We start from the raw sequence: 61,309 nt of genomic DNA on the forward strand, positions 1-61,309 counted from the left end.
ATAGTCACCATTCAGTTGCTACATTTCAGCCAGAGCCTTTTATTTGAGTCTAGGTCTCTGACCAAGTTTCTAGAATAAACCCCCTCATAAACCTTTTTGTGGGCAGAATCCTCCTAGAACTTTACTGCTTTCCTCAATCTATTACACAACTTTGCTCACATATAATTGTAACACTTCTTTTTAGCAATCATTTTTATCAAATCTTTCCAAAATATTCATAAGACATTCAAAAGAGGTCTTGAAGAAACAAATCTCTTTCAGCTCTTATATGACATTGGTTTAGTACTACTTAATTATGTAATTATGAGTAAAATAAAAGGCACAATGGGAATAAACAGGTTAAAGGGTGAGCAGAGAAGTGTCCAGATGGTCAACATGCCATTAGCGTGACATGGGTGTCTATCTGTATGTTTTAAGAAGTAATGGAGAGTGGAGTTCAATCAGATGAATAGGTTCAGTAGACTGTAGTTAGCAGAGCTTCTTTGAAATATAACACTAATTGTATTCTTTTTGAAAAAATTTGATTTTATTTCTTCCTTTCCAATCCAATCCTTTTTTTTTTTTTTTTTTTTAGATTTTATTTATTTATTTTTAGAGAGAGGGGAAGAGAGGGAGAAAAAGAGGGAGAGAAACATCTATGTATGGTTGTATCTCTCACGCCCCCAACTGGGGACCTGGCCCACCACCCAGGCACGTGCCTTGACTGGGAATGGAATGGGCAACCCTTTGATTCACAGGCCAGGGCTCAATCCATTGAGCCACACCCACCAGGGCTAATTGTACTATGAGATCCAAGCATCCAAGTGTTGCTTTAGCCTTATTCCATTTAATCTTCTCAGCAGCCAATAAAACGAATGCTATTGTTATCTTCATTTTAGAAATGAGAAAATTGAAACTCAAAAAGATTAAGTCTTTGTTCAAGGACTGAATGAGTTAGTAAGTGACAGTAAAAGAATTTTAACACAGAATGTCTTGTTCCAAAGCTGGTGTTTTTGACTGCTTCTTTACAACATTCCTTTTGAGAATTTTGGTGATTAAACAGATGAGGGAGGACAGGTAGCCTCAGGGGTGTAATATACACATATCAACAGGATTGCCTCTTGAGAACAGGACCTTGATTTTCCTTCGGACTAACACCTTTTCTTTGAACATCAAATAGGATTTGCCTTCTTCCCACGTTAACTCCAATAGTAGAACATGTGACCCAGAAATGTCCAATGAGAGTGCTTCGTTCCCCTAACCACAGTGATCGGCTAAGAGATAAGCACATGACTCAAGTCAGGCCAATGAGGGTCAAGCCTGGAACTGTTCCTGGCAATACTTTTCCACCTGTTACTGCCCTGCCCCTGTGTTCACTAGCTGAAGACAATGGAAGCAGCAGGCATTATTGCTGTTAGCAAAATCCTGTCTGAGCATGAAGTCAACTCAGGAAAGTGAAGCCCAGACATGGGAAGAAAGAGACCACTAATTCATCAGTGTTTGAGCATCTAAATGCAGCCATGCCTGAATTCTGCCACACCAGTTCTTAATGATGTTCCACACGCAGTTCCTATCTTCAAGGAGCTTGTGGTCAAACTCAGAACTCATAAATATGTTCAACTTATATCAAACAAAAAATGCTTTAAATTATACTTCATTGCTCAAACGTGCTTTGTCTGTTTATTTGGACTTATTTACTTTCTTTTCCCTTTATATTTCTCATCATTCCTACATTGCCTTTATACTCACTGCAAATGGCTAATTGGAATATTCTTGTCTGGAAATATTATATTTCTTGTCTAAGCCTACATGAAGACATACATGTACAAAACCCATAAGCATTTTAGCTGTGGAACCTCTTTTCAGATTAAATCTCATCTGGAAGTCCAGGATATAAAATTGCAGCTATTCAGGCTGAAGGTAGCTCAGGGGGCTCGAGGAGCACAGACTGATGATCCCTGCACAGACTTTTGTCTGACAAGTCCTTGGATTTATAGTACAATATGTGATGGTAGGTCTTGACAAAGTACAGAATAGAATTTTGACAAACCTAACAATTTTTGAAAACTCTGTCAAGTCTTGTCATATGCTATGAGGATCCATCAAAATGACCATTTGCACACCCTGCCAGAAAATTCATTATATTAACTATAAAAAGAAAACATAGAAAGACATATCTAACACCATCTCTCTCTCTTTCTGTTTTAACAATTATGTGTCTAATAAAACAGAAAGTAGATATGAAACCATCACTGTAATGTAACTAGGGCAAAAGTTTCAAAAAGGCTATATTAGAAAACAGAATGAGGAATATCTCTGGAGAGCTCAGGTCTGTATTTTAAACCGCTGTGGCTGCAGCAGCAGCAACTCAAAAGAGAAATGAATAGTTGTGATGTTTTAAGTCAGACAATTTTAAGCAGTAAGTTAAAAAATCATCAGTGGCCTCATCACCATCATCACCACCAACCACCATCATCACTATATCCTCACCATTACCATTTCCATCACCATCCCCACTACCATCACCACCATCACCCCCATCCTCATCACCATCACCATCTCTAAAGTTTTGAGTACTGAGCCTGTGTAGGACACCATGCTAAGTGTGTTGTGTACAATGTCTCATTTTATCCTCACCAGGGCCCTCAGGGGGAGATACTAATATTATCCCTGAGTGATTAAGTAACTTGCTCAAAGTCACAGAGCTGGTAAGTGGCAGAACAGAGATACCTTAAGTCAATCTGTCTCCAAATTCTTCAACGCACCCAAAGCTTGTGACTTAATATTGGAATGTGAGTATCCCGAATATCCCAACGCAGGTAAAGTAGCCAACACGCTCTCAGCTAATGTAGATTGATCTCTCACCCTTTTACCAAAGGAGAATGACTCTATGCAGAAAGTTGCACACGTCTGAGATTTGTGACACCTTATGCAGGCCATGGTTTAATTCCAATATCGTCAGCCAAGATTCTCTCCTTCATTTACTCAGTAGTTCTCTGAGTTAAGGAGAGGTAGTTTTCGAACTCATAGAAATAGAACAGAATGGTGGTTGCCAGGGACTAGGGGTGGAGGAGATGATGAAAAGGTACAAACTTCCAGTTATAAGATGGCGTGGTGGCTATAGTTAACAATACTGTAGTATATACTAGAAAGTTCCTAAGAGAGTAGATCTTAAATGTTACCACCACTAAAAAGTGATAATTATATGAATTGATGGTGGCGTTAACGAACCTTACATATTAATCATTTTACATTCTACAGGTATATCAAATCAATACATTGTACACCTTAAACTTACACAATGGTATATGTCAATTATATCTCAATAAAACTCGAGGAAAAGAGAGGCAGATTTTAATATTACTTACTCATTTTCTGATGAAGAAAAAATAGAGATATGAGAGATGGTGAAACTTTCTAGGTCATACAAGGAATTTCTTCTTGTGCACACCTCTCTGTAATAAGCCACTGGGTGCATAAGAAAGGGCTTTTGTCCTGAGCTCTGAACTTTCTAGTTCCAACTTGTGTAGTCTAGGATCTAAAAGGGACCTTAAGAACATGATCATAATAACTAATATTTGTTGAGCAATTACTATGCGCTTTACATATATTATATCACTCTTCACAGCAACCCTCTGCAGTAGGTACTCCTTCCCCCCATGTTATAAAAAATGAAACAGAGGTTCAGAGTGGTTAAGGAACCTGCTCTACATAACACAGCTAGCTGGAAGCAGAGCCAGGATTTGAATTCCATCTATTTTACTTTCCATTCAGGCTCTTAACCTAGTACAAATCAGTCATGTTCAATGTACAAAAAATGGTGTTCTTTTTGTTTCTTTTGAATCAGAAAATGTTTCCTCATAGAAAAGTTTCTAAAGGGTAGGGCTCCCAGATCAACCCACAGAGGCCTATTTGTGCCTTGTTGTTGTTTAGATTCTATTGGCAGGAAAAATTGCAGGAATAAAATGTTTCAATGATAATGAAAGGAAATATTAAGGCAGATGCAATGAATAAATTTTTTTTTAAATCTTAAATGTCTATGTTAGGGAACTCCAAAATGGATAGAAAAGGTAAAAAAGGAAAATGAATTTTTTTGTTACAATTGTGAAAATTCCTCTCAATCAATTTTAAGCACTTTAGAGATGATTACTGCTGGCCATTTTCTTTGAATTTTCTATTCCTTGGCCCTGATACATCACTAGCCCTACTCATGTGGTTGATCTTGGCCAACCACATGAGAGGACCCAGAGCCAGTACACCCAGTGAACAAACAGCTTTAGGCCACATTGAAGTACCATCCAACCACCTCCACAAGTGACACACTCAAGGAGCAGACTCAGCAGGCACCAGAGCCCCAGTGAAATAAGTCCTGCTCTACAGGGTGGGCCCCTGCATAGCTAATTTTCCACGGTGGTCACAGCCATTACCTGCAGCTAATAAGCAGTGGGGGTAAATTCCTCCCACTGACATATCAACAGCAATCAAGTCTCAACTACAACAGGAGGATGTACACAGCCCGCATCGGGGAGAGGGCACACTTGGAGTACCCAGCTCAGGTCAATGGGAAAGCTGTGCCACAGGATCCTATAAGACACCTACTACATAAGGCCACTGTGCCAAGCCCAGGAGATGTAGCAGCTCTGACTAAAACATAGAAACAAACACAAGGAGGCTGAAAAAATGAGGAGACAGAAAAATATGTTCCAAATAAAAGAGCAGAACTCCAGAAAAAGAACTAAACCAAATGGAGACAAGCAATCTACCAGATGCAGAGTTCAAAACACTGGTTATACAGATGTTCAGTGAACTAAGGGAAAGAGTAGATGAACTTAGTGAGAACTTCAAAAAGAGATTGAAAACATAAAAACATAACTAGAAAGCATAAAAATAAATAACATCAGAAATGAAGATTCCATTAATTGAAATGAAGAATACATTACAGGGAATCAACAGAGTAGATGAAGCAGAGGGTCAAATCAGCAATTTGAAAGATACAGAAGCAGAAAAGAACAATCAGAACAGAAAAAAGAAAAAAGAATCCAAAAAGATGAAGATTGTATAAGGAGACTCTGGGACAACTTCAAGCATACCAACATTCATATCATGGAGGTGCTTGCTTGAAGGAGAAGAGAAAGAGCAAGACCTTGAAAACCCATGTAAAAAAAATAATGACAGAAAATTTCCCTAAGATGCTGAAGGAAATAGAAATGCAGAGTCCCAAACAAGATGAATCCAAAGAGGCCCGCACCAAGACACATTATAATTAAAATGCAATAGATAAAGACAAAGAGAGAATTCTATAAGCAGCAAGAGAAAAGCAGTCAGTTACCTACAACAAAAATCCCATAAGACTGTCAGCTGATTTCTCCAAAGAAACTTTGCAGGCCAGAAAGAACTGGCAAGAAATATTCAAAGTGATGAAAAGCAAGGACCTGCAGCCAGGATTACTCTATCCATTAAAGCTGTCATTTAGAATCAAAGGACACCTAAAGAGCTTCTCAGACAAGAAAAAGCTAAAGTTCATCACCACGAAACCAGTATTACATGAAATGTTAAAGGGTCTTTTTAATAAGAAGAAAAAATAAAAAATATGAATAATAAAATGGCAAAACATACATATTTATCAACAATTAAATCTAAAAAAATAAAAAATAAACAAGCAGAACAGAAACAGACTCATAGGTAAAAGAACATTTAGATGGTTGCCAGATGGCAGGGCCATTGCAGGGTGGGGTGGGAAAAAGGTAAGGGATTAAGAAGTACACATTAGTGGTTACAGAACAGTCACAGGGATGGAAAGTACAGCAAAAGGAACATAGTCAGTAATATTGCAATAACTATGTACAGTGTCAGATGGGTAGGAGATTTATTGGAATGATCACTGATCACTCAGTAAGTTATATAATGTTTAATCATTGGGGTGAATATCTAAAACTAATATAATATTTTGTGTCAACTATAATTGAAAAAAATACATGTAATGTAATAAAAATAAAAATAAAAAAAAACCCTGGGCAGCAAGAAGTTTTACAAGGTAATATTTATTGTCTGGGCAACTTGTATGGCATTTCCTTAACAATTACATGATGAAATTATTTCATAATGAGCCATTAAAGTTTATCAGCATTAAAACACCCTCACTGACTGGGGAAAAACAGCCTCAAGCAATCACTGCTTTATTTTATTTTGCCCTTTTTCTTCTTGCTGAGAGCAGCATATATTGCACACGGACTTTGTTTGACACTCACTCCAGCCCTATGGTACACTCAGCATGCTCTAGATGGCTGGCTGTTTTCTCATTTTCCCTAGACTAAATTGGAGTTATTTTGTGTTCTTTGAAAAAGAAGCACCTGCAAATTATTCTCGATCCAGTTTTGACATGGACGGCTTCTACATTTATAATGATGGCTTTGTAGCATCACTATCTCAGCTGTTTACATTGTTTTTGAGATAGATGCGTAATGAAGGCCTCGCCAAGACATTTCTCACAGCCACTTACACCTTTTGTCAGGTTGTACATGTGAGCTTTCATTAGAATGTATAAAGGGTAGAGCAGATTAGAAAACAAACTGTACTTTGAAATGTTAAATATCTGCAGTATAGAAAATAATTCTGTGTCCACATTCAAAATTGGCTTAGTGTCTGAGGGAAAAAGAACAGTACCAGGAATGAGAAAATATAAGCTCCTTTCACAATAATGCCCACAATTTGGGAACGCTATTTATCTTTATCATACCATTTCCCCATCTGTAATAATAAACTAGGTGAGAATGCTTTTATTGCCACTGTTAAAACTTTTTCCCAGAGCTCTGATTACTCTCTCAATGAGATTAGTTCCTATTATGTTTAAGCAGAAATTGCACATCACGCACGTATCAGCTAATTGGTATAGTACAATATTTAAATATATCCCTAAAAGGGGGTTCTCTGCCTCATTCACATTAGGCTACATTTGTTCTTCAGCATGAAAAGTAACCAATATTCAGGAGTAAATAATTGGACTAAGGTAATTATTTAAGTCTAGCCAAGTTTCATCACTGAAAGTAAGGAAAAATTATTGTATTCCTTTTTTTTTTTTCCTTCTGGTTCCTTAAGTTTCTCCCTCCCTCATTTTCCCTCAATTCTTTGCTTGAATCCACTTATTTGAACCAAGAATCTGTTGCCTCCAGCTGAAAATGCTCCCAGCAGTTGTTTTTGGCTTGTGTCTGCTCATTTCTAAGAAGGTTCTTTTTATCTGCCAAGGTCCCAAACAAGTTGTTCTCGGCAAGGATTCCTCAGACCATGCCCTATACCCTCTCCTCCACAAGGTTTAATCATTCCTTCTTCCATATCCAATAAGACTTTGTAACCACCACTGGTACAGCACGTAAAACATTGTATTAGTTTTATTTGGGAAGAAACCATTTCTTACTTATCTTTGTATCCCCGGTGCCTGGGTTTCTGGCATGTGCCTCAGTGCCAAGCATAATGTTGAGCTCTATTTATTGGATTTGTTTTTTTTTTTAAGAATACAGTGAAGTTTTAGGGACCTTACTTGTGGTCTCTGAGTATAATGAATACCATGAGGAGAAAAGGATGGGTATTTGTGGCAGAGACTGTTTTCAGTATTCATTTCCCCGTTTCTCCATTGTACTAGAACCCCTGATTTTTGGCTGGGCGCATGGCAACGCAGAATACAGATTGAATTTCTCAGCCTCCTTTGCAGCTAGGTAAGGCTATGGGACTCAGTTTTAGCCAATGGGAGTGTTGTGTGGCAGCTTCTAGGTCTCTTCCTTAAAAGACACCTGGCACACACCATATCTTTGTTCTTTGCCCCTTTCTATTTTTTACTGCCTGGAATGGAGGTTTGAAGGCTGGAGCTGAGCAGCACTCTTGGGCCATAAAATGACCTCGGGAGGTCATATATGGTGAAGCATCAAGACAGGGAGAGAAGCAGATAAAGAAAATGTGGTATGTATATAGATATATGTATATAGAATGAAATTCTGCCATTTGCAACAAAGCAGATGAACCTACAGGGCATTACACTAAGTGAAATAAGCCAGGCAGAGGAAGGAAAATACTGCATGGTATCAATGATATGTGGAATCAAAAAAAAAAAAACGATTCATAGAAACAGAGAATAGTGGTTGCCGAGAGCCGGGGGCGGGGGTGGGGGGGTGGGGATGTGTCAATCAGAGGTACAAACTTTTAATTATAAGATGAGTAAGTTCTGAGGATCTAATGTACAACATGGTGACTACACTTAATAATAATGTGTTGTAAAATTGAAACTTGCTAAGCAAGTAGATCTCAAGTTCATGTGTTCTCACTTGGAAAAGAAAAAGGTAACTATAAGGTGATGAACGTGTTAACTTGATTGTGGCAATCATTTCACACTGTGTGTGTATATCAAATCATCAAGTTGTATACTTTAAACATATAAAATTTTGTTTGTTGATTACACCTCAATAAAATTGGGGTGGGGAGAGAGCCAAGGTCCCTGAGGCCCTCATAGAGTAAAACCCCCATATCAGCTCTAGAATGCCAATTCTGGACTTTTATGTAAAAGAGAAACGTCTATGTTTTTTAAACCATGGTTATTTGAAGTTGCCGTCACAGCTGAATCTAGTCCAGAAACTGTATTGCAGTTTGCTCTTCTTGGTTGGTGTATTTTAAATTTCTTATACCAAAATTTTTTTAAAACCTCCCCCCAAAGGTTTAGGTGAGTCATATCTGGAATCTCTAGACAGGAAAATTAAATGTGTTAATATCGTCTATTATGCATGCACACAAACACACATTTTGGGTATCAATCAGTAGCTTTTGTTATTGACTGCTTACTGTATACCAGACACTATGTTATACTTTATATGCATTATCTTATTTAATCCTCATAAAAACCTTATGAGGTAGGGGCTTTCATATCTCCACCTTATCAGTGAGGTAGCTGTAGATTAGAGAAGCTAAGTAAACAGCTAACCAGTAACCACGGTGGGGTGTCTTCCCTCTGAGCCCAAACATTAACCACTCCTGGATACCTGCTGTAGAATGGCTGGAGGAGACACCCTTCCTCTGCCCACCAGAGAGCTCTATTTGCAAATCCACTGAGCTCCGTACTGCAAAGGCCAAGTTATCCAGGAATAGAATTCTGCTATCAGCAAAGGGACCATTGGGTATACCCAGGGAGAGAACCAGACAGACCTGAAGAGTCAGAGACTCCTGCAAGGGCCTTTCAATATAAAGCCAGAGGCCTGAAAGACTCACCTGTTCATGAGGAAGCTGGTGGTGGGAACTGTGAATACAGGATTGAGTGGCGGCTCACTGCACAGGCACAGCTGTGGAACTGAGGTCTGAAGTCAAACATAAAGATACAGGCACATGATAACCATCAGATCAGATTTATTTATAAAGACCAGAAGCTCAAACACTTGAAGTTCATACTTAACAAGAAAGACGTTCAGAAAAAAGTGATTTATATGTTTTGCTATACTGCCTCATGGTAACATCGGAGCATACTAAAAGAGTATTTATTTCCCTTTCATTATCCAAGGCATAAACACGCCTTCATTCATGAAATATGTATTCAGAGGCTGAAATATGTGCGCATGGGCTGTGCTAAGCAGGGATTTTGGGACCCACAGTGGAACAAGGGCCTCCAGGGTGGCGCAGTCAGGTCGGGGAGACCTACCTGTAAACAGATCTTTACAGCACAGGGTGCCACGTGCCCTAGCGGAGGTATGTGCAGGGCTGTGTGGACCCTGAATGAGAAGCAGCCACCTTAGGGACGGTCTTTGATGGTGGAACCGAGTTTTGAGAGAGGCCTAGGACTTATCCAAGAGAAGGAGTGGCAAGGAGGGGAGAGCACGTTCCTAAGAAAGGGGCGAGCATGTGCAAGCTCAGGAGAGCCTGTCACCTTCCCAGACACGTGCTTCCTTCTAAAGCTAGAGCATACGGGTAAGGAAAGAAGAGGCAAAAAAGACAGTGGTTCTTAAAGTGATCAGTTTAATGATAAGGTATATCAAATTTATACTTAGATAGCCGACCAGCATTCGTAGTCCTTCCCCTTGTTTTCCATTGTGGTTGAAAAGGTAATGGTTTCAAACTCCAGTCCTCTGAAGAACAATGCAATGAACCATTTCTGCTCATAGTGCCCATCCCTCTTTCCTCCTAAAAGAGCTCATTTCCCAGTTCTTCACACAGGCCCGCTCCTACCCGGCGTGACTCTGGAGATGCTGGCTCATCTCCAGGTTCGGGGGTGGACCCTTGTTAGTCCAGGGCAGAGGTCCACCCATGGGCCTACTACCTGCTTCGTAAATAATGTGTATTTGAAAATAACCACACCCATCACTTCCTGTGGCTGCTTTTCTGGTGCAAGCGCAGAGTTGTGTGACAGAGACTGTGTGGCTCACAAAACCTAAAATATTTACTACCTGGCTTTTTATAGGAAAACTTTGCTGACCACTAGTCTAGGCCAATCAGAGCACTGCATTCCCCTGGCAGGTGTTATTGGTGCAAAGATGGACTTGTTGCTTATACTGGCCAATCAGATTAAAAGGAAAAGTTATGTTTTATGTTTGGGTGTGGATTCTCTCATTTCCATCAGATGATGACCCAATTGCTGCCATGGCTATTCTTCAGATGGCAGAACCAAGGGACGGAAAGATCTGGGTAACTGATCACATGGTTGAGCCATTAAATCAAGCAACCTGGAAGTCTGCCCTATCTCTGGACTTAGTGTCTTGTGAGATAATACATTTCCTAATCATTTAAGTCAGTTTTGAGTGAGGCTGTCTCTTACTTGGCAATAAAAGCATCCACCATTGCTGGGTAAGTAATGCCATCTGTTCAAAGGCCAGACTCACAGCAGGCTAAGATACCTAAAGCAGAGTCCCAAACCCAGAATAAAACAGAGGAAATGATGGTAAGAATAAACACCATCATAAGCCGATGCACATTGCCTGCAGGGGAGGGTCTAGGGGTAACCACACCCCTTACCCACAGATGACTGAAATTTTTTGAAAAATAAAGTTCCTAATTCAATAAACTCAAGATGATTTTTAAAGAATAGCAGTTTAGAATTAGCATATTGGAAAGTAGCGGGGGGGAGGTGTACATCAGGAAAAGTGACAGCCAGCTGCCCAAGGGGAAGGAGGAAGACGGAAGAAACAGAAATGAACAAAAGAAAACAACAGGTAGACTGTGCCAGTTAATATAGAGTTAACAGCTCCCTGTAAGTAGCCTGCAATGGCCCCGGGAGTGACACTATTTATGTTAGACAATCATAATCCATGCTTATAAAAAATGGGTTTGATTTGCCAAGACTAGAATTAGTTATGCCCAGTCTATTCTGTATAATAAAACAAAAGAGAATGAAGGCTCTTTTGTTCCAAGGTTCTCTAACTCTCCTCAAAAAAAGTTTTCTCTTAATAACAAAATGACAATTCAATGATATGGAAAACACACCCTGTTCTTCAAATGCTAGATCAAAGGAACCTTTGCAAGAAGAGTCCTATTTCAGATGTATTTTCATTGCTCCCTGGACCAGCAGGCTTGTACTTTTCTAACATCAAACACTGACTCAATTACATAGTATCCCAGAAAGCAGGATCCAGGAATGGAATCACATTTTTGGTACAGAGGCCAGTGCAGTGCAGTGAACAAAGCGTATGCGCTGGAGTCAGATAGATCGGAATCCAAACCTCAGTTCTATGTCCCAACTTGCTATGTATGGGGCCTCTGTTTCCTAATGAGCAAGACAAGAATAATGATACAGATGGTCTGCCTGCAGTGCTGGGGATGGGCCAGCGCTGGGGCCCGGTCGGCTGTTTCCCCACTTCTCCCCTCGGGGCCACCGTGCCAGGCTCTCCCCAGGCGTCTCTGGTCCTCTCCGCCTTCCCTTCGCTCGAGCCCAGGAAAAGAGTTGATGAAGACAACTGTTCCTGTGTCCATAAGAGATGCATCGCTAGAAAGAAGCTGAATAAATGAGGTTGGATACACTATTTCCTAATAACCGTGTGACTTGGACCCCATGCCTTACTGCTTCTTGGTTTATCTCTTGAATATTCTGGAGCATAACTCAAGCAACTTCCTAAAAGAGTGTCGCGATTTGATTACTATTAACTTCAATTGATCTCCCTGACCATGGAACAACGTCAAGCAAGAGATATCCAGCATGAAACTTTGCAAACCACCTTTGGCAGAGTCAGAGCACCTTCTCCATACACTGCAAAGTCTTTTTCTTGCATTTCAGTGGTGTTTTTACCTTCCTTAAAATAATAAAGCATAATATGCTGAAAATGTTATATATTTTCTTCCATCTTCAATATTAAAATAGCTACACAAAAAAAGAATAATGATACATAACTTGCATGATTATTGTAAGATTATATATATATGTATATATATACACATATATATATGAGTATCCAGAGAAGGAAAACTCTGACTCCAAAAAACCTCCGCTGCCTTGCGGCATACCTCTTCAGGGGAAAGGCTAGGGGAGTAAACCCCGACAGAAAATCCGGAGCCGGAGTCCCTAAGGCGGTTTGACGTTGTAGTCAACACCGGCAACTCCTGCGGCGCACCTGAAGCCAAGCTGTATTGACTCCGTCTTTCCCTTGGACCCTTCAGCTGCGAAGAGAGGGGGGGTCTGCTGCATGGGCAACAGCAGACCCTCCATATCACCCTGCCCAGGCTCTGTAGCCTCAGCTCCACTGGAGAGGACACTCCAGCGTCATCGCAAGATGTCGATTCAACACGGGAGGAGACAGATACCGTGTCACTCCCGAGTCGGACTGCACAGCCATTCTCGGCGGTGCAGATAGACTCTTAAGAAGCTACACCATCGTCTCTCGAGACGGACGGCTGCCGACGACGACGATATATGAGTATCTATGGCATCTAGCACATCTGACATGTTTATTAGGCCTCCATTTATGGAAGTTGGCACTGTCTATTATTGTTATTGGTATTATTATTATTATTATTCTACCCCAAGTATTCTAAAATATTGTATTTGATGGGCGAAGTTGCTATAGAACAATTTCAAGCTAGAGAGGGACAATCCCATCTGCCTTGTTTAAATCTTCATTGACCTTCCTGCAGTTTGTAACTGGCCCCCATGTGCAGAGTGCAGGGAGAGACCAAAGAAAGAGGTAGACTGCTCCAGATTGGCAGGTGGAGGTTTAATAAGCAAAGGAGCTTACTGATGAGGCTTGTCTTGAGTGGTCGTAAGAGGAGGGGAATCTCCATACTCACCCAGCAGAATAGTAAAGTTTACAGAAGACCTTCACTGTGTTCAGTCACGTATTTCGTCTAGATGGCCTTGACAACACCTGGCTCTCTCAGGGCTGTGTCCTTGAAACAGCTCCCACAGTGGGAACGATGGGTGGAGCGTATATTCCAAAGATATGGTGAGGATGAGGAGCCCCTGATTGCCTGAGTCCAGCTCTCAGGTCAACTGGTGGTCATAGCCTCTTGATGACCTCCTCCAGCACCTTCTGGGGAAGCAGAGTGAGCCAACATGCTGTGACTAAGAGCTGAGTCCTCCATAAATAGTACTTTATTCAGGAACAAGAATTCCATGAAAACCTATTCATAGATTGGGAATGATTTCAAGTGATCATTGGAGCCAGCAACCCATTACCCCTTCCAATGTGTCAAAGGTCAGATGGGCTCATCATTTAAATCAATAAAGGGCAGTGAGTGGCTGAGACAATTGACGTGTTCAATCTAGCCTCTAACAGGCCCTGAACCGTCTCAAAGTATTCAACAGTAGCCAGCACTTATAAGAGTCATGTGGAAGTTAATTATGGCCTCAGGAGGCTAGGAAGTCCAAGACCAAAGTGTTGCCTGATTCTGTTCTGGGAAAGGGCCTTCTTCCTGGCTTGCAGATGGCTGCTTTCTCACTGAGTCTTCACAGGGTGGAGAGGGAATGATCTCTCTCTCTTCCTCTTCTTTATAAAGCCACTAACCGCACCATAGGGGTTCCACTCTCACGACCTCATCTAATCCCAATTACCTCCCAAAGAGGGGGCCTGTCTCCAAATACCAGCACATCGGGGATTTGGGCTTCAATATATGAAGTTGATGTGGGGACACAACTCAGTCCACAGTATGGCCCTTGGGTAACCTCTTCACCTAAAACCTAATTCCATTCTCTAAGTCACAAAGAGTTTCTGAAGTGAGTTTTCTCAGATTTTCCAAAATATTTCTTCTTTTAGCCATGCTTAAGCAAAAAGAATTTCCTCTCAGCTGGGAGAACAATGGAGAGAATCAGCTCTGTATGAGTAAGGGTACTTTTATCAAAGAAGTCTTCATGACATTCTTCTCCACTGAAGAACACTTAGAAATGACATGAAGCTGAGGGAAGGTCAAGGATAAGAGAAGGGAGGGTGGAAAGTAGGCGTATGTCAGCAAGAACTCAAGCATCTGAACAGCCGTTCTGTTCTGTCTCTGGTTAGCCTGATCTGAGCTCTGGAGCCAGCGGCACTCCAACTGAGACACATGCAGTTTTGATTACCAGATATGGTCTGTGTTACAAGGAAATAAACCTCAAATTGGTGAGAGAAACCATTAGGTGAGGGAAAGAGATTGGAAACAGGAGTCAGCATTTAGTGGCTTTCTTGAGACTAAGTGGAATAATCTCTGAAATAATTGGATGAGAAGGCCCCAAGCTGATGCAGGGGCTAATGGGCTGGTTTCATGGTCATTCTATGTTGGCTTTTGCAATGGTTGAAAAAACAAAGCAAGTCTGGAAGATCAAACATCCATGTCTTGGTACCTGAGAATGGAGCAGAGAAAGAGAATCCTGAGCAGAAGGTGGAAGCATAGAAAGTCTTAAAATATGTATGACTGATTCGGTTACTCCTTGGGAGGTGCAAGGAAAGGAGGCGAAAGTAAAATGACATTTACTGAGAACAAGCTGAAGTGTAAGGTCTTAGAAGGAGGGGATCCTGCCTGTCTTGTTCCCAGTGTGTTCCCAGCTCTGAACATAGGCCTTGACACACAGGAGATATTCACTAAGAAACCCAGACTCCCCTTCCTCCCCTCCACCCTCTTCCAGCCTTTTAAATTTTTCTTAGGCTAACTGCAGTTAGGCTTCTGTCACATTCGATGGAAGGAGTCCTGATTAATACAGAATATGTGGTTAGGTGCCCGTGGAAACAGCTTGGGACAGACAGTATTCCCATATCATGGAGAAGTGAACCGAGTCTCGGGAAGGTGAGCAACTGCTCGAGGTCTCACTGCTAGGAAGCCACAATGCCAAGTCTCGAATGGAGGTGTGTTTTAGTACTCCCGAGTCAGTCACCTCTCCGTGATGCCACACTTCCTTCCTAACACGTTCCTTATTCTTAGCACGCCTTTCTCTAAACTCAGGACTTCAAATTTAGGGATATTTATGCTGCTGAACTTCCAAGTTTCTTGCTTACTCACCAAAAGTAATGAGGGCCAGACAGTGAGTTCTCTGGAGTGTTTCCCAGGCTCTGCCTACTTCCACTTTAAAAGTCATTGGTACCAGAGAGCCTAGTTGCTGATTTTGCAGAAGTTTAAAATCAGTGACCTTATCGCTGGAACCTGATTTTGCTAAGCTTTGTCTTGTTTTATGAATTCAAATGGAAAGTCAAGTCTTAATTGCCAGCAGAGTTACAAGGAGGTGATAACAAACTGAGTCCAAGGCTTCAGATCTTGAGAACAACTCTCTGTGATCTTTTCTCAAGCCTGCCTTTCCATTTATTGTCATATTCTCTTCTTTATAGAACCTTCTTTTCCTTCCATCCCATTAACCCAAATGAAATCTAAGGGCAATCTTTTCTGACTACTTCATTCTAGGGAATTGTGGCAGAGACCACTGTCCCTTAATTGTTACTTACTCCTCTTCCCTTTCAATAATAGAACCCCATATTTTAAAAAACAATTATTTTTAATTGAGATATAATTTATATATCATAAAATTCATCATTTGAAGATCTACAACTGTATGGGTTTGCTTGTTTTTAGTAGATTCATAAGGTCGTACGACCATCATCACTGCCTCATTCTAGATCACTTCATCGCCTCCCACATAAACCTCATACCCATTAGCAATTGCTCCCCATTCTCTCCCCGCTCCAGTCTTTCTGGCAACCATTCACCTACTTTCTATATCCATGGGTTTTCCTATCCTGGACATTTCATATAGGTTGAGTCATGTAATATGTGGTCTTTTGTGTCTGGCTTCTTTTATTTAGCATATTGTTTTCAAGTCCCCTGGCTGGTTTGGCTCAGTGGATCGAGCATCGGCCTGCGAGCTAAGTGTCGCTGGTTCGATCTTCCAGTCAGGGCACATCAGAGAAGGAAAACTCTGACTCCAAAAAACCTCCGCTGCCTTGCGGCATACCTCTTCAGGGGAAAGGCTAAGGGAGTAAACCCTGACAGAAAATCCGGAGCCGGAGTCCCTAAGGTGGTTCGACGTTGTAGTCAACACCAGCAACTCCTGCGGCGCACCTGAAGCCAAGCTGTATTGACTCCGTCTTTCCCTTGGACCCTTCAGCTGCGAAGAGAGGGGGGGTCTGCTGCATGGGCAACAGCAGACCCTCCATATCACCCTGCCCAGGCTCTGTAGCTTCAGCTGCACTGGAGAGGACACTCCAGCGTCATCACAAGATGTCGATTCAATATGGGAGGAGACAGATACCGTGTCACTCCCGAGTTGGACTGCACAGCCATTCTCGGCGGTGCAGATAGACTCTTAAGAAGCTACACCATCGTCTCTCGAGACAGACGGCTGCCGACGATTGTTTTCAAGATTCATCTACATTGTAGAATGTGTCAGTATTTCATTCCTTTTTCTTGCTAAATAATAATAATAACGTTCCATTGTATGGGTATATACCTTAATACCATATTAGGTTAAACCATCTACAGTTGATGGACGCTTGGGTTGTCTCCCACTTTTGGCTGTTAGGAATAATGCTACTCTTAACATTCATGTTCACATTTTTGTGTGGACAGATGTTTTTAATTCTCTTGGGTACACACTGGGAGCGACTTGCTGGGTCATGTGATAACTCTGTGCTTCACATCTTGAGGAGCTGTCAAACCGTTTTCCACAGTGGCAGCGCCGTTTTACATTCCCACGAGCAATATGTGAGAAGAACCCTTGGTTTTCAGCAGGGCACACTAAGCCTGATAAAAGATCAACTCTCCAGCTTCCACATAGCTACGACAGTCATCTCTTCTAGCAAGGCGAACAGCACAACAGGCTCTTGTGTCAAAATTGCTACTTAAGGATGCTTTTTCTTCCCAAACTTCTTATTTCTCAGAGTACTGCTCAAAAGAGTTATAAAGTATACTGTACATATAAACTTAACTAATATTGATATATTTACTTGCAAGAATGACTTATCATTAGCAACAGACAGAGCCACAAACATGAAGATGTGGCAACTACTACCAGCAAGACTGGCTGACTAACGGTGGCCACTTTTCTCAACCACGCTCCTCTCCTGATTTCCAGAAATGTCACGTCAGCCTTCTATTATGTGCTCCCTGCAGCCTGTGTGTCCCTTATCAGCACGCTCATCTCTTTAATGACCAGAAACTCCCTTGAAGGCAGGCAATCCACATCTCTATTACATTATTAAACTTTCAGTGCCTTGCTTGGGGTTTAGAACAAAGTACATGCTTAATTAATATGCACTGAATTGAATTTCACTGACTACAGGAGTGATATTTAGCTGAGCTTGAGAAGATGAGTATGTCAAGCAGCCCAGGCAGGAAAGGGCATTTGGGGTTGAGGGAAACAATCTCTGCACAAATACAGGCACACCCGACAGAGTGTTTTCAATGACTACAATGACCCTCAGATGGCAACTGTGCAAAGGGTCATGGCAGGAGATGAGTCAGGGCTAGATCATGCAGGGGGGTGGGCAGTGTCCCTGCTGGAGAATACAGATGGGACACTGTAGGCAACAGGGAGCCTCTGATGAAGACCTCTGAAGAGTTTGGGAAAGACTATCTTCCAGAGGCAGACTGCCTGCATCTAAATGCCAGCTTTGATATTAGTTAATTGTGGGCAGTTCTTTAACCATCCTAGGCCTCAGCTTCCTCATCTTCAAAATGGGGATTATAACAGCAAGCAACCAAGGAGCTTTTGGATAAAATGCCAGAAGACAATGCAGGTAATGTATTCATGCAGATGAAATGCAGGTATGGTTCCTGGCACATAGTAATAGCTCAGTAAGTGCCTGCTCACTATTATTATTGTTTTTTGAGCCTATTATCACCAAAGGGTTTTTTTAAAACAGCAGAGTGTCATGATCAAATTTGTATATTGAGTGAAAGTCACAGGCCAATCTCCACCATGAGATGAATACTCAGCACTGACAAGGTCCTTTCCCCTTCTTTGTCTTTTTTTTTTATTGTTTTCCATAGTGGTCTCTCAGACCTGAAGGACTACAGACCTCCTTGGGGGTCTTCAGTTTCCTCTCTTAGCTTCTACGGATTGGCTGTAGGGAGACAAAGTAGGTGGGATGAGTCAGTGAAGCAATAGCCTGATGTCACAGGAGTCTTAGACAGAGAAAACGGGAGCAGTCGACAACCATTTAAAAAGCATGTCCTGTAGATTGGACACAATGTGGGCCCCCGGAAGGCAAGGAATGAGAGGTCCTTGGGTCAACTAGCCTTAGGCTTCCTACTGAGCTAACTTCTTTTTTCTCTTTGGGGTGCTGTAGGCACAGTCCTGGCCTTTGGAACCTGGTCTCTGTCATGTCATTTGTCTGAGCTTGAGTTTCAGCATCTGCAAAATGGGGATATTAATACTTAAGCCTCATCTTCTCATGCCTCAAGATGACTTTATCGTACCCTTCACTCTCTTCTCAAATTGCCAACACCCTCTCACCATCATTGCTTTGAGCTGATGGCCTCGTTTCTTATTTTACTGAGGAAATAAAAGCAATCAGATAAAGAATTCCTTCATCCTCCTCCATTTAATCTGCCAACCTATTGTTACATGTATCAATCTGAATGCACTGTTGCTGCTTCTATCCCCTTCGTATGCGATGTGAATCCTACTGTTCTTTGTCTGCTCAAGGACTGTGTTCCCGCAATTGTCACTTCGCTCTCCCATATCTTCGATTCCACACCCCACCCCGCCCACTCTACTGGGTCATTCTCATCAGTATACAGATAATCTAAGAAATGCAGCCTCTTCCCCCCTCAATCTCTTCAAAACTTTTATGTTTTCTTTAAGCTAACTGGAGTTAGGTTTCTGTTATTTGCAACTGAACAAGTCCTGGTTAATACAAGACACATAGATAGGTGCCTATGGAAACAGTTCATGTCCTTTTCCCTGTTGGTGTTCAATGGCGAAGAGGTTACAGCTCCATAGAGTTCATCCTTTCTCTCCCCAAAGGATATGGCCGTCCTAAATTGCCCATCTTTGTATAATACTTCCTGTCACCAGCGTCACAGCTGGCCAGCAATTTCAGATACAGTTGGGTGAATGTTTAAAATTCACCCTCACAATAGTTTAATAGAGGCAGATATTTTTAAATAAAACTTTAAAAAATTCTCATGCTTATATAAAATTCCTTTTACATCGTTTTTCACAGATTATCTGTTGAAGAGGAGGACATTTGGCTTCATAATTTAAATGAGTCATGATAAGAGACAGTAAAAGAAGTAGGAAACACAGTCCTTAACATTGAACAGTCTGTATTTATGAATGGAAGAATTAATGAAATTAATAAAATTAACAATTTCCAAATATGTTGTAGTCCCAGAGTTGGTTTTTGTAACTGAGTTGTTTTGAATTTGGGATGCATTTTCCCATAGAAACAATATTATAAGTGATACTTAAGTGCCAAGAAAGCCCACTAAAGCTGTTTAGCCCATAAGTAGCAATAAAATGTAAAAAAAAAAAAAAAAAAAGGAATGGCATTGTGTGAAAACACTGTGTAAACAGTTTTGAGTACTGGTGTTTCAGGAAAAGTAACTTTAATTATGAGATGAGGTGGCCCATGAAAAATGTGACTTCCAGGGTGACTTCTGAGTCCTTCCTAGGGTTCTGGGGGGCGCTGTCTCCCTTTTATATCTATTTTAAAATTAAAATGTATGCACATCTTTCCCTTGGTACAATCATACTATTCTTATGAGCAGGATCACTATTGTTTACCCGGTAGGCGATTAATAACTGTTGTGTCTCTAACTGGACGGAAGACTAAGAACAAAGCAAGATGGAAATTTGGTATAAATTTCTCTTAAGTGATTGGAAGAGCTGGAATAGATGAGCGTGTCAAAGAGCATTCATGTATTTCTTACGCTGTGTCTCCGTATTCAGAATAAAGGACTGTGACATGCTATGCTCCTCAGAGGCTCACTATTTACACAGGGGGTAAGACCTATGCCCCATAAAAGCGCTAGTGGGTAAGACATGTTGGAAGACAAGGTGATGGCGGTTCAGAGGCGGGAGTGATATTTGGGGCCAGGAAGGGGGAAGGAAGAGTTTAATGAGTTTGACCTTGAGGAACAGGATTTCAGTCAGGAGAGGGCTGGGACACTGTATGAGGTTAAATTACCTGAATGGTACTTGACAGAACATACAGGAAAAGGCAGCTACATGATGTGAGCATTATACTTCACAACAAGGAAAAAGGATGCTGGATGATTTCCCCATGGAGGCCATACAAGGCTCAGGAAAGGTAGGTGCTCGCTGGAGCTCACTGGAAATAACAACCTTGGAGTTTTCAAGGGATCAGACAGCCTGTGATCAGACTTTCTGAAGCGTCTGCAAATCAGATTGTACCTTAACATACCTAGGCGTTTCTGTAGAATATATAATTTGTATAATTTTAGCATATTCTGCCTGGCGATTCTGGTGACATGCTTGCTATGGAACAAATCCTATTGATCTCTAAAGAAGAAACTCTGAAACTCTTGAGTTTGGTAAATGAAAGAAAAGTCAAGTTCCATTTGCCAGTCTTCCCTGAGCGCTCGCCAACATCTCTCTTCCTCCCCTTCCTCTAGCTTTCCTTAACTGTTTGACCCTGACCAAATCACTTCACGCTCTGGGCCCCTTTTTAAAAAATTTATTTATACATGAAAATGTTGAACTGGAATACTTAAACTTCCCAATTCTAAAAACCTGGTTATGAAATTTCCAAAATGACAAAACATAAACCATGAGGATGAAATCTAATCATACTGTTCAAAATAAAGGACTGTGGTTTCAAAAATGGTTACGTCTGAATCTCACAAATGTTTTAGTGATCCGATTTTCCTTAAACCTAGATGGCCTCTCTGTTCTAAGAATTATTTCGGGGGCCCTGCGATTTGTCTAGAAAAAGTGGTGTAGAAGTGTAGTTTTCCTTCCCTTAAAAAAAAAAGTGCCAAGCGTCAGGACAGCAAAACCCATTCGTGCCTCGCTCCTCCGATTCAAAAGTTTTCTGGGTAGCCAACCTCATCTTTCCACCCTCCAGCCCCGCTTCTTGGGCTTTACATACACCAACTGGCATAAGTACCGGGCCCCATAACCGCGGATATTATCACCCCAGGCGCTCAAAAAGCAGCGAGGGTCCGGGAGAGTCCGCGGTATCCCGCGAGGCGTGGGCGGGCGGAAGCGGCCGCCACACTTCCTGTACCAGGCCAGGCGCTCGCCACACTTCCTGTTGATCGGGCTCCGAGGAGGGCTGGGCTCAGGGCTGGGCTCAGGGCCGGGAGGCAGGAGGAGGTGGTGGCCACCGCTGGCCAGGCGTGGGAGCGCGCGAGGCGGTCGCGAGCACACAGCGTCCGCCTGGTATCCTGAGCCGGGAGCAGCCTCTGCGGCCGCGCGTACTGCCCTCAGTCCTTCCATCCGGCCCTCAGCCGAGCCGCGCGGCACCATGCCCGCCGTGGACAAGCTGCTGCTGGAGGAGGCGTTGCAGGACAGCCCCCAGGTACCTCCCGCCGCTCCGATCCCCCCTCGCCTGAGGGCTGAGGCCGAGGAGGCCCCTCCAGCCGGCCCCCCGGGTGGAGGCAGGGAGTGCTCAGCTCAGGTCCCCTCCGGGACGAGGAGGGGGCGGGCCCGGCGTCCCGAGCCCGGGGCGCCCCGAGAGCGGGCGTCCCTCTGGCAGAGCTAGAGAACCCGGGCAAGCCCCCCGCGGCCGGAGCCTTTGTGTCCTGACCCCTCTCCAAAGTAGGCTGAGACCGAGGCTGCCCGGCCTAAACGCGGGCTCCGCCGCTCACTCCGCTGAGTGCCGCGGCCAAACAACTTAACGTTTTTGTGCCTAAGTTTTGACATCTGTGAAATGAGGATAAGAATCATACGTGCCTCTTAGCGTTGTTAGAATTAAAGGAGCAAACGCCTGTCAAGCTGTTACAGACAATGGCCGATACATCGCGCGGAATAAAGGAGGCATCTTTGTTATTATTACTACCGCTGTTCCTGCTGTCATGGGACCTGGTGGATGTAGGGCAGAGCCTGGCTCTCCCGGCGGTACCAAGCCTCCCTTTGGCACCGTTTTCTCATTTGCGGAGAGAACATTAACAATAGCAGCCCCATTTGGCGCGCAGAGCTCCATCAGCGTCCTGGAGAGGAGAGCCGCGTCCTCCGAGCGCTGCAGGTGGAGGCCGGTGTGTGCGGAGCGCAAACGGGTGCAGCCCGGCATTAGTTCGTACCTCCGTGCCCCTTCCCCCGGGGGAACTTCGGTTCTCCATCAACATGTCCCCAGCTTCGGATCTGCCCTGCTGGTTCTGCATCCCCGGCATATTTAAATCAGCCTCTGTATTCCCTGGTGTCTCAACTCTTGGAAAATAAGCATGAGATTAACCTCTTTTCCTTTCACAGTTTTCTCTTTTTGTTTTTGTTTTGTTTTGTTTTGTTTTCCCTTTTTCTTCCCAGTGGATTGCAGTCCCGGGATGATCCTTTGGGCTTACCTACAGCCACGCTGCCTCTCTCCAGGTTGGAATAAGTCGTCCAAAGGGCTGTGGGCTTAGTCACCTTGTGCCCATTTCTTGGTGATGAATTGTAAGCCAGTGGTGATTTTTTTTTTTTTTTTAATTGGCATCTGCTGGTCTGATTGAGTTTACAAAGGCCTCTTTGAAGTCGCTAGACTTTTGGCACGTTACGGTGCCAAAGCCCTGGGTAGGAGTCGTTTCGTTCGTTCGCACACGTATTGTGGAGGATCGGAGATAATAATGTAGAAGTTCTAACAACCGTTTGGCTTTCCTCACTGAGCATGGCGAAGGGCGAGCCGGGCAAGACGGGGGGTTGCCCTCACTGTTCTCCACGTTGCCCTCACCGATAAGTCACCCGAATTTCTGGCTCTCCCGTAAATGCATAGGCACTGTTGTGGTTTACTGGGTTTGCGCAGCTCTGAGGAAGTCGAAAAGAGGTCTGGCAAACAAGTCAGGAGCCCCGGGCCCTAATTCTGGCTCTGCCGCTGACTTATCATGTGATTTGAGCAAGTCTCTCATCCCCATCTTGGCCTACTGTTCTCATCTGCAGAATGAGGGACATGGAGCAGGTGATTTGGAAGGGGCTCTAGAAGCTTAGAATTTTTTCCTGTCGGCATGGTTTGTAACTCTGAGCTTATATGTGGCAGAGGAGGTTTCGAGGCATTGTCATTCCTATTTCATGTTCCTTGTAATGTGGGGAATTTGTCATTGCTTTTCAAACGTGGGTGTCACCCTATTAGGTTTCTTGGTAAGGTTGGTGAATGGATGCTAACTTTCAAGATGGTCTTTGGTAATCATCAGAGCATATTTATTTACTCTTGTATGAGCATCTTCCTGGTACAGCTTTACTGCCAAGGAGACTCATAGACTTGGAACTGGAAAGCCTCTAGTCCAGCTCCTTCGTCCGCTGTGTAAAGAATAAAAACAGTAGCAAACACCTGTATCCCACACGCATTTTATGTGCCACACGCTGTTCTGAATACTTTGCGTAGCTTTACTTAGATTAACTCACTTAATCCTTCCAACAATCTTTTGAGGTAGGTGCTCTATTAGAATTACTAGGGAGCAGAGAAGTTAAATAACTTGCCCAAGATTATACATTATCAGGTGGCAGAGTCAGGATTAGAACCCAGGCAGCCTGCCTGTATTGTTTAAGTTGGCCCAACTACCTAACACCTGGCTTTTCTGTCATTGGTGACCTAGAATGTTATTTCACGAAAAGGAAAAGATCCTAAGAAACCACCTATTGTTTGTTTCCTCTAGTTTTATGTCGAGTAGTTATGAGGGTTGCTCCAGTAACCTGGTTGCATAGGTTTCGTTAGATGAACACAGAGGCTTTTGTGTTTGAACTTAGTGGCCCAGGAAGAGGTGAATAGCAGTTGCCTGACCTTAGACACCTCTATTCACTTACTCCTTTTCAGAACTGCGTGATGTCTTATACGACTAGTCTATGTGTGTACACGTATTGTTTCCGGTTACCGCTGATCTAGGAGAGGTAGGGTTTTAGGGATTGAGATGCTTGTCTCCATCGCTGTTTGCGAGCGAGCCTCCGCTTCTCACCAGATGCTGGGAAGTCATGACAAGTGAGATAAGAGTGCCTGCCCTCCACCGGTTCCCAGTCTGTTCCCGGAGACAGATAAGGAAAGCTGCAATTCCAGTCCAGTGTGGGTTCTGCTGTGATAGGAACACAAACGCAGCTTTGAGCGGGCCGCAGCTCCGACTTCTTCGCTTATTCTCTTTTGCTTTTGAGATAAGTTGAAGACAAAAGCACTATTGCTTGCTGTTTGGTTTTGATTTTGTTTGTTTGTTTCCTTTGCAGTTGGCAGAACTGAAGCACAGAGAGATAAAAAGACTTAGCTCTGAGCTTATGCAGTGAGTAGTCAAGCTGTGGGAATAGCCCTCTCTGACCAAACCAGGCCTGTCTTCGGTCAGGCAGGGTGCCTCAAAACACAGCCTGGTGGTTATGTCTTCATTGTGGAGAAGTTTTTACCTGCTCTTCTCTTTGTCTGTAGTACATTTTCTCTTTCAGTAGACTTGGTTCTACCGAGACACTTCTCACCCTCTGCCAAGTTATAGGTATAAAAACTTTAATCGTTTTTACATGATAAAATATTTACATATAAATTAAGCATACATATTTTACAATCAGAGCTATTAAACGTCTACCATTGTATAATTAGATGGCGATTCTTGAGTAAAAAACATCTAGGACTATTTTATTAGGTAACACCCAGTTTCTTTAAGATAGAGGGGTGATGTGGAGCTGAGGCTCTACCCATAGGGTGCTTGGTTTTGTGTTTCTGGCCTGGCAAACCCTTGAGAGTGTAGAACAGTAGAAAAAAGGTGGAATTCAAATCCTGATTCCATTGTTACCGTAAGCAACTTACCCTCTCTTAGCTTGTTTTTTGACATCTCTAAAGTTAGAATAAAAATAGGTACTTAATGGAATTCTTATGAAGAATCAGCAGCATATGTAGAGTGTCTTCATGTCATGGTAACTCCATAAATGATTGCTGTTATTGTCTTTATAAGTGATATGCACCAATAGCTTTCTGACCTTTTTGTAGAATCTTTGCACTGGCGTACCTTTGCCTAGTCGTTGGTCTCATTCCTTTCTTATGTCTCAGAACATTCCTGTTGTTCCAAATCTAAGTTTAAGCAGATGTGGAGCTGATAAGTGACATTGCTAATGGCAGTGTTAGACCTTGGTTCTTGAGTTCAGCGAAGAAAGAATTCAGAGTGAAAAACGAGTGCAAGAAGGTTATTTATTTAGCCTTTTAGAAGGAAAGTCACAGAGGCCGAAGAAGTGAGCCAGCTGGGCTGCGTTGACTCAAGAAACAAGTTACAGAGGCAGAAGCAGGGCCCGCAGAGCATAGGAGAAGGGAAGGAAAGCTAGGTATGTGCCTGAGGGAAGAGGCGCAGGAGAGGGCCTGCACTGGGTCCTTCGTCTTCAGGGTTTTTAAGTGTTTTATAAAAGTGGGAGTTTTAGGGGAGATCTCAGGGGAGGACCTCAGTAGAACTATTCATCAGCTTTCCAGGTGTGTCCTTTCAGGGTTGTGGTCTTTACTTATGGGTCAGTGTTAGGTTAGACGGTCCTTAATCCTTGCATCTGGTCCTGATGTCAGCCATGGCGTTGCTTAGTCTGGTTTTGCTGCTTTTCTGGGCCTGGAGCTGAAACACAGCTGAGGCCTCGATGTTATCTCTAGTTTGACCAAAACTCTTGTCTGTGGTCAGCAGACCCAGGGCTTTGTTCCTAAGATTATTTGATGCTGATCAGAACCTCATTGTCTTGAGGGCTTAATGCTTAAGGGAGTGGTAGTGCAAGAGAGAAAGAGGCAAGTGAGTCAGGGTGCTGGGTGAGGCCAGTTTGCATCAGCTGTCTGTCTTGTTTCCCCATTCCACTTTCTGAGGAATCTTCCTGGCTTCTTCCTATCCTGCCTCAAAATCAAAACAGTGTCTGAGATAGCTGGGGATGTTTTTTTTTTTTTCTCAGGGGAGATCATGGCCTAGTTAAATTAAAAAGTTTTAATGGGTGTCATGGTAAATATGTCCAAAGTATAAATAAAGAAAAAAAAAAGAAAAACAGCACCTGTGATGTGGTTCTTTGGCAGTTCTCATAGGTGAGAGCCTGACAGTAGATGACCAAAGAGAAGCCAGCCCTCGGCAGCCCCCATCCTGCCTCCAGGCAGGACTCTGGACTAAAGGGCATGCCCAGAGATAGAACTCACCCTGCTGGGAGGCGGATGCAGCCTCCTGCTGCGGAAGAAGCATGGCCGTTGAGGCCAGCAAACTGGGGTGTTTACATCACCGCCCAGCTGCTTCCCAGCCGTGGGAGGTTGGACAAGTTTCCTAAGCTTGATGAACTTCAGTGTCGTTATCTGTAAAATAGGGTTAATGTAACCATGGTATCTGCCTCACAAAGTTGCTGGAAGTATTAAATGAAGTAACAAATACTTGGTGCTCAGCACAGCCTCTGACTTATAGGTACAGAGTCAATGGCAGTTGTAGTTTTCTTTCTGATCTCTTTGTGGCGGACACTTAGACAAGTCTTCTCTTTTCATCTTCTCGTTTTCCATTCTGTTTTATTCCTAAGAGTATTAAAAATCAGAAATGAATATCAGTAGTTGCAAAAATATTAAATATCCTCAATCCAGTTGTATCGCTGCCTTTCCTTCCCATTCTCTTAGACATATCAGTTGTAGCAAAGAAAGGTGACAGAATCTTAACGTTGGTGGGCTCCTCCAGCACCGGCACCATGAGTAGGAAAAGGTCCTCTATTGTTAGATGACATTTATGGATAGCTGCGTAGGTGGCAGTGGTGCCGTAGCGTTGAAGTGAAATCGTGCCTGTAAAGCCCTTAGTGTCCACAGTGTATCAGTGAAGGTTCATTATCTTCTGTATAATCAATATCATTCGTGGGCACTTTTTGTGCGTTCATTAACTCATTAACTGCAAATTTGGATCCAGGACTGACAGGGTCCCAAGGTGATCCCAGATTCTTTGAGAGGTGCCAACAGACTATAAGCCCCCGGAGAATATAGAGTTTCTTCACATCACCTTTGAGTCTCAGTCCCCAGAACAGTGTTTCATCGGGTATTGAGTGAAGGCAGAAATGCATGCATGAATGAATAAACAGGGAGAGATAGACCACGCGGGGTAGGTTCTGAGAATATCTTGTAACAATCTTTTTTTTTTTCCCAAATAAAAGGTATATTTTATAGAGATGGAGTGAGGAATTCTAAACCAGTGTTTTTCATCTATTGATGGACATCGATTAATAGATTATTAGATCCAGTGGGTCACAACCATAATTTTTGTTTACAAATGGAACAGAACGGAATGGAATAGAAAAAAGATCATTGTGTACACTTCCTGAAGAAAGTGAACTAGAATTCTTGTTAACTTGTTATGTGAATTTTGTGCTCAGATCTACCACTGGTGGACCCAGGGTACCCCAAATTTCCTGGCCGTGAGTTTGAAAATTGGTTGGATAATATATGATGAAAGACAAGGAAATTGACTGTAGTACTGTAAGAGGAAAGAATGACACACTCTTGCAAGACGTCCAAGATGGCAGAAACCAGACAGCTGGTTAGCTGCCGGGATCATGCAGTGCTGGATGTCCACGCCCCGGGTACACAGACGGGGCCCACGTCAGTTTATGGGCTCAAAGGGAGAGGCTGCCCTTTTAACACTCATTCTATTGGATGGGCTTAACTGGTGCTTATAGAGGCTAAAGTTGAGACAGATAATAGCCATGAGTCTCAATCTTTTAAAAACTGGCTTTCCTTTTCTGGCCCCAACTCAAATTGTATTGTTTGTCCCTGTTCTGTAGCCTATAGGATTAGAAAAGGAGTCCTAAGTGAAAGCCGTAGGAATCAACTTGTACTCGTACCAATAAACGAATAAACCCAGAGAACAGGCACCTTCTCCCCCCATTTCTGTGTGTGTGTCCTACCTCTTTTGTAACTTCCACTGAGAGATGAAATTGACCCCTTTTCTTCTTTCCTCTCAGACTCGCTCCTTACTGAGTGTATTTGAAGAAGATGCGGGCACCCTCACGGATTATACCAACCAGCTGCTCCAGGCGATGCAGCGCGTCTATGGAGCCCAGGTACCCTGCTTGTCCCCTCACCAGGGCAGGAGCAGAGGAGGGGCCCTCTGCCCTCATCTGGAACTTCTCTCAGGAGGCTGAGAAATTTGAGTCAGAGCAGCACCATTTAAAATTTTGAAATAAAATCAGAATTGTGGTTCTCACTTCAGTTCACCTTCAGAAACGGAGGACAATCTGTTTTCATTGCTGAAGAAAGAGAGTAATTTCCCTGTAACTAGGAGAACCAGTAGAGAGGGACCACATCATTGCTTTTAATTTAAAAAAAAAAAATTCAACCCCAGAGGGAAACCTTTGAATCTCCTCTTCCTACTTGTGAATGAGTGGGTTCAGTATTCTGACACACGCTCTTTGTCTTTCTCATAAATGCACAGTCTTGGATGTCACTGCGGGCGGGTAGAGATGTTTTTTCAAGCGCTTCCCCTGAAAAGACTTGAGTCACAGTTCTGAAACTATTCGGTGGCTTCTTTGTTTTGAGGAACAAATATCTCTGACTTGCAAAACCATGGAAAATAAATTGCTGAGTAGCAAAAGTGAATATTTTTAAGACCAAGAAGTGCTCGTGTATGTTACTTTCTAAGAGAAGACTTGAGAGTTACTTAAAAATAAAATTCACTGTTACACATCAGAATATTGTGGCAGCTGATTCTTTTGATTATTGATTTTTTTGCTGACTTAAACCTGTACATGTTAATGTTTCTTTTTCTCATGAATGATCTCTAAAGAAATAGCACATTCCTTGTATAATAATATTAATACTCATGTATAGTCATTATTATATAGCTCTTAATATTCATATATAATCATTTATTCTCATTGTTTTATTAATCATTTATTCATGTCATATACGGGAAGAAGACTCGATCCTAGCCATTAGAGAGCTTACAGTTGGGCTGAGAGACAGACAAAGCAATTACCTAAGAGTGTTAGCAGCGCTAGAGAGAATGTCAGCTAACCCAGAAGAATTGTGTTGGGCATCTTTAACAAGAAGGTGATTGTGGTAGTTGAGGTTTATCGAATACTGAGTAGCTTCCAGGCACGGTTTCAGGGGCTCTTACAGGGATCATTTCTTTAAAATTTCCCAACAATTGTGTAAGGTGGGTATTGTTATTATCCTCATTTTATATAGGTCAGGAGACTTAAGGATTCCGATGGTGAGTACCTCATCCAGGTTCACCCCATTAATACATAGCAGAGCAGGTCAGCGTGCAGTCGAAGTCCAAACTCTTAACTACTAAGCACGGGGATGGTTGCTGCACTAGGCAGGTGGCAGTAGAGATGGGAAGAAGTGGATGAATTTCAGGGGCTTTTTAGGAGGTGGATCAGTGATTAGTTGGATGTGAAGGGATCAGGTGGGTAAAGGAAGAATCAGGAGTGATGCCCAGGCCTTTGAGTTGAACACCCGCTGTGGATCATTGGGAGGACACAGGAAGAGGAAAAGGATGCGTGTGCAACGGCTGGGGTGTCATCATAGTTCTCTTGAAAGGCTGATTTTGAGATGTGCATGGGACAGTGACGTGGGGAAAGAGATCTTGTTGAAAGTTCATATCCAGAGATCAGGCCAGAGACTCTGAATTGCAGACTATACTGTCTTGTAAGTATAGCTAACTAATTGGAACTAGTTTTAATGACCGAACGAATTGTGCTCATTTGTAATTTTGCAAGTTTGTTGGTTAGATGTTCAGAAACTGGGGACATACTTTGTCGATTTTTTTAAGCCCTGTTTATTTATATTGTATGTTTTGTATTTCCCCCTAAATATTCAAAATTTAAGAAAGTAAAATTTTTTTTACTGGGCTTATACCTGAACTTGCTTGCTATTCAGTAATTTAAATATGGTCATTAAATGATTTTCTGTTTAAAGTATTGTGTAAGAGCACCAAGACTTAAGGGAGTGTGTCTCTGCTACGCCCAAGAGTCTTCCTTCTCCCTTCCCTATCTGTCAGAGTCATTTGCTTGATATGCAAACACTTTCTTAGGCGTTTTGCCTTTTGAACCAGAAAACGACATTTTGCCAAAGTTAGTGGGTCTTGCGTTCCAAGAGGCTGTAAGTGGCTTTTAATTCACACCAGATGATCATCACATGGGTTCTCCTCCCGTCCAGAAATCCTTCCGCCTGCCTCGGCATTTCCTGCAGCAGAGGCTAGCGGGAAGGAACATCTGGGTTGGCCGCCAGGCTCAGTGACAGCTTCAAGCAGTGGTCAGCGGCATTCAGATCAGCTGGGTCAGGGCCGGTTGGTTTCTCAGGTTTATTTGAAGACTTAGGTGTTTTGTTTGGTTTTTAATTTAAAAAAGAAAACTTTTCCGACTTCTCTTTGATCGGTATACATATATTTCTGTTTCTCAGTGTTTTCATTCAGCCATTGTTTCTTAAATATTTTATACCTAGATCTGTTGAATTAGATTAATAGAGTTTTATAATTTAATTTTTGAAAACAGAGGTACTTAGCAAGATGTAGGTTTTCATTATATTTTAAAAACCAAGTTTATGCTACCGATAAATGATAAATGTTCGTAAAGGGTGTTTTAATCAGACCACGTGGTAAATTTCTGTATTCTGAGAGAGCAAATGCCCTTCATACCTCAGTTTGAGAAAGAGGAAGGGCAAGAAAAACTAGAGGAAAGTTATGAGAGCAGTTTTGCTGATGGTGGGAGAGGTTTTAAATTTTATTTGGCGTAAGTGCTAGAATGAAGCTGTCGTCTGTAAGCTGCCTTCAGCAGTTCAGAGCGGTCCCTAGAGTCCCAGCTGGTCTTTTCTTCAGTGTCAGATGTGCCTCTGCACAGGGTGGCACCGGAGTACTCCATTATCGGTCATTGGAAAGATGGAAGCTGTGCACATTTCTCAGGCATTGACGAAGCAGAGACAGGTTACTTAGATTTGCTATGTTTCAAACTATTGGCTAAATAAGTAAGAACCTCCATAGTGTCTGAATAGATGCGCATGTGTACGTATTCTCACCTGGGCTCCTGCAGCATTCTCTTCGGGGAGGTGTCTTCCCTCTTCAGTCCCTCCTCTATCCGACAGCTGAATTGATCACGTCCAACCTCCCTTCTGTCGCTGTCTTCAGATGCTTCTGTGGCTCCCTGTAACCATGGCAGAGGTTAAACTCAGGCGCTCAAAGCTCTCCCTGCACCGAGGATCAACCTCATCTTGGGCTGTTCTAGAACGCGTTGGCCCCTCTACACATCTCAAAACTTTGCTATGCGACTCCTGCCGCCAGGCAGCCCCGTCAGCCCTTCCCTGGCAGATGGCTTCCTGGCTTTTAAGACTGACCTCAAGTCCGAGATGTGTTGGGTACCTTTTCTTCCTGACTTTTCTCCCTTCCTGGCCAGAATGCACCTGTGTGTCAGGTGACCTGTGTACTTGTTGGCCAGAGCACTTAAGGTGCAGCAAGTGGGGTGTCCTTGTCCCTCTGTGGACTGGAGCTCCCAGAGAGCAGACTCTCTTTGTCTCCAATGCCTGGCACCATGCCTGGCTTCAGTGCACAGCTTACTGTCACTCCCAAATCTGTCCCCTCCTCGGGTCCTTAGCTAGGGGCATATTCATCCATCTGTCATCCAGGCCAGAGCCCAGTTTTTTAGGCTTCTCCTTCCTCACTTAGAACACTCTATTGTTTTGGCCTCAGGAATACCCCGCAGATCTCTGCCACATTCTCCATTTTCTGGCTCGGGCTCAGGCCCGTTCTTCTCTTTCACGTGTCTTCTTCAAGTGGTCCCCTGCCCCTCATGCCATTGCCTCCCTTCAGTGTCTCTTTTCCACCACAGCCACTCATGGCTTTTCTTCAGCTCACATCTGATCTCGCTCTCTTGCCCAAGTCCCTCAGGGCTTCCCTGCTGCCTTGGGAATCATGGCTGCCCCATCTCAGCTTTCTACCTCCGTTCCTGCTGCACTCCTCTTCCTGCCCCACGTGCCTCCCACCTCGAGGTCCCCTGAACTAGAGCGACCCCTGACCCCAGCTCTGCAGTAAGCACTGGTAAATGGGACTGTCAGCCACCTGGCTCGGAAGCGTTTCTGGCCAAATAGCTGGTGTAGATCAAAGCAAATGCCCACATGGTGACTTTGACCCTAGTGGGTCTCCTCTGTCCCTGCTCTCAGGCCCTCCATTCATGCTCACCATGGTTGGTGCCGTCCACAGGGTGTCAGGTGACAGTTGCAGTTAGGAAGCGCTCTGTGCCACCTTAAGATAAACATTCCTTTGCCAACATCTAGGTTTCCCTTTGAGGTTTGCTAGCCACTGGTCTTTCTGCCTTGGCAACAGCCTTGGGAGGCTCTGTTTAACGTGGGAGAGCCTGTCAGTGAACCCTGTGTGGGGGTCATCTTTATAAAGGATTCTTACGAGGTATCAAGTGGCATAGACAGTAACCAGAGAGTTACTCCAATGTCAAAGGAAGCTTACTCACCAAAACCCATTAAGAATCTAAGTTTTAGGCCACCTCTTTTGCTGGACTACAACTCGAAAAGTGATGGGATTAACGTTCCTAGCCTAGGCTCTGTGGGGCCTTCCCACTGAGTAGTGACTAGATACAGTTTGGGGCTGTGGATTGGAATAGCATAGTGTTAAGAACTGGCCTTAGGTTTCGAGTCTGCCAGATCTGAATTGAGTCTTTGCCCTGCCAGTTACAAGTTGTGCGATTTTAGAAAGTCATTGTGTCTGATAGTCCCTACTTCGTAGGTGCATTGTAAGGATTAAATGTGATAATTTATGAAAAGCACTTAACAGCAATGTCAAGCACTAGGAGGGACTCAGTAAGTGTTAGCAGCTTTCTTTATTTACTCTTTACTCAAGCTCCAGTTTTGCAAGTCTTGTTGAAGAAATAATTGTGTGGACTTACCTGAGAGGGTGTGGATTAATTAGCTGGTGTTGGCAAAGCAGTTCATAAACGCTTGGTGTGCAGTGCATTAAGCTGAGTCAGGTTACAGTTGGTCTAGTTCAAAGACTTGTAGTGTGCTCTGTATAGGAAAGGTGCGTTTCTTTTCAGGACAGGTGACGAGCCATCTTTTAATTCTGGTTTGTTCCCAGTGAAATCATGCTGGTAGACCCGAATCTTGCTGCCTGAAGTGACACGCACGTGGAAGTGCACAGCTTTTTCATCCGAGGTTTCTAGGAGAGGTGCGGCAGAGTCCATTGTTACACAGCGGTTTGGAAAGCAGCTTTGGTGTGTTGTGCGCCCCTGTCCCCTGCGCTGGGGTGGGTTGTCCTTCAGCCTGGGTGTAGCGTGATGCTGACGGCTCCTTAGCTGGTTTTTCCATTACATTTGGAGCACTTGCCAGTAAACTCGAGAGAGAGGAGAAGAATTCAAGTAGCCTGTGACCCTCACTTCTTCTGAAGGCAGGGAGGGTGGCTATCATATCTGCTGACCAGTCTCTAAAGGATGCAGGTATGGGGGAGTAATATTTTAGACTTAGCCAAAGTTAAAATAAAAGAAATGTTATAGCTTAATGGAGCACCTCCTGAGAGAGCTGTGGCAGAAAAGTGGGACTTCTGAAACATTTACTGTCTAAACAGGATCAGCAGCCTCCTGCTGTTGGGCTGGCCTCTTGTTTTTGTAATAAACTTTTATTGCAGTGAAGTTAGACTCATTCATTTACGGATTATTTATGGCTGCTTTTATGCTACAACAGCAGAGTTGAGCAGTTGTTACAGAAACCATATTATCTCACAAGCCAAAAATAATGACTGTCTGTCCCTTTATAGGAAAAGTTTGTCAACTCGAGGCTATAGCAGAGACCATCTCAACTCTCTCTCAGCAGGACTTGGGATGTTAGAGAGTGCTGTTTCAGATTGTGGATTTTAGAATCAGACAGATTTGGATTCACATCCCAGCCCAGCTGCTGACTAGCTGTGTGACCTTGGGCAAGTGGCTTAACCTCTCTGCGCCTCAGTTTTTTCATCTGTAAAACTGCGGTAATAGTTAGAACCTGCCATACAGGGTTATCAGAATTAAATGGATAATGCTGAGTGCACTCGAGGTGGCATCTGGCATGAATTAAGTGCTCTGCAAATGTTAGCTGTTATTGTTAGGGTGAATCTGTGGGTCTATAAGTGTAGTCGGCCTGGTGCTACCCCAGGTAGATGTCCAGGTAGCTTGAGCAGATCCACCTTAAATCCAGTGCTAATAACTCAGAGGAGTAAGGGAGTTTCTGATGTAGCTGAGAATTAGCCCAGCGAGTCCCCACGCACTCTGATCTTCCACACAGCACCGCTGAGGAGGGCAGCGGGCTGTGTCATCCCTGTCCAGTCATTGTATTTTATTGCCCCCTGCCCCCGTTTGTGATGTTTTCTTGTAGGATTAGGAAGTACTTTTCTCCTCACACCGTGATTCCAGGTACTGTTTTAAACTTGCAATTGAGATGAATCTTCTAACCTTGCTTGTTCATTCATTCATTGACCCAGCGCCACCCGGTGCCCGCTGTGCGCTGGGAACTGCTGCACAGCCCAGTCTAGATGCCTGGCAGAGTGCTGCGGGCTTGCTCACTGCCTCGCTCTCGCTGCCAGCTCCGGCTAGTTGGGAAAGGGCTGGCGCCCCAGTAGGGTGCCAAAGCCAGGAGCGGTCATGAGGTTCACCCGGCTTTACTTTGGGAAAAAGGGAGAGAGCCACGGGGCCTATTAATGCTTGCGCTTGGGGCAGATGAAGAAAGCCAGGGGAAGGGTTAGCCAGCTGCAAATAGGGTCCTAAAAAAGTTGGATTAGGCTCTGCGGGGTCTTGCAAAGGAGGACCATGAAAAGTAAAACAAGTCCCTGAAGAGGTCAGTCCTTACCCTTAAAGGAACAGCAAACCCCGGAGAATTAGAAAGTAAGTGGAGGTCAAGGCCAAGGCAGGCCAGCCACCCACCCCCACCCCCATCTTCTCCAGCTCAGATCTGGTGGCTCTGCCCTGCTGTTAGGAATAAGCCCTGAATCTGAAGAGAAGCTTTCGCGGAGGTTTGGAAATATAAGACGTGTTTTCTAGGCTGGGTCCATTGATAGTGGGCAGGTAGTTGCAGCCAGGTGTTAGAGGAACAAGAAAGAGAAGAGGAAAACGGACAGTATTGGCCAGTGAAAACTGGCACAAAACGGGCCTCCCCCAGCTTTGCAGCTGTGCGTCCGTGTTACCACCCACCTCACCGAGCCAGCGCTCCTAGTCTGGTACAGTCTGATCACGTCCCCGTGCTGCTGCAGTTCCCGCTGCACTTAGAATGAAGTCTAAATCTGGGCCACCGAGTCCTGCGTGCCCTTGCTCGGCCTCCATGCCCTGCCCCTCCCCTCCCTGTTCCCACTGCTCTCCGCTCTGTGGCTCTTCCAGCAGGCACTGTGCTTTGCCCACATACTGGTCCCTGCTTCTGGAAAGCTGTCCCCAGGGCTCTGCTTAAAACATCTCTTCCTTAGAAACCCTCTGGGTCTTCCTCTCTGAACCCCCTAATGCATCAGATGTTTCCTTTGTGGTTCTCACTATGCTTGTAACTTTTTTTTTTTTTTTTAATCTGCTTTCCCTGTAAGCTCCGGGAGGACAGGGACCATGTCTTTGTTGACCACATTATAATTGTTCGCTAGATTTGTTGATATTAATTCAATAGCCAGAAGGAGCAGTAATTTGTAAATGGTGTGGGCAGTGGGGCAAGCTTTAACATTTGATTTTGTTTTTTTTAAATAATTTAACAAAATAATTATTTTACATACACATATTTTTAAGTCATTCTCTTGAGGTGCTGTTTTTCAGTGACTGTGTGTGCGTTGGACAAATCTTCCTTGCTTTTCTCTCCTCCGTGCAGAACGAAATGTGCCTGGCCACGCAGCAGCTCTCTAAGCAACTCCTGGCGTATGAAAAGCAGGTAGCTTGATATTTATGTGGCATATCATGCAGTGCTCAGGACTTTCTTAACTGGAGTTCTTAAAAGAAATTCTCCGAAGGCATTCTTTAGAGACCTTCCATCCTCCCCTCTGCCCTCTTTTCCTCCCTCTTTTTTTCCATAGTCCTTTTCCATTTTCTTCTTTTTTCTTGCCTTTTTCTTTCCCCCGATGAATCCTAATGTCATCATCTCGTGAAAGTCTGTATGAAGTATTCTCATTAGCCTACAGAAGTCATCAGCTGCGTTTGAGGGCTGGTTCCTAGTCCCTGAGGGACTACAGGTAAATGGACACCTACAACTCCAGGAAGTCGGCTCAGAGATGTCAGGATGTCCCAACGGAAGGGTGATGGCCAGCGAAGGAGTAGTTTGGGAGGGGCAGCGGGGTGCATCGTGGGGGCAGAACAAGGGGAGGGCTCAGGTTCTGCCATCAGACGCTCTGTCGTGATGTGCTCGCGGGAGAAGAGAGGAAGCCAACGTGGAGAGTGTGCGCTGTGGGGTGATGCTGGTGCTGAATTCGCAAGCATTCAGCTAACACCTGCCTCTTTTATTCTTTGTTCTTAGAATTTTGCTCTTGGCAAAGGCGATGAAGAAGTAATCTCTACACTTCACTATTTTTCCAAAGTGGTAGATGAGGTAAGATGGCAATATGATCAAATGTTTTTTGATTCTGCTTTTGAACTTCCTTCTGGTTTTTATTTTGGTTTACTTTCCATTTTTAGGCATCTGCTTAAACATCTGAGACTTTATCTCAACTTGTTGATATTATAAGATTTGTTTCATAAAAGAGGCTGTGTACTGTCCTGTTTGTTTCTGGTTAGAGAGGAATGGCCTTGGTAAGTGTGAACAATGGGCCAAAAGAAAGATTCCCAAGAATTTAGTTTCCTAAGGAGGGTGTAATAGTCTCTCAAGGCCGCTCTTACAATTACAAGTATGTGGTTTTAAACAGTAGAAATTTATTCTCTCACAGTTCTGTTAGCCAGAAGTGTGGAATTAAGTTGCTGGCAGGGCCCTGCTCCCTCCAAAGGCTCTAGGAGAGGATCCTTCCTGGCATCTTGTGGCTTCTGGTGGCTTCAGGTGGTCCTTGGCTTGTGGCAGCATCACTCCACTCTCCGCCCCTGACTTCACATGGCCTTCTCCCCCGACTCCACCTCGCCCCATGTTTTTTGTCTTCTGCCTGTGCCCTCTCTTCTTACAAGGAGAATTGTCATTGGATTTAGAGCCCACCCGCATAACCCAGCATGATCCCATTTCAAGATCCTTTGTTACACCTGAAAAGACCATTTCTCAAATAGTTACCTATTCTGAGTGTACATTCCTTTTGTTTGGGCGGGGGTGGCAGGATTCAGCCCACTCCAAAGGGTTTCGTACAACTCCTCTTGTAGCTGTATTATATAATACATTTGGAAGATTTGTGAAAAACAGCCATTGTTGTAGGAATAAAGTACATAAATCCTAATTGTAAAAAGAGAGCTCAGATGATACTGGTGCTGGGCAGAACCCTCTGCAAAATTAGGCAGGTATAAACTGTTTCATCTCTCAAGGAGTGTGCAAACTTGTCATAGAAAGTCACAATAAAGAATAAGCAAAAAAGAATATGCAGATGACACTTAACTGTGGAATCATTAATATGAAGTAGACACTGTCTTCAGTTCATAAAATGAGAAACTAGCACTCATGTAAAATTGTACTGATGGCATTTCCATTCATTCAACAAACATGACTGACCACCTGCTGTTTAGCAGATGCTGTTCTGGGCACTGGGCACGTAACAGACAGCAGCAAGCTGACCAGTTCTTTTTGAGCCTCTTCCTCTGTCCCACTACTGTGACTTCCTTCAAAATGTGTGTTAAAATGGATGGAAAATGTAATTAGAGAGGAGCAAAAGGGAACTTCTTTTGGAAAATGAGGAGAATGTGCATTAATTCACAGTGAATAAATAACCCAGGAGAAGCAACTACATCACCTACCGAAGTCATGTGTTTTCTTGACTAGAAGAGAGTCACTAAGGAAATAGGCTCAGCTGTCAAAGCCCCAGAACCAAGACTCCCAGTTAAGATACTTACTCACCACCATATTGTCACGGGCAGGAGTGATTCTTAGTTTAGTGGGGAGTGAGTCATCCCCAGACGACAGAAGCCTGGGAGTGTGGTGTCATGGCCTCCGGAAGTTTCCAAAGAAGCAAGTGAAAGCAGGAAAGAGAAGAGTCATTTCTGAGGTGGTTTTCTCTGCCTGGGCCTAAACGAGGCTAAAAAATTCCCGAGACAAGTCATGTGACTGAGAAGTTAAAACTCCAACTAAAAGTACAGAGCTGTGCAGCTTGTATTTACTAGAATGCTGAGGAACCAGCCCTCCCACGTAGTGGGCACGCAGAGATGGTCGTCCTTGGTGATTTCCCCAAAAGCAGGGTTTCTGGATCCCTTCCTGGGAGTGCATCTGAGACGGGACATCGCTATCCCTACGGAGTCCATTTGCCGAGCGGGTGTCAGGCCCTCGGCTCCACTCTGAGTGTTTCCTGTTCCCGGTTTCTGCTTTGTGCTCACAGTAGCCACACAAGGAAGATGGTGGTGTCCCCATCTGCTGTGTTACACTGCCGAAGTGCCGAGAGGTGGTCCGTGCCCTGTCCTCTCTGCTCGGTGAAGGCACTGTGTTTAGAAGTGATCGTCCCATACCTCTCAAAAGCCCCAAGGCAGGAAGCTGATGACACACACCCTTGGAACCTTAAGAAGGAATTAGGAAGAAATTGCTATTCTGATGGAGTGAATAACCATTGGAAAGCCCCGTAATCTTCCTCAGTTTTGGTTTCTTCACCTGTAAATGGCAGTAACGGGAAAGCCTGCTTACCAGGGCTGTTATAAAGATTAAATAAAATAATGTCTGTCAGAGCACCGAGCACAGAGCCAGGCACATGGAAGGTACACTTGTTGACTTCCATTCAATTAAGTGTTAGTAAAAAACAGTACATTTCTTATTAAAGTTCTTCAGGTAAAAGCATTAACACATTCTATCCTGGTGGCTGACTGTCTTCACGCATTCCAGCTGCGTGAAGCTGCCGTGCCTCGGCTTGACCGAAAGACAGGGAGGACACGAGCAGCCTGGCTTAGAGCTCCTGGCCTGGCGAATGGTGGACCTTAGGCAAGCTTGCCAGAGCAGCCTCTGCAGGCACAACCCTGAAGGACCAGTGGTCCTCGGGGGGAGATCTCTGTGCTGAAGTCGACACCTCTGTCACTGCTGTCACTGCTAAAAGAAACTTCGCCATATGTTTTCTCCAAAAAAGGATTGCTGGGTGATTCCCCCTATTCACCCAGCAGGGGCCCTGGAACATCCTCCATAGCCTCTGAAAGCCTGGGGCCCCCGGGAAGAATCCCTTTCTTTGTTCATTGCTGATTTCTGGACGGCCAAACGTTGGAAGTTTTAGCAGCTTTGGGAGCATGAAAGACAAACTCTGTGACTCAGTGGAGAGGGAAGAGCCTGGCTTTTGGATCCCGAGCCCGGGATTAAAATCCCAGTCATGTGACTGATGTGCTCTCTGGATTTGGAGCCTTACCCGCCTGTCTGTGAAACAGGGATAATAAAGAATACCTAATCGCAGAGTATGTGGGAACTAAATGATATCCAACACAAGAAGCCGCTGTGTAAAAGTTCTCCAAATGGTAGTGCTGCTGGGGGTCATTTTTATTTCCCCTTGACCACTGACAGCGACGGGGTTTAAAAGTAAGGCCTTGAGGTAGAGGGGGAGAAAGAATTGGGAGCTGTTCACATTATCTGGTGTGGAGGATCCCTTTGGATACAGTCGTCTGTTGTTCTTAGAAAGGCCCTTTTCTAAAGAGCAGAGGCTCAGAGTCTGGCTGAGCGGTCTCAGTGGGAGCTTTCCTTCTCCAGGGAGTACTTCGCAGGCCCACAGCTGGCTGCGGTTTTAGGGTCAGTGGGTTCCCAGCAGGCCTGCCTCTCGAGTGTGACTTCAGCGCTCTGAGCGTGAGAGAGCTCACAGCGGCCTGGGGGAGAAGTGACTTGCCCCCTGTTCCCTGCAGGCTCAGGGAAGCGGTCAGTTCCCCGGGTGGGTGGGGCTTAGACTGACTACACTGAACCCGAGTTTACGTGGTAAACAAACAATAACTGGGCACAGAAACTCCTTTAGCAAACATGATTGGTCAGTTAGAACCTCACGTTTGCGTTTTTTGAGGGTTTTTTTTTTTCCTCTCCTTATCTGAGGTTATGTCTATTGATTTTAGAGAAAGAGAGGCAGTGGGGGGAGAGAGAGAGACACTGGTCATCTGCCTGCCACACACACCCCAGCGGGGGATCGAACCCACAATCCAGGCATGTGCCCTGACCTGGAATCGAACCCGAAACCCTTTCATGCACAGGACAACGCTCCAACCAACAGGGTTCACGTTTAGTTTTTAATCACCTCTACGCCTATATCATTTACTGCTTTACGAGGGTATTTATTTGCAAAGGAAATGTAACTGAGCTCTTGAACCGCTCAGAAGTGTTCAGTGTGATTCCTTGGTGAGATAAGGCAGTGTCAGTAATAGAGGATATAATTTTATTCAATAAATTTCTCTTTCTTTCAGCTTAATGTTTTCCATACAGAGCTGGCTAAACAGTTGGCAGACACAATGGTTCTACCCATTGTACAATTTCGAGAAAAGGATCTCACAGGTAAAGTAACTGAATTCAGTGCCAGTTACCTTCACAATATCCATTTCATAATAATTTGTATGCATTGATTTCTTTAAATGTGTGGGTCACCAAGAGATGCTCTTTCTTTTGAGCAGTTCAGTTTAATTTTCGGTGAATCCTTATTGTGTTCTTGGCTCACCTGAAGGAGGTCACAGGCTAATAGGACCCTTTTGGGATGACACCAAGACAAATTTGAAGTGTTGGTGCAGATCATACTTGAGTCAGATTGTAACCAATTTAGACTCTGGCACCCCCTCCTTAGACAGCGGTGACTCACTTTGCTGCCTTTTTTGTTTAGTCCTCAATACAAGTACGTAATCCGAGTGAGGGCAACACAAGAAATACTAAGAAAGCTTTATAAAATGGATAAGGAAGAACATCACAACTCTGCCCCAATAGGAAGTAAAAAGTGAAAGAGCAATAAGAAAACATGCAAGAAGGAAAAAGGCAGAAAGCAGCAGGATGCCAGAAAGAGTAAAAATAATATGAAGAGAAATTGAAAAGCTGGGGCACTTTTGAAGTACATCGAAAAGCAACATAAAACATGTGAAAATGCTTTGACAGACTGAAAATGGAGACTCTTAAAGCTGTAGAAAGAATCACTTCCTTTTAGATGCTGTGTTTTTAGGGTTTTAACCATGGACGCTCCTTGCGCCCGTTGGTCTTTGGGGTTCTTTTGGTCTTGGGCTTTGTTTAGCCCTCCACATGTGTGAGAGGTGTGGCGCCCGCTGGGGCAGTCGTCCTTGGCGTGGGCTTGTTGCGAGTACAGTGTGCTAGAGGGCTTCAGACTTTTTCTTTAAAACAAGCCCCCCCTATCCTTTGCCAGATGTTACAAGGGCAGTGACAGGACATTTGTGGGGCTCAGATGTAGCCAGGCCGCTCTGGGGAAAGATGAATTAGAACACTTGGGGCTGAGGAATCAGAGCTCACATTTTCACTCCCGGCCACCACGCACTCCGGCCTTCATCCCAAGGGCCCTTCGGTCACTGACCGTCACAGGCTGTCTGGGGAGAGCCGCCTCCAGGGGCAGTCAGGGTCCCTGAGTGTGGGGTGCAGCTGCAGCCACAAACAAGCTCCAGAGATGAGGGTCCCCAGCCGCCAGGCCGGGGCCTAGAGGGCAAGGACCGAGGGTGTTGGCGGCGCCTTCCCCACCCTCGTGTGCGCCTTTCTTGTCTTGGGAAGACGTAAAGCTCTGGGTTGGCTTGTCTTGTTTCTCTTTGCTCTAAGATGTTTCTTTTCTCTCGTGCAGAAGTAAGCACTTTAAAGGACCTTTTTGGACTCGCCAGCAGCGGTAGGCGACCTCCGCGCTCTCGGCGTGTGGGTTGAGGGATGCGTGTGAGTTCGGTGTGTCTGAGGCCAGAGACGCTGAATGAGCGTTCTTGCCTTTCCACCTGTCTGGTGCTAAAACGCCTCTCTACTTTTAGAGCATGACCTCTCCATGGCAAAATATAGCAGGCTTCCTAAAAAAAAGGAGAATGAGAAGGTAAGAATGCCCACCCTACCTGTTGTCTTTCACCTCCTTCTGCGTCTTCCTGTTGTGGGTTTGTGGTCTCGTGGATGTCCGGGTTCCTTTCTTCTTTTTTTTGTTTCCAAACGTGGATTTTTAAATTTTTTCATCCTAAATCTTCTAAGTAGTCTTCCACTTCCCAATTCCAGCTTTAAAGACTGAGTTTTCAAACACCAACTTGGGACCATTGTAAAATTGTAATCACATGATGATTTTAACTTAAGCCAGGGACGTGGTGCGATTATCTGACTCATATCCACTCAGGCACTTGAACTCCTCGCCCTGGGTGTTGACTCTTATTTTTTAACTCATGCTTTCTAGCTTTTTCCCTCCTATAAAGAGTACTGAATATTGTCAGGCATGTCACGTTTATTTCTGTTACGTGATTTCCCAGGATGCAGGCTCACGAGCGAACCACAGTGTCTGTGCCATCCAGGGCACTGGACTCTTGTTTTCCTAAAGGACCATGGCACTTTGTAGTGCTGCCAGAGAAGGCACTGGCTTCCCCCCCCCCCTGCAGCCTCACACACACTGGGGTGCTGTTATTTTGGTGTTTTTAATTTGGACTTTTAAAAACACGACGTGATACCTTACCGATGTTAATGGTTCTCATGTATGAACAAACATGTTTGGAAGTTGCATGCTCTCCTAGAATCGCCACATCCATTAGACAACTTGAAGTTCCCCCTTCACCTCGCAAACAGGTGAAGACCGAAGTCGTGAGAGAGGTGGCAGCGGCCCGGCGGAAGCAGCACCTTTCGTCCCTTCAGTACTACTGCGCCCTCAACGCGCTGCAGCACAGGAAGCGCGTGGCCATGATGGAGCCCATGCTGGGCTTTGCCCACGGCCAGGTAAGGCCCAGCCAGCCGTGGAGGGCAGCGTGGCATTCTGCTGAGGTGGCACAGGGGACAGACAAGCGTCATCAGAGGAAGAAGCACAGGTGCCCAGCCTCCCCACGTTCAGCACTGGGAGAGCTTCCAGTTGGGCTGGACCAGCATGAGCTGGGCTTGTTAGGCTGTACCGGCAGGAGATGAGGGCCTTGATTCCGCACCTCCCAGGGGAGGAGCCGGCCTGGCCCTGTCTCCTGTCCGATGACAGGCAGGCCTGGCCCTTTGTCTGAGAGGCAGCTGACTGTCAGGCTGTAGAGCCAAGCTCGCCAGCTAGGACTCCGCCCGCTCCTCAGCCGCTCTGTGGGGTGAGGTCACCCTCACGTGATGCCTGGCTGAGCTGACTGCCAGCACCTTGGCTCGCAGGGAGACGTTGCCAGTGCTTGTTCAGTCCCTCCCCGCCACTGAATGGTCTGCAGAGCGTTTGTCTGCAGGAGGCGGCAGTTATAGGATGGGACCTGGACCGCGGCCCCAGCCTGGCCGGGGTGGAGTGAGTGGGAATGCGGGGCGCGGGGCCCTCACCGCCCTCGGCCCTGCTCTAGCCTCACTTATGTTGACTCCAACCCTCACTGTGGCTAGTGAGACACATGCCCGGGGACCTTCTCCCAGGTGATGATCTAGGACTAGAAAGGAATGTGAGAAAGCAAAATGAGGAGAAGGGGAGTCATTAACTGAAAAAAAACCTACATGTGAGCACCTATTATTTTTATAATACATTTCAGAACTGCATATATATTTTTTTAAAAAGCAGCATTACTTTCATTCAGGAGACAGGAGAACAAGAGAGGATTTTTAAACATCCAAACTCAGTTGTCTCTTACCTTAATATGGTCGTTACCTTCTTGAATGATGAGGACACTAAAGGCAGCCCATGCCTTCAGTGGTAATGTTTAAATAGAACAATATAATCTTTCTGTGTCATCCGAGTAAAGTTGGGTTAAGCCAAACACCAGCGCTGCCCAGCTGTGGGCTCCGGCCCTCAGCAAATCCTCGGGAGCCAGCTTCCTCGTGACCGGCCCTTGTGCATCCTCTCTGTGGCCCTCCTCTGTCCTTCCATGAAGCGTGGCAGCTCTGCCCGGCGGTTGTCCCAGCCTGTTAAGAGAATGCCAGTACTCCCTCTGCTCTCTAGTTAATTCCTCCTGTCATGCTGTCCTCCCTGGGCTGACTGGCCTTGCCTCTGGAGCAGTAATCCCTGCTCCTGAGAGGCCCACGGTCCCGGAGGGTCCCCAATTTGGAGTCTCAGGAAGATGCGTGGCTGCAGGCCTGGGACAGTGTTGGGAGCCTGGTTAGTTAGAGGAGGGGCCTTAAAAGATCTGCAGCGTGGGTTGGATACCGGCTGCTTTCAACTCTCCACGGCTGAGGGCTACCCCACCTCCCCAGCCTGCACCTGTAAGCGAATGCTGCTCACCACAGGGCAGAAGGGAGACGGCAGGTGCCGTAGTGCAGATGCAGCCGTGCCTGGGAAAGCAGAACAGGGCACTGGCCTTGCTGGGCGGTGGCAGGGTCATCGTTGAGGACTGAGGATGGCTCGTTTCATTTTTCACATGAAAAATGTCCAGATTTCAAGACATAAGATCAAATAGCCCCTTATCCTGCAGACTTTTTAATCCTTAGGCAGGTTGTTGTCTAACCCCATGAGTCTTTGGATGATTCCAAAGTAGTCCCCCTTTTTTTTAAGTATATTTTATTGATTATATTGTTACAATAGTTCCAATTTTTTCCCCTTTGCTCCCCTTGCCCAGCACCCCCCTTCCCGCAGGAATCCTCCCCCTCCCAAGTCCATGCCCATGGGTCGTACATACAGGTTCTCTGGCTTCACCCTTTCATATATTCTTCTTCTTCTTTTTTTTTTTTTAATAAATAATTAATTATTTTAACAATAAAAAAATAACAATCCCTCCCTCTCAGACTTAAGACCCTTTATAATCTCATAAAGGACGATGGGCAAAGGTCTTGTGCTCCGTCTAGCTGCTTCAAGCTGGACATGGTCGTCGTCCTACCTACCCTTGGGTCCAGAAATCCCAAATAATAGTGGGGGTGTGGAGGGGAGGGTGGCCTTCCCACACGGGGAAGGATCGTGCAGACTCCAGGTCAGCTGGCTGTGCCCGGACAACGGCGTGCTTGGTTTAACAGGCTGGCACCCTTGTTGTGTTCTGGGAACAACAGATTTGGCAACAGGGTTAAAAGGCACCATTCAATCCATAATCACTAGATGACAAAAGGCAGGGATTAATTTTTCAGTGTCCCACATTAGGGGAAAAAAAGGTCAAAGTATCCCTTTTCTTTTTAATCCTTACCAAAGGATATATTTATTGATATTTTAGAGAGAGAGATAGAAATATCAGTGTGAGAAAGCATTGATTGGTTGCCACTTGTATGAACCCCAACTGGGGATTGAACCAGCAGCTGCAGTGCATTTCAGACCATAGTCCTCGGGTCTCCTGGGCAGAGAGCATCCATCACAGAATGCTGGGGAGCAGTAGGGGCCCTCGCCAGCGCGGAGTGCCTAGGCGGTGCCTGGGCCTTGCTGTGTCCTTGACATACACGGCCCCCTTCCAGTAGATGTCAGGGCTGGAAGAGCCTTTTAAGGGTCTTCAGCCCAGTTTTCCTCTGGAGTCTTGCAGCCATGTCACCATCATACAGCCTCTGTCAGAACTGCTCGTGGCTCAGTGAACGGGGTCGGCAGATGGTGGCCCTCACCTTTCTGAGAGCCACCTCGTGCTGCTTGTTTGTTTCTTGTTGGTGCTGAGCTTGTCACTTGTCACACACCCACTTAGCCCCTGAAGATGCAAAGGTGAAGAAGACCTAATCCTTGCCCTCAAGACACCCACTACCTAAAATTCACACAGGAAAAAGGCTGATGATAATATCAAAGTTAATTATCCATAGTAACGACTGATACACCTGGTATATACCGAGCTTTTAACTTACATAATTCCTGAGCTTCACAGCCTGATGGCCAGATAGCAGGTCTCCCCATCCCCTTTGTACACATGCACCCAGGGCTTTGGGAGTGCAGCCGGGGGGGGGGGGGTGACAGCCCCTACTGTCAGTGTCTCCCTTAATGAGCTCATCAATGCCCTTTCCCGGACTGTTTTCAGACTATCGTAATTGTATCTTTCAGATTAACTTTTTTAAGAAGGGAGCAGAGATGTTTTCCCAAAGCATGGACAGCTTTTTATCCTCCGTTGCGGACATGGTTCAGAGGTAATGCTGTTCTCCAGTCTGGGTCTTTGTGCCTTTTGCTTTCCTGCTGACTCAGCACTGCCGGACGAGGGTAGGGCCGGTTCTCTCCACCCCCTGGGCTCTGACCAGAGCCCTCTTCTTAGCTGCCGACATTTGTGAATAGTGTGGTTCAGAAGTGGGTTTTCTCCGTTCCTAACTTGTGTGGAGCCCAGAGTCCTATCCGCTAATTTTAAAGATTATATAGCAATAAAAGATTAAAATGTCCACAGGGATCCTTTCCTGTTAGGTCCAAATTCCTGTTCTTAGGGTCTTATTTCGTTAATATTCAAGTTTCACGTGGTGGAAGCCTGGGGCCAGTTAGACTTGCTCTGGGTGACTTAGAACTGAGTGCTTTGTGTTTTCTCTGAGAGCTGACGGGTCAGCAGGCGACGTGCTGCAGCTTTTCAGGAACTGCTCACCGCGTTGCTTTCTTACAGACACACAAGGCCGTATGCCTTTTCTGCGTCAGCTGAACAGACTAGTTCAGTCTTGCAGGTGCTTATTTTCTAAAACGCGTCATCTCTCCAGACGGCCCTGCCCACACGTGCTTGATGCTGAGGCTGCTCTGACCCCGTTGCTGCCTGTCATCAGCGTCGCGATAGTGAGCTCGGAGGGGGCTCCCGGGCACTTCCAGCCCAGGGTGATCCGTTAGCAAATCAGACATAGGGCTCCTGGAATACCTTTCATATTTCTGGGGTCTAGACCTTTGTCCTTCTGTCTTGTTGGCGTGCATGAGCATTTTTCTGGGGAAGAAATCCTTACCTTTCATTGGGTCCCCAGAGAGTTTGATCCCCCACAAAAGCTTAAGAACCTAAGCGGTTTTCTAAACCTCTTGCTCCTTCTCTCCTTCCTTCTCTTGTACTGTTTAACATTTTTTCCTCGTATTCTGTTCTATTAGCCCTGGCAGTGACAAGCAAGTGTAGCTAATGAGGTTTTTCTCCAGCCGGCCTCTCCTGAGGCTGCCAGTCCTGGAGTCCCCAGTCATTTCATTCCAATGTCAAAGTAGCCAAAACGCCCTCAGACGGCTGCTTGCATCTGCTGTATTCCACATGCGCAGGCCGTGGGCAGGGCGCGTCCCCACCAGGAGAGCGTGCCATGTGCGCGCCCCACTGGCTTTGCCGTGGGAGCCTTCTGAGAAAATCCTGAGGACTCTCTCACGATGTGCATAATTCTGTCTCATGGTCTTGAATGCAGTGGAGAGTGGATAAGCCTCGGAAGTCTGCTTTCTCGGCTGGGTGGGCCATGTTGGCAGGTTGTGTTCAGGCCTTTCTAACCAAGCCTGCCACCACCGGGCGGGGTGGTCGTGTGGCTTTCTTCAGAGGAAAAACGTTGCCCTGGCTTGGTGGCTGCACCTTCACCGCTCCTGGTCATTTTCCCATCTCCAGTGGCCGTCTCCCCAGCTCCTGCCTAACCCGAGGCGGGGGCGCAAGAGACCACTCTTTCCTTCTTGCCTTTCTGGCACTTCCACAGGCCGCCTGCGTGGGCTGCTCCTGAGAACGGGCTCATGAAAGCTCTTCTCCTAGAAGTTGTATCAGCAGCTCTGAGTACGGACCCCACTCCGTCAGCAGAGACGCTGGTTAGCTGGGGTGGGGCATTGTCCAGTGGTATTCCTCATGTTCTGCTTTAAAGCGGCAGTCATGGGAATGCTCAGTCACGCAGCCTTGAGTCACTGACCTCCAGTGAGAGGACAGGAAGCCGGGCTCCTTGCGTGAGGCAGGACGCCACGGGGGCGGGCTCTGCCACCTGCCGCCCACCGCGCTGGGCTGGCCAGTGATGAGGGACTGACCTGACTCCTGTCCTCAGCATTCAGGCGGAACTGGAAGCTGAAGCGGAAAAGATGCGGGTGTCCCAGCAGGAACTCCTTGCTATTGATGAGTCTGTTTACGCCCCAGACGTCGATGTGGCTGCGCCTCAGATCAACAGGAACCTCATCCAGAAGGCCGGCTACCTTAACCTCAGAAGGTGAGGGCGCCGGTGCCCGCCCCTCACAGTGGCCGAAGGGCTCTGCTGTGTGCCCTGGGAGAGGGTGGGGGCGGGGGAGGCTGGGGAGGAGCTCCCCCCGCATCGCCCCTCCCGCCTGGGACCCAGGAAGCCCCTGGGCCCGGGTCCTAGATGCCCTGGGAGGTGCGCTTGAAACAGTCCTGGGAGTAAGAACCACAGGCCGGCCCTGTCCCTGCTCATCCTGGCCGTCTGCAGACAGACTGCTCTTAACTGTCAGCATCCTGGACCACTGAGAGTAATTTTCCCACCCCCCAGGCCCCTGACAGGGGAAACGCCCTCCGGCTGAGGCAGAGGCTGAGGGCCCGGAAGCTCTCAGTCATCTCCGTTCATCTAGACTGAATCACACAGTGAATACTCAGGTCCTCAAAGGTCCATTTGAGAGGGACGATTGGGTTAAAGTGCATCTAGGAGCAGAGAGGCTGCTGTCGGGTGCGGGGAAGGCTGACTTTCGGGCGGTGGGGCCTCCGTCGCTTCATCTGTAAAGCAGAGCTGATCGTTGCACCGACTTCATAAAGTGGTTACAAGGGCTGAATGGGGTATTTCCTAGGGGGCAGTAAGCACGCAAGTGTCAGCTCTTAGCTTTTTTGGAAGTTGTAATTGTTGAGGCAGGAAGCCTAGAGCCTCACGTTGTAGTTGCTGGTCAGTACAGACGGCATGAGGCCCCCGCATCTGACCTCCCCGCAGCGGCAGCGGAGTCTGCCGGGGGGAACTGCCAGGTGTGTTGTGACCCAGGAAGAGCTCCTCAAAGGCCCGTGAGCTTTTGACCACAAGCCAAGGGTCTCCCTTAGTTCTGCGCAGAGAGAAAACCCCGCAGGGTCGTGGGGGGTGAGCTGTGGGCCAAGGGGACCCTGGCGACTCCAGCAGACGTGGAGCAGCTCAGCCCCATGTCTCAGAGGAAGGACCTCCCAGGTTTCAGTCCTCTTAGAAGCCGGGTTCGCAGCCAGGCTGGCTGCAGGGGTGGCGCCTCCCGCCCACGCGGTGGAGTTGGCCCCGGGACTGGCCTCCCGGCGTGAGCTGGGCCCGTAAGCTCCCAGATCCTTCAAGCTCAATTGCACCTTTTCTGCTACTCCTCACACTTTATTTTCAAGGCAGTTTTGTTTAATTTAAAGAAATCCATTGTTTCTAAAATGTCACCGAAGCCCATAAAGTGGCAGCTGACTTTGAGGTGCTGGTCATGCCTCCTGGTACTAATGGGCTTTCAAACACAATCCTTACAGTAAAACAGGGCTGGTCACCACCACCTGGGAGAGACTTTACTTCTTCACGCAAGGCGGGAATCTCATGTGTCAGCCCAGGGGAGCCGTGGCTGGAGGCCTGATCCAGGACCTGGATAACTGCTCCGTGATGGCGGTGGATTGTGAAGACCGACGCTACTGCTTCCAGATCACCACTCCCAACGGGAAATCGTACGTCATGTGGGTTTTACGTGGGTGGAGAACCAGCGTAGGGACCCCACCCCTGCCCAGGCCTCCCCACTCATTCCTCCGTGGGGAAGATGGTTTTAGGTTCTCGTGAAGCAGGCACACGTGACCCGCGTGGGAACCACGCTGCTTTATGTGGGGAGTCCCAGTGAGACGCGTCTGTGGCTTAGAGAAGAGATGGCCCACGTGTGAGATGGGGGTGAAGGCGGCTGTTTGTCAGCACAGGGCTCAGCGCCTGTCCTAGACGCAGCCTTTGGGCTTGTGTTGCGGCGGGGCAGGCACTACAGGGAGAGTCGGTAATGAAGGACGATCTGCCTGAGGAGCCAGTTCTTCCAGCTGAGATGGGAGATATGAACAGTATGTGCAGCGGCAGCAGGGTCATTCCTTAGCGTGCTGTCCCCAGACGTCATGGGCCCAGAGGGGGTCCTGCTTTCCAAATGGCAGCCGTGTAGTCGTTCACAGTCACTCCCACACCGGTGGGAGCCTCTCCCTTAGAGCAGGGACTCCCAGCTGTGCTCCGAGGGGTTCCGATCCCCAGGAGGTGGGAGGTGCTCGGGGTTCGCCTGGCGGGGGAGAGCAGTGGCCGTCCTGCAGGCACTTGCTATCTGTTATGGTTCCAACTTGAGGTTTGGACACTCGCCTTTTGGGAGGGCGAGGCAGCGCCGGGCCAGTGTTGACAGTCTCCTCCCAGACCGGCAGAGCGTCTTCCTCCCTGAGTGATGAGAAATGGCCTGGGAATGAGGACGCCCAGCTTCTGGTCGTGGCCCGAGGCAGGCACTCAACTCCTGTGGGCCTCGGTCTCCTCAGATGTGCAGCAGGGAGAAGATTCACGCTCCCCCTCCCATAGATGAGGTGGACAGAGGAGCTAGCGGGTGTGGGGTCCCTTTAGAGTTAAACCTTCACAAAGGAAGGCCAGTATGCCTGTCTGTGTTCCACAGGCAGATTTCTCGGTGCTGAGAAGGAGCAGAAAGGCTGCAGACGCCTTCCTTGGGCGTGTGTGGGAGGAGTGGCTGGGCCGGAGTCCTGGCTGCCTTGGGTCAGCTAAGGGCGGCAACAGGACGGTCAGCACTGTAAGAAGCGCAGCCCCGGGCCAGCGGGTCTGAGCCCGGCCTGCTCATTTTACAGACGAGAGAGCTGAGGCCCAGGGAAAGGAAGGGTTTGTCCCGATGACACAGCAAGGGAGCCGCGGAGCCGGACCCGGAACCGCATCCTCTCTCCTTCCCACTTTGCTGCCTTCCTGGCCCTTCCCTTCGGGACCCCAGCGGAGTTCAGTTTTTGTAGCATAAGCCTCGGTCACTGAGATCCGGGAGGCACTTACTTAGATGCACTTTATTTCAGGGGAATAATCCTCCAGGCAGAAAGCAGGAAGGAGAATGAAGAGGTAAAGCTTTTGTTTGCTTCCCTTCCTTCCCGGTGTAGTGGGGACTCCGGGGTTCAGCCGTTTCTTTCCCTGTCCTCCGCAGTGGATCTGTGCGATCAACAACATCTCCAGGCAGATCTACCTGACCGACAACCCCGAGGTACCCCGGCTGCCTTCCCCGCACCCCGCCCTGTGCTCACTCCCAAAGTAAGCGTCCGCCTCCCGGGGCTGAGCCTGTCTTCCTGTGGGTTTCTAGGCGGTCGCCATCAAGTTGAACGAGACGGCTCTCCAAGCAGTGACTCCCATTACAAGTTTTAGGAAGAAACAGGAAAGCCCGTGCCCCAGGTAACTAATGGACAGAGGCGAGCTAGCTTTTGCGGAGCCAAACCACGCGTTAGGAATTTGACACAAGCTGTCACTTCATCCTCACACACACCGGGCGGGGTGCAGCCCAGTTCTCCAAGAGCAGTGACTGGCCAGGTGGCCGGGAAAGGTTAACCTGTTCGCCAGGTTCACAGCGCAGATGAGGGCGGAGCCGGGACTCAGGCCTGGCTGAAAACACCCGGTCCTGCCCAGGGCCCCGAGCACGGAGGACTTGCCCGGAGGGCCCTCCTGGGTGGGAGTTCCCCCCACGTTTTCTAGCAGCGTCAACAAAGTTATGGAACCAAAACATACTTTTCTAAAAAATAAAAAACAAAATCACCTTTTATGTGTCCATGTTACTGCCCAGGCCTTATCTGCACGTATATTGATATTTACACGTGTGCATTTATTTTGCCTCCTTGCACATAAGTTTTCCGTATTTTTACATTTTTCTTGTCCCTTTTAATAGCTACACACTATTCCATCATTTATTAGCCATTGAATGTTTAGGTCGCTCCCCCTTTCATGTTTCTTGTTATTTGTGGGGAGCATTTTCGTGCATACAGCTGTTCTCTCATTTTGAATACTGCCTCAGGATTTGTTCCAGGAATCCCACCTTCTTTTTTAATAGGAGTTTCCATTTGGTTAAATAATAGAGAGCCATAGGATTTGTCATGGCCCCAAAGGGTAAATTACAATGGACTGTATTTGGTATCCATTTTCTAAGTGTTTTACAGATATTACCTAATGGCTCCAAAACAGTCAGGAAGCTCAGTGGTTAGTAACTCCCAGGGTCTCCGTGCTGTGCCCATGGAGCCAGTGATACGGAGACGAAGGTGAGGCCAGAAAATAGGTGTGAGTCTGACTGTGACAGAATTAGGCACCCTGCTTAGGAGTCGTAGGCACTGGGGCAGAGCTGCAGGCTTTGAGAACAGGGGCGGCATAACCAGAAGCTCAGGAGGCACACAGGTACAAGATTGTCCCTGTGACTTAGCAGAACCACAGAGTGCATTGGAGGGGGAGCGTCAGCCTGGCCGGAGAGGTCTAGTGGATGAATAGGAATTGGAGCTGGTGTTTGAAGTATGAGAGTCGGGTGAGCAGTGCAGTTGGGATGGAGACAGAAAGGAGGAAGAGCATGCGGTGTGCTTGGTGTGGCTCTAGGGGAGTGGAGAAGGAGGCTCTCAGGAGAGACGAGCGCCGGCGTGGGGCTGAATGCTAAGCCAGGAGGTATTATTCCCTCAGCTCCCGTTCTGGACGCCTGCTATGTACCAAGTAATAAATATGATTTAACTGCATCTCTGCCCTCAAAGCCTGTCTCCCAGAGAGAAAGATATAAAGTTGGTCAAAAAGTCCGTTATGTTTTTTCCATAAAATAAAAGACACATTTTTTATTTTCACCAATAACTTGATTGATTTGGATATTCTGAGTACGCTGGCTGTGTCCCACTATTGGCTTCTAGTGGGGAGAGGCCAGGGGCGCTGCTAAACACCTTCCAGTGCGTAATAAGGCAGCCTCACAGCAAAGAATTATTTGGCCAAAATGTCAGTAGTACAAAGAAACTTCACAAATCACTTGTGACATGTTCCATCAGTCATAGAACCTTCTCCATACAGTGCACAAATCTTTTTTTGAGTTGGTTTTTACCTTTCTTGAAATAATAAAGCGTAATACACCAAAAATGTTGCATATCTTTTTCCATCTTTAATATTAAAATGGCTGGACAAAAATTCACCAGTTTTGATGATTTTTTAAAAAAATGCATGCTGGTATGACAGTTGTCACCATACAGTCTAACAAAATTATTTCAAATGAAGTTGAAGACAACTAAGCACTACTAGAGCCATTGTACGGAAAAAGCATAACGGACTTTTTGGCCAACCCAGTACAAACCGAAAATCAGCTGATAGCGATTAAGGAGTACCAGAGTGTGGTGTGCTACACAGCAGAGCTACCTATAGGCAGTGGATGATCTGGTGTTCCAACCAAGGAATGAAGGGCGTTTTACGGAGATTTATTTGTAGAATGGTTTGAAGGCCTGATTGAAATCTCCCTTGTCTCCATCAGCGCTCAACACGTATTCATTTGATTGTAAAGACAATAGATTAAAAGGGATTTATTTTTCCTCTCCTATCTTATACTATAATCCAGCCAGAGCATGGAAAATTCAGAGCTGCAAAATGACAAGACTGTTCCCAAAGCAACAGTGAGTGTACCTGAAGCTGAAGAACTGATTGCCCCCGGAACACCCATTCAGTTTGACATTGTACTTCCTGCTACAGAATTCCTTGATCAGAATCGAGGGAGCAGGTACGGGCTATGGGAGGTCATCTCTGGAAGAAATGAACATAAACTTGACATGTCTCGTGTCCCTACCCACCTCCAACGGCTGTTGGCACTGTGACTTAGAGGTCACATGCTGAGCATCCTTTTAGCTGAAGCTGGCATGACCGTTTGACTCTGGCTGTTCCCCTAGGCGCACCAACCCTTTCGGTGAGACTGACGAGGACACATTCCCAGAAGCAGAAGGTATGTCGTTGGCTGGGTGTGCTGCTTTCCCCTGCACAAAGTGACAAGGGCCATCAAAGTAAGGTGTGGCATCATGTTCTAGAGAGCAGTGACTTGAAACAGGGATTGAGATGACGACCCACAGACATGTTCTCTGAAAACTCATCAGGACACGTGCAGTGAGGTCTTGGGTAAAAACTGAGGGGAAGTTGACAGATCTCGTACAACTATGGCACCCCTGGCCACACTCACACCTTTTTGTAGCTCCTGCTTAGAGAGTTGCCGGATCTAAATCTGGTGTCACGTTGTTACCAAACAAATTCAGAGGGTAAAAGGATTTCCTTAAAACGCCGTCTGGATGAGTCATAACTGTGCTGTTTCATTTTAGAAACACCAACAGCACAAATAACTCGTTCTTGAATCTGAAGATCACATGAATATTGTTTAAATTCGTATTTTTGTTCATTTTACGTTCTTCTGTACATCAGCACATACTCAGTAGAGCTGACCGATAACCCCTGCTCCACAGAGTTCCGAGCCAAGGCAAGTGCTGGAGCTGCGACTGTCATGAGAGTAAAATGCTACTTACCTGGCTGTAAAAGTCGCACTTGAGAAGTGGCACTTCTTACAGCTTTAGGAAAAAAGGAAAAAAATTGCCTCGGATCTGACTCTCCATGTACGTCCAGCTGACTTTCCATACAGTCCAGTTTGTAAACAGCCTAGGCAAAAACTCACACGTGTACAAACGTTTCATACGGGAGTAACCAGTTGTGACATTATGTCAGTTCTAGTTTCCTAATATATGTTTAACTCGTTATTTTTTAGGGACTAGGATACTAATGGGAGGGCAGGTAAGCAAAAAGGCTTAGTTTAAAATGGTAGGTAAATGAATTATTCTCACAGAAAAAAGATCTGTGAAACCACGTCCATGACCTTCAGTTTGGCTGCTGTTACTCGGCCTTGTCAGGCCCTGTGGCACCATCAGGATGCCAGCACTGGAAGTTCAGTAGAATCAAGTAAGCAAACTTAGTTTGAGGTCTCCGTTAGTTTATGGAATATAACATCACTGCCCTTCCATCATAAATGAGTAAGACCCAAAATCAGCTCTTCTTTTCTTCAAATAAGCCTCCTTTTCTAAGAGGACTTAATCAGTAGGCCAGAGTAATGAATTTCCTGTTATCTAGTGGGAAAACTTTATTTTCAGAGGTCTGATGCGTATGCTGCCACCATGTAGCCACCTGGCTGTAGTGCAGAAGGATGCTCATCTGGTACTGCTATCTTATTTTATAGATGGAGAAAACACGGGGCTTTTCTAGTCCAGCAAAGTAGTCCGACAGACAGGAGATTCAGAGCTTTGGCAGTTTTCGTGTGGTTTGTAAAAGCCGAGTATTGAGAGATTTGGGTAGAAAGCCAACCAAACCTGAGGCCCTGAGGCTGTTCTCAGACCAGCACGTAGGACACGGGGTGCAGACCAGCAGCTGGCAGGACGTCAGTGTGACGCTGAGCAGAAAATGCTCTCTTGCAGATTCTCTTTTGCAACAGATGTTCATAGTCCGGTTTCTGGGCTCGATGGCAGTTAAAACAGACCACACCACTGAAGTGATTTACGAAGCAATGAGACAAGTATTGGCAGCACGCGCCATTCATAACATCTTCCGTATGGCAGAGTCCCACCTGGTGGTCACCAGTCAGACCCTGAGGTACGTCCGCTTTCACTTTCAGACTTCCTTACAGCTGCATCCAGTTCCCATTTTAAGGCACATTCACCTACCTAGAATGTTCCTAACTAGGATATTCAGTGGGATTAAGTGAAGATGCTACTCGTTTCTGCCCTATTCCTTTGACAGTTTGATTTTGTAAGATATGTTGGGTAGAAGATCTTTCGGAACTGAGTGGTGAGTGAATCCTTTTCTTCATAAGGTCACCATCACTCGAAAGTTGCCATCTCAGAGCATGAAAATGGAAGGGGGGGGTGGTGGTGGTGGGGTGTGTGTGTGTGTGTGTGTTTCATATCTGAGAGGACTTTATAAAAATTAACAACAATGAATATAGGGCATGAGCCTGCCTAATTAGACCACCACAAGAAAAATCTGATCAATATTTGTCGGGCTTAAAATCAAGAAGCCAGGCAATGTGAAATGCTTTCGGAGTTCAGGCAGTGACACCTGTGTGAACGCTGGGGAACGACGCCCGGGCCCCAGCCTGCACGGGTCTCACCGAGGGCTGCACTGTCCCGCCCCGCAGCTGCACGCAGGCCTGAAGCACAGCCGGCCTGACCCGAGAGGTGCTGCGAATGTGAAGTTCTAAAGCTTCGTCCTGCCCCAATAAAGAAAACAAAATAGCTCAGGAATTTTTGTATTAATAACATGTCTAGCTGATATTTTAGATCTGTGACGTAAGTATATTAATTTCACCTGTTTTACTTTCTTAAATGTAGCTGCTAGGAAAATGTATGTAATGAGGCTCACATCCCATGTCTGTAGGACAGCAGCCATGCATTGGAGCCAGAACGTCTATGTTTATTCCTGGCTTTGGCATTTACTAGTTGTATGACCTTGGGCAAGTTATTTAACCCCTGTGCCTTGGTTTCTTCAGCTATAAAATGAAAAATAACTGTATCTACACCCCTAGTGTTGTCATGAGGAGCAGATGAGTTAATACTTGTAAAACATTTACAGCTGTGACTGGCACACAGAAAGTGTACAATAAACGTTAGCTTCAAAAAGTTAACAAGGACTTAAAAATTAGAATATAATTTTTTCCATTCATTAATAAGAATTGGGCTCTTATGAATAAAACCTTATGTTTATTACAGCTTTTCTCCGAGTATGCCCTGGATCTTTTTATAGGCGTTGGCTCACTGTTCTCATAACCTTCACAAGGATCAGAGTAAATATGTGAAAGCACTGGAAATCCCTAGTGCATCAGAGAACACTATCAAAAAGAAGTGCAAAGACAATCCACAGACTGTTCTGAGAATGTTTATCCAACATTTGTGATACACGGTCTCTCTTAAAATTTCAGGTTAATAGACCCTCCGACGCAAGTCTGCCGAGCCAGTGTAAGTATGCGCCCACTTCAGCGATGACCCCTTCGTTCATCTGTGTGACCACCTGAGACACAAACTCAATGACTGTCACTAATAGTGCACTTTTTTCATGACTTTTCCATGGAGAATGACCTTGTCGTTTTAATTCCAGTTTGTTGTTTGATATTAAGTCTATTCCTGTTTCTTCCAGTTTGAGCTTAACAGTGTCACCCAGTTCGCTGCGCATCAAGAAAACAAGAGACTGGTTGGCTTTGTGGTCCGCTTGCCTGAATCCACGGGCGGAGAGTCTCTGAGCACATATGTTTTTGAAAGCAACTCGGAAGGCGAAAAGGTCTTATTTTTTTCATCTTAAGATTCCATAATGTCTTGGTATAAAAAAAGATATTCAGAGGGGTTTTTTGCACCACCCCCTGTCTAGTTGACTGTTCTGCAAGTCCCTGCTGAGGAGTTTAGAAAATAATACCTCCTAGGAAGCCCCCACAGGAAGAAAACGTCCCAGAAGTAATATTTCCCTGTGGAAAATACTTATTAATCAGAATACACTGATGACAAAGAACTTTGATGGTGAGATACAATTGTTTAGTAGAGCTATCAGCAAATGTTAAAAGCAGTTCTCCTCAAAGTAAAAGTTATATCAGAGAAAATCTCAGAGAGCAAGCCAAGGAAGCAGACATCAAGTACATTAAGCTGTTCTCTTGTTTAGTATGAAAATTCCCTACTTAGAATTAATCAAAATTAACCAGCCCTTCTTTCACCAAGTATCTGTTTGCCATGCAAGTATGAACATGCAGATGCTAAGTACCGTCACGAGAGAAAGGAAATGGGCATCCCACTAAGAATTTCAAACGCTGGAGTAGCTTCAGTTTCCACCGACCTGGGTATTTTTTGTATGCATATTTGGCAACAGGAGACCAGGACAGGTGGACACTCACGTTCAGAGCCCTGTGTGATGAGTCTCCCCCAGTCACGTCCCCATGCTGATATGAGCGGACAGTGACCTCATTTCCATAATCAGAGTTTTTTCTAAAATCTTTATCCTTTTCTACCTTTGCCAAACACCAGTTTTCTTGTCTTTTGCAGATATGTTATGCTATCAATTTGGGAAAAGAAATCATTGAGGTTCAAAAGGTATGGTCCACTTGAACGCTGGTTTAGCAGCTACTCAAAAGATGGCAAATGTTAGTACTCTTCCCCAGAAGAGAAACAATGCTCGTTAGGCAGTGTGGCCAGGTTTGGGCTTTCCTTTCTAAGCAGCCAACCACATTTTTGATCAGCTAGTTCCATAGTCACTGGTAACTCATGTGGAGTTCTTAAAAATGTCACTGCTGCCGCCCCTGCTTTCTCTCTTGCTTGCTGCTGTCGCCTAGGCTTCCCCGTGTTTGAAATTAGGACGGCAGAAACTCAGACATCCACCACGTGCTCTTAGGCCTTGCTCCACAGAGTGGCCCAGCACGCATCACCCAGAAACTTAGCTAGCTATGAAGGTTCAGACCTCCCTGTCTTTCAGCAGCTTACAATCTTTCATTCACCCGCTAGGTGTTTGAGAGCCCAGTTTGTGAAAGAAAAACCCTGAATTATGGCAGTGAGCACGACAGATAACAGTTCCTGCCCCAGGGGGCTTCTATGGAGTTCAGCATTGTCTAGAAGGACCTTCTGCAATAATGGAAAATATGCAGATTGAATGTGACTAGTGTGACTGAGGAATGGGATTTTTAAATTTTATTTACTTTAAATTTGAATGCTAATGTAGCTAGTGAGGCCCCTATCAGTGTGGTTCAAGTCCTCTAGCGTAGACCAAGGACTAACACCGACATACATGAAGTGATAACAGGGCATGTTAGATTGTTATGGTCTAGATCAGGGTTGGCAGACCTTCTCTGTAAAGGGCCAGGTGGTACACCTTTTGGGCTCATCATCGCTGTCTCAGCGATTAAACTCTGCTCCTGTAACACAGAAGCAGCCATAGGTATAGTATGGACATAAACGGTGTGGCTGTGTTCCAATAAAACGTTGACAACACAAGGGGTGAGCCAAATGGCCCCAGTTTGCAAACCCTTAGTATAGATTATGAGAGACAAGACAGGAGTTTAAAGAGACAGAAGACAAAGATGTGTTGTGAGGGAAGTCCTTCTTTGGACTCTCTGAGAAAATGACTATGATTTGGGAATGTAGTGATAGTCTGGCTGAAAGGAAAGCCAACGCCTAGATTCTAGAAGTAATAGAGTGGAGTTTTTTTCAGAGAAGCAAAAAGACTCACCTGAAGGCACACACAGACAAGTAAGAAGGAAGGAGGCTAGAGGACAGAACATAATGAAAGCCAAGCCAGAAGGGTATCAAGTGCATTTTAAGCGTTTTCTTTTTTCCTCCTTAAACTCCCGTAATTTCAGGATCCAGAAGCACTGGCTCAATTAATGCTGTCCATACCACTAACCAATGACGGAAAATATGTACTATTAAACGATCAAGCTGATGACAGTGATGGAATTCCAAGTGAAAATAGAGGCGCAGAATCTGAAGCATAACTCTTATGCCTTTGGGGGAAGAGCACCCAGGAAGGAGAGCTACCTCCTTAAGGGTTTTCAACTTCTCTGATACACAGGCACACAACCTGGTTTCAGAATGCTGACAATCGCTCATGGAATGTACTCTCGCTGCCTTGGTACTGAGACTTGGGAGGGAAACAGTAAGAAATGGTTGACAACATTCCTATCCATCTACAAATGTAATTTTAGGTGCTTTGTGGTAAGTCCTTTTCTTAGATTGTTGTTGTTCAGTGCACAGAATCAAAGGTATGAGAAAATGCAATGTTCACTTTATTTGAATTTCATCTCTTTTCAGTTTCCAGTATCCTTTTTTAAAAATAGCAAAAGCCTAGATTTATAATTTGATAAACACTAAATATTTCCTATTAATATAATCTATTTTTGTACTTCACTTAATAAGCTTTAAGTGCCTGTCATTCTGAAAATGGTGTATTTATAATCAAGCTTGTCTCGTAATTGGACCTAATAGCATTAATTTGTGCGGTCAAGTGAGGAGCCCTGCTCGGGCCTGAGCACCATCAGATGTGCAGGCCTAGTTCTGATCACTGTTCCAGGCTTCATGCAACACGAAGACTAGCAGATGAGGGCCACAAAAGACACTCAGTTTCACCGTGGATCCCCAGTGAACCAGCATTCGAAAGCGTGTGGTCCTGTAGGTATTCCTGTGTAGTAGTGGGTCACCAAGGGCAGGTGCAGTTCTGCCAGGTCCTGTTTCTTCTGAGCCAGACCCTCCTCAAGGAAGGCACCAATTAATTTTAAAACTCACTTGAAGAACAGCTGGTGGTGGGGCTTGGTACCAAGTTCCCCTTTCCTCTCTGGCACCCCAGCCAACTCCACTATCCCCTCCTACCCATGAAATAGTACAATGATCTTGAATTGGTACAATGTATTTAATTATAATCAAGTTCAACAGAATGTCATTGTCTTTGTAATAAATTAACCTAGCAGTAAATGCTAGCAAATAAAATCTATCATTCTGTTTCTTTTGCTTTTTGTGGTTATTTTCTAGAATATCCCTGGAAGAAAACTAAAGTTGGTTCTATAGCTTTGACAGTTAATTTCCAAAAAAACAAGCAGAATGAAACACAGGAGAGGGGATGACTATCAAAAAGTACCTGTATTCAGCATAAGTAGAATAATGGGATCTCAGTGCCAACTTACTAGGTCTCGCTTTTAAAATGGTGGACGAATAGAACAATTTTTGCAACCCCAATTAGGTTAACCCTTTGAGTGCCAATATTGCTCTGAGCAACGCTGACAAATTTTCCCAAAAGTGCCAATGTTGCTCCCAGCAACTCTTTTCGTTGGTTATAAATGTAAGTAACAATGGAATAATTCATACTTTGTTTTGTTTTGTTTGTACCTCAGGTTATATATTGATATAACTTTCTCTCATGTTGATCCAAATTTCAAATTACGCATGGCACTCAAAGGGTTTATGTTATGTAGG

The 61,309-nt window shown here is 45.5% G+C and overlaps 1 protein-coding gene across 1 annotated transcript; it reads left to right on the forward strand.

Moving 5' to 3' along the window:
- Nucleotides 1-21,663: 21,663 nt before the first annotated feature.
- Nucleotides 21,664-60,447, forward strand: APPL2 (adaptor protein, phosphotyrosine interacting with PH domain and leucine zipper 2). Its single transcript, XM_090272576.1, has 21 exons — nt 21,664-21,875; nt 28,391-28,489; nt 36,237-36,296; nt 36,876-36,947; nt 40,889-40,976; nt 42,247-42,288; nt 42,422-42,480; nt 43,209-43,355; nt 46,516-46,598; nt 48,420-48,578; nt 49,835-50,023; nt 51,377-51,419; nt 51,502-51,558; nt 51,655-51,743; nt 53,911-54,069; nt 54,236-54,288; nt 55,793-55,967; nt 57,292-57,328; nt 57,507-57,647; nt 58,397-58,444; nt 59,704-60,447. Exons 1-21 carry the CDS (start codon nt 21,822-21,824, stop codon nt 59,836-59,838), a joined length of 1,989 nt encoding a protein of 662 aa, XP_090128702.1. The 5' UTR covers nt 21,664-21,821; the 3' UTR covers nt 59,839-60,447.
- The last annotated feature ends 862 nt before the right edge of the window (nt 60,448-61,309 follow it).

The sequence above is a fragment of the Furipterus horrens genome, unplaced genomic scaffold (assembly GCF_987537825.1).
Source record: "Furipterus horrens unplaced genomic scaffold, mFurHor1.1.pri manual_scaffold_4, whole genome shotgun sequence".
NCBI lineage: Eukaryota > Metazoa > Chordata > Mammalia > Chiroptera > Furipteridae > Furipterus > Furipterus horrens.

Bases quoted from the DNA above. Each gene is read 5' to 3' on its own strand.
- APPL2 (XM_090272576.1), top strand. From the start codon at position 21,822: ATGCCCGCCGTGGACAAGCTGCTGCTGGAGGAGGCGTTGCAGGACAGC. The intron at 43,356-46,515 runs GTAAGGCCCAGC...TGTATCTTTCAG, and splicing joins TGGGCTTTGCCCACGGCCAG to ATTAACTTTTTTAAGAAGGG. The intron at 51,559-51,654 runs GTACCCCGGCTG...GTGGGTTTCTAG, and splicing joins ACCTGACCGACAACCCCGAG to GCGGTCGCCATCAAGTTGAA.